Source organism: Cupressus sempervirens, chromosome 7, assembly GCF_028749045.1.
Source record: "Cupressus sempervirens isolate cs-2001-9-10 chromosome 7, ASM2874904v1, whole genome shotgun sequence".
In the NCBI taxonomy this organism is placed as follows: Eukaryota; Viridiplantae; Streptophyta; class Pinopsida; order Cupressales; family Cupressaceae; genus Cupressus; species Cupressus sempervirens.
In genome coordinates, this window is record NC_143124.1 from 132073907 (window position 1) to 132145995 (window position 72089).

At 31.9% G+C, this 72089-nt stretch overlaps 2 protein-coding genes across 2 annotated transcripts; one reads left to right on the forward strand and one right to left on the reverse strand.

Moving 5' to 3' along the window:
- Positions 1-18146: 18146 nt before the first annotated feature.
- LOC149545865 (GDSL esterase/lipase 6-like) lies at positions 18147-20342 on the reverse strand. Its single transcript, XM_089794498.1, has 5 exons — positions 20026-20342; positions 19782-19900; positions 19042-19275; positions 18678-18936; positions 18147-18567 (listed from the first exon to the last, which is right to left on the reverse strand). Exons 1-5 carry the CDS (start codon positions 20264-20266, stop codon positions 18293-18295), a joined length of 1128 nt encoding a protein of 375 aa, XP_089650624.1. The 5' UTR covers positions 20267-20342; the 3' UTR covers positions 18147-18292.
- An 11994-nt stretch (positions 20343-32336) lies between these two features.
- On the forward strand, positions 32337-35051 carry LOC149545866 (GDSL esterase/lipase 6-like). Its single transcript, XM_089794499.1, has 5 exons — positions 32337-32613; positions 32733-32851; positions 33879-34109; positions 34227-34485; positions 34596-35051. Exons 1-5 carry the CDS (start codon positions 32373-32375, stop codon positions 34868-34870), a joined length of 1125 nt encoding a protein of 374 aa, XP_089650625.1. The 5' UTR covers positions 32337-32372; the 3' UTR covers positions 34871-35051.
- The last annotated feature ends 37038 nt before the right edge of the window (positions 35052-72089 follow it).

Here is a 72089-nt window from a genome sequence, read left to right on the forward strand (position 1 = left end):
CTGTTTGACATAATTACTATGAGCAATTTGGTTTAGTTTTTTGGGACATCCAGGGGTGTCCATTACAATGAAAAGGAGAAAAAAAAATATAATGAAAGAGTAATGGGTAAAAGCACAAAACTATGTCACCATTTGGGATATCTAGGAGGGTTACAGTTGAAACCCTTTAGATTAAAAGGATTTTGGCCATAACCCCTTCGGTCGTACGAATGTAGTGCTTTCTCACACCTACGTGGCCATCGGGGTTTTGGCCGAAAGTGTTTCAACCATAACCCCCATGTATTATAAAAATGTAAAAACCACTCATGGAGGGTCATTTGAAATGTTATGAATTTCAGGAGTGGTTTAGAGTGTTTTGACCGTACCTGTAGGTGGTTTTAGTTTTTATTTTATTTTGTGAAGTTGTCTTTTAGTTATTAAATGTTAGCATTAATTAAATTAATTATATTTTAAGTGTTTTAGTAGTTAAGTTAATTATATTTTAAGTGTTATTAATTAAATTAATTATATTTTAAGTGTTATTAATTAAATTAATTATAGTTAAAAAAATTTAGTTAGATCAATATGTTAGATAAAGAACTATATAGTATTTTTCAATTAAATATCTATTTAATCATAAATGTAGATTTTACATCGAACATAGAAAATTCAAGTTGAGACCTAGATAACTAAAGTAATTGCATTTGAGAAAACATTAGCATAGTACAAACCTATATACATAAATAATGTGTGTCTTGAAACATTAGTTAGAACTAAACTATAATAAGTTCTAGTTGTTGAAACTTGAAAACTTAATATTTAACCAATATCAAACTTAGAAACTTGGAAATTATATAATAACATGCATGTACATTAAACTTTGAAAACTTGTTAAGACATCAAGATAGAGCAGGAGCTAGAAATTAGTTACATTTTAGAAAAAATTAACATAGTAAACCTATGTAGTGAATAACATGTGCATATTTTTTGTTCACATACATGAGGTAGATACATCAAGTTTTAATATGTATTTAACATGTGCATGTTCAATTAAAATTTGTGCATATATATACATACATTTTTAAAATTAAATTTAACATTCAGTTTTATACACATTACTTACTTATATCTTAACTCTGCATTTATAGACAAATATCTTCTTTGCATATATCATTATGGCAACTGGTACTCATGGTGCACCTACATCCTTAGGGGAGGCTAGTGTTCAGGGAGTGGGTTGTATGCTGAGCTAGGCACAATATGTAGATTGATATTATCCTCTAAGGAGAGCAACATTTATTTAGAGATACAGTTACTAGGTTATCTCATGCTATAGAGTATCTTGATTCTACACTTTTGGCTTCTACCACTCTCCCTAATAGGGAGAAGATTCTTTCTATGAGAGATGAGTTATGCCATATGATTAAGATGATAGAGACATAGAACCCATTTGATGATATCAGTATTTAGACTTTTTACTCTTCCCTTTCTCACAGTGTCAGTGGCACTATGAAGTATACATAGATTGATAGAGAGGTCTCCATCGCTATGATGAATACTAAGTTTCCCTTTTATACAGATTGGTCTAGGGTTAGAGGTAATTTAGCTATGAACTGTACAAATCAACTTGTTGCACCATTTATATATCCTTGTTGGTTAGTTGTACACCACAGGTGGCCATAGAAGGATGAGTTTCCTCTTTATTTCTGTGAACAATTTTTTGTGGAATTTCATTTACATCATGATGTAGATTATACATATTTTCCAAGCCATACTAGATAGGGCCTTGGTAGATTGTCAAAGAGATTTAGACTCGTGGACACCCTTATACCTATTAATAAATGGGCAATGGTCGGTCCAAACTTTTGGTTATGCTGAGAGCTCCATAGATCACTGCTACAAGTATGACTATTCCAAATGATACAGTCAGGACTCAGATCTATTCTAGCATTGCCACTATTGCTACACAGTTATAGAAGATGTTTTCAGATTGATGTGGCAGATATATGTTATAATTTTGTGGTACCATTTCAATAGCTACATCCTTTAGCATAGGAGTTGATGATGTGTATGAGATAGTAGATATACCACCTCCACTAGAGGTTTTTTCTATATCATATGTATATACATTGTGTCATATGGCATTGTATTTAGCATCTGATATTCTTGGTTTATATCATACATTATCGACAATCACGGGTATTCCTCCTCATGACATTGGTGAACACATCAGCCATATTCTCTCATGCACAGTAGGATCATAGCCCTCATAGAGATAGGAGCATATCCCTGCACCTTCTATAGCACCTGCTCCTACAGAGAACACTACAGTGTGTGCCCCCCCACCTCCTACAGTGCTTCCCATACTCAGTCCCCCACAATATGACAGGGTCTATTTACCACTATGATTTTAGATGAGATAGTCGACCTGGACCAGGTTATTCTACCACTATATGATTCATATATCAAACAGATCGGCAGAGCATTACATAATGCTACGGTAAATATAAATTTATATGTTTAAATTTATTTGTTACTATAATTTACACAAGTAAATGTTTACCGTACTTGAGCTTTTATACATGTACATAGAGACATACATATATTCAAGTGATTGAACTTAACTTGTGTATATACATGTTTCTACTATAGGGTCTTAGTAATAGTATGTTACGTTTTGGAGATCTTCAGACCCCAACAGATCCTACATGACATGAGTCATAGGTATGTTACATTTTTGTTATATATTTGATATATATATACATGTACAAATGATATAATACATGCACATATGTATAATTTTAGAATAACAAATATCTTTGATTTGACACATGGTTTAGACCCAGATCATAGAGCCTTTTGGGGTCATGGATCAAGAGGGGGATGTGGTTGATCTTATTTTACATGTCTATCTCATTGATGTTGGGACATTTTATATATATACATGTCATTTTAGATACTTTGATATGGAGACATGTTATTTCAGATACTTTTATATGGATACATGTTACTTTAGATACATGTGTTATTTTAGATGCTTTATATGCATACATGTTATTTCATGATACATGGTATTTTAGAGACATTTGATGTGGTATTTTGGAGGCATTTTATATGGTATTTTGGATATATTTTACGAGGGTACATTATTTCATAGATGTGTTTTTTTGTAGATGTACATATTATGTTCATGTCTTATGTTCATGTTGAATGTATGTATGTTTTCAATATTCATATTTTTATTTCACAGATCATGTGTTATTTTTTACATGTGTTACAACATTTAATCAATAAATTTAATACATATTTAAGAACATGTAAAGAGTACTAGTAAACAATACAAGTGTTACAACATTCAATCACTAAATTTAATACATATAGGAACACAAAGAATACATATGAACATAAAGAATGTAATACATGCATAAGAGGTTGTCCTAAGGGGTTGTCTTAAGGGGTTACCTTATGGGGAGGCCCTAGGGGGAAGTCTTAAGGGGAGGTCATAAGAGGAACTCCTAGAATGGGATGTCTTAAGGGGTTTTCTTAAGGGGAGGTCCTTAGGGAAAGTCCTATTGTGATGTATGTACATATATATACATCAAACCATACACAAAATAAAAATAAAAATTTACATGTTCAACACTAAATTTAATACAACTAATAACACAAAGAATACATATGAACATAAAGAATGTAATACGTGCACTATAGAATCTAATAAGAGTGTATTTAATTAGTAAAAGGGTTGTCCTAATAGGATGTCTTAAGGGGTTGTCTTAAGGGGAGTTCCTAGGGGGAAGCCTTAAGGGGAACTCTTAGAATGGGATGTCTTATGGGGTTGTCTTAATGGAAGGTCATAAGGGAAAGTCCTAATGGGATGTGTGTGTGTGTGTGTGTGTCTATATATATATATATATATATATATATATATATATATATATATATATATATATATATATATATATATATATATATATATATATATATATATCAAACCATACACAAAATATAAATACCAATACATGGTCATCATTAAATTTAATACATATAAGAACACAAAGACTAGATATGAACATAAAGAATGTATTACCATATATCCAAGATCCATGATCAAATGTATATATAAATTTATAAAATATATATCCAAAATGATGTGTATTTAGTAAATATGAAAGTATGGGAGTTGTATATAGAAAATAAGTACAAATAGATCTTAACTAGAGCTCCACAAACATTGTATTGTTAGGATTCTTTATATTTTTAATTATCTTTAGAATATTTTCATGTTCTTCAATAGGTAGTTTCCACTCTTGATTTCCACTATGTCCTCTTCTTGGTATTGGATCGAATTGCAACTTTGTCACTACAACATGGTTACTATATTGTCAAACCTTTTCTCTAGGCATGTATTCAATGAATTCAATACCACTATCTGTTATCTTGTTTTGTTGATAATATGTTCCTTCAACAACAACTGATCTAATTTTGTAAGACTGTCCATCAGCATATGTAGTTCCTTCTAAAAACTTGTGTTTTTCTTTTTTGCATCTTAGAAGATAATAGTCTACATTTTCTACATTATTTGTTAAGGCTTGGACAACAAAAATATCTCCTACAATGTACATAAAAATAGACATGTTTACATAGTGAAATATATATAGATAGATATATAGACAGATAGATATATAGATAGATAGATAGATAGATAGGTTTATTTTAGTGAAGATAGATGTGTGTCATAAATACATACATATGCCACAAACCTGCCATAACTAAATCAGAAACACACGCATAATCAGCTGAATATATAGGATCATGAATGTCAATTTCAATGTCAGCATATTCAAAAGGAGGCTTTCTGACTATGTCCTTCAAATCCCAATGTGAAACATATCCACTTACAATATTTTTACATACACTCATTGGATTTTCCTTCATGCAGTCATCACAAAAACATGATTTCTCTCATACTTTAATCATTGGGGGTTTGTGGTGCCCTACAGTCACCACTAGATGTAAGCTTCTAATACCAAAAATCATTTGACAATTGTAAGAATTAGATAGATCTATATCTATTTCAAAGACAGATAATTTAATTAAAAACTTGAATTATAAGAATATGTACACATGTGTATTATACCAAAAATAAGGCTTATTGTATTCAGTATCTCAAGTAGCAAAATGATCTTTGCACCATTCAATAATTTATTTTGCACTCTTTATCCTATTACCTTCAGTAACATGCATGCATATATAATTTTAAATACATTGTATAAATATATATATATAGATCTCTGGAGAGAATCTATACATGTATATATGTTATAAGTAGATCAAGAACACACACTAAATGTGTGTACATATATACCTACAAGTTCATGTTGTGAAAGTGCATGCTCTATACATGCTCCTGCTCCATCGTGCTCCCCTTTTCCATATCCACTTTCAAAGAAGTTCCACAAAAACCTAACATTGCTTCTAACATGTTGCATGGATAACCAATTAAATGCTTTTGCCAATTTTAAAAATAATTATATAAATCAAGTTGAAATATGTGTACAAATCAATATAAGTTTTAAATTTAAAGTTGAATAAAAATGTACACATACATACACTAACCTACATAACCATCGGACCAAATCCATTGCTATGAAATGTTTATTTCACAATTTCTAAGATCTTTAGAGAACATTGCAAAACAATGAGCGACATAGCTCCTATCATAAATTCTATCATCACTACCTGCTTAATGATAATGCATTTATTTTCCTCCAAACTTTCTATCTCATCCACCTCAAATTGTGCATGTCTATAAGTCAGTTCCACAAATATTGCAACTTGTTCAGAATGAAAATATTGCTCTTGTAGCTCTATTTGAGGTGAAAATGTATAATTCTTAGAAGAATTTACAACTGAAAGAATAAAACCAGGTGGAAAACAATTTTTCAAATCACAAAATTGTTTACCTTTCCATCATGCACCATGAAAATGTTGGATATGTGGATATATAAATGGACGAAACTCATCATACCGCAATTCACCCTCCAATATTTTTTTTATTTGGATCCAACTCCTGTGTTATTTTGGTATGTCTCATAAAGATATCTCATCCATGAAGCTGGTGTTGTTCCATCAATATTCTCATTTTACATTGGAAATTTAGATAAATATCCACAATCTAGACATTGATTTATGATGCATTGTACTTTGAACTCATCTAAATCTTCTAATTTATCAGATAATAAAGACTTCATGAATTGTGATGTATTTCTAGGGATGACCAAATTCGGATCAAGTAAATCCATAACTTTTCTATATGATTGCAACTGTAGACAAAATTAAACATGGCTTCAACAACAACAAGCTTCACGTATCTTATTTATGCGTACAAAGGAAGGATGCAAACTCTCAAACATTCTCTGACATATTTTCACATTGGGAAATTCTTTCTTGAATTTTTGAAATAATTTACGTTGTGTTATCTTTATAAAATGTTTTGGATGTTCAATTTTAGCCCCTATCTCTTGATCTTTAATTTATATAGTATCACATCTATTGGAAGAAACACAAGGTGATGTGGTACAAAATTCAATAACTTGTCTTTTTAAATATATGTAGTAAATAAAAAATTGCACGTACTTGTTTTCTATGTGTCAACTTTCTACTAGATATAGTAGTCATCAATGCTCTATGTGTAGTGCTTACATCACCTCCTCGAGTTGTGTTGTCAATTTTGTTATAAGAAGTTTCCAAATTTTTAACTATTTTTTTTATTAACATTATGCACATGTTTTTTCCTGTTATCAAAACCCACCAACTCAAAAACAGGCCTCATATCTTTTCTCCAAAATAACTTGGCAAATAATTGTGTCTTTACAAATATACTTTTATTTTTCAAATATTCATCCCATATGTTTTGGCAATGCTTTTTAATAGTGTTCTCTTTTACCATTTCTCTAGATGGAATTTGACTAAAAAGTAGGCCCTCATTCAAATCAATCAAATTTCCTACACCTAATCATATATTTCTATCATTAGAACTACCAATTTGTTCATCTTCAAGAATCTCGTCCTCTTCATGAATCTCATCTTCTTCATTAACTTTAGTAGGTTGGTTTTGATTACATTTTGTATGACCTTCCATTTTGTCATCTCTTATTCTATCATATTTCCTTCATCTAGCCTTTTTATTACCCATTCAATACTTTGACCTATAGGAAAATATTTTAATTTAGATTCCACTAGAAATATATTTCAATACTTCAATATACAGTACATAAAAATAACTAGGTGAAAAAAAATACCTTATTGATGATCCTTTGTAATTGTTGTTAAATTCCAAGAAATAATTGATAAACACGGCTTCAAAAAATATTTATTTTTGAAAATGTGCCTTTAAGTTTCATAATTCACTGTGCATTTATTATAATTTGAAATTAAAATTAAAATATTTTATATATGAAACCACAAATGTAACTGCTAGCAATTTTTTGGGTTGATAGGGGTTACGGCCGAACCCCTTATCACCAAAAGGGTTACGACCAAAAGGGTTTCAGCCATAACTACCTATGTGTCATCCTAAGTGGTAGCCACACAAGCAAAGGATGCAATTTCTGAATTTTTTTTACTTTGAATACTAATTTTTCCATACAAAATGAAGTTTTTCTAATAATTAAAATTATCCTTTTATATATCTTGGATTCAAGATTATGTTCATATAAATTTTGTAGTATTTTGATTATTTAAAATATATTATATTTATAAAATATTACAAGTAGGTCTTTCAAGATTCAACAAGATGTATGTTCAAAAAAAGAAATCTTATCAAACAATTAAAAAACTTTATGTTTACCTCTAGAGGATAGACTTCTCTTAAAGAATATGTAATTTGTTTTAAAATATATATAGATTTGATAGAAAAAGTTTGGCAGCAAAAAAAAACTGTCAATTTCTAATAAGTTTGACTTTGAACACTTGAAATATGTAAGTCCAAGAAATTTTTTTTTTGGTCCACTATGTATACATGTCAACTATAGCATAGTTCAAAATCAGACCAAAATATGATCAGTTGCATATAGTTGTTTGGTGGGAACAAAGCTCTATATTTTCAACATTTAAAAAAATTTTAAAAATAGACTTTAAAAATTAAAAAAATGATAAAATTTTGACTCAATTAAAAAATAAAAATTTATCGACATAAACTTTATCCAACTTAACACATTTTATTAGTTTACAGTATCTTCAGATTCTAAACACAAATGTCCCTTTTATGTCATTAAAGTTGAATAGTTTAAGTTCTGATATCCTTTTCCTTTATAAAAGGGTGACACAAGTTTGTGCTTTTACCCTAATAAGAATGATGGTCAGAAATATGGAGTTTGATGAAAAGAGTTCCATGAAGGGGTTGATATATCATCCTTGATCACAATTGTGACTAGAAGTATGGTTCTTTATGGTTGTTTCTTCTTGGAATTTACATTTGAATAGTTATCTTTAATAGCAACCACTTGGGTGTTCTCTTGGTAGATGTTGTGCTTAGTACTATGAGAATGTTTGGCTAGGTAAAATTTTGTACCTTTTCAAGACTAAAATCCACATTGTACTCTTGACACTAGTGTACATATGAGAGTATATAAGAGGGGGTAAGTAACCTTTAACAATTTGGGATAAGTCTACTAGTTGTAGAGATTAGTTCAAAGGCACATGTAATGTCTTTTTTAAGGAAATTTTTAGAGATATTAAAAGAGAGGCTTTGTAAAAAGTGGAGATAATAGGAAAATAACAATTAGGAGTAGTGCTAACATGATTTTTAACATGCTTTAAATCTCTCAATACATGTTTTTCTTAATAGCCATTGAGTTTAAAAACTTGAAATCGATGTAATAGTTCAAGATCAATATGGACTTTATCACATATACCATACGTTTGGGTAGTGAGTATGTTAAATGTTCCTAATTTTTTACAAGACTATGGTGGTGAGAGTTGTGTGTTGGTTGTCATTCCATTTAAGGATCGATGCATTAATTTCTAATACAACTAATAGTCTTATAGAGGATACAAGAGGTTCCCAAGCCATTTCATGAACCAAAATTATGCTATAAAACACAAGGAGACCAAAGGCATACACCTTGATACATTCTCCCACAATGCAAATGTGGAGCTCAAATTTATTTAATATTTCACTAAAATTACAAACTCTTAATAATTCATATGGTCATCAGACTTATGGCAGACACAAATGACAATTAATCCATGTCCTAAACCCCCATTGTGTTGAGAAAAACATAAAAATGAAGGACACAATCCTTGAAATATCATGGAAAAAAAGATTAGTTATAGTATATATTTTTAAAAACTCCATGAACCAAGCCACCACCATCTTCTTTAATTATGAGTACATCAAAGTTAAATAGAACTTTGGTGGATAAAAGAACTACTACAAAGATAACTAGAATCTTGTTCTCTCTAACTTCTTTAACTTGAATTAAATCAATGAAACTATTTGAATAATTAATTTAGGAAAGCATTTTTCCAACTAGAGTAGATATTGTCTTATTAAGGAGAGCGACCAAATTGTAGGTTATAGAGTTCAATGTTTTGACAATGGATCAAATAGGATTACTTGGCTTACACATTTTTGGCAGAACATAATGCAAGATTTGGTTTATTTTAGAAGGTGAAAATAGTTCTTGATAGATTCATTAAATGAGGACTATTAAATAGAAAGATTAAACTTTTTAATGATCTAGAAATAGCGTTACTCAAGATGACCATCTGGCATCACAAGAAGGTTGATAAATTATTTCATTGAAATCATTTTTCTTGTCAAAAATATAATCTTTGTCAACATTATTAATGATTATAATGTTAGAAAAATCATCATTGGGGGCATTGCACTTGAATTATTTAACACACCCTTAAAGAGTATAAAAAGAATGCCTAATTTCATCATCTTTAATATTAGGATATTATTATATCATCATCATCCATTTAAAAAATCAAATAATTAGGTTCCTATGAAGATATCCATAGGATATCAAGTAGACCTCATTGCTATATCTTGTGTGTGTGGGGGGGGGGGAGAGAGAGAGAGAGAGAGAGAGAGAGAGAGAGAGAGAGAGAGAGAGAGAGAGAGAGAGAGAGATTATTGACAAATTGAGAAAAGTATTCTAAGATGTGCTATACAAAGAAGATGATATGAACTATAATATTTAGAGACTAATGACATTGTTTTGATTATTTATATAGATAGGTAGTATTATACAATATTTGTAGCTGATATTGGGCATACATCAACCAAATTTGTAGCTTGCTAATTAATTTAAATAAGAAAAATATTGATCTATCTATAGCCAACACAAGAAGAAACAACACCAATCTTTTGTAATGAAAAAATAATGATTTTATTATCAATGAATTTCAAATAAAGAGAAAGTAAATTCATATTAAATACCATTTCATTTGACAATGAATTTAATAAAATATGAATTTTCTCTTAGAAATATTAAATGATATTTAAGGCAACAAAATAATTAAGCTTCTAAGTAGGAATAGAAATGTATGATGGATAGTCACAACTATTAGAGAATCCAAGAGAATGTCATTAAATCATCGAGAAAAGATGGGAAGATCTTGAAGATAATTTTGAAAGTGAAGGTTTTGAGGATGTTTGAGGACTTGATTATGAAAAATATTGAAGAATAAAAGGAATTAGTAAATTTAATAGCATTTTTTCTTTGTCAAAATTAAGAGGAAGTTATTGAATCAAGATTCTTCCACAAATATTAATTGAGAAATGAAAAAAATTAAATCGTATGTTATTTTAAAGACCTTTAATCTAGGAGGAAAATGTAATTAGTTGGACACAACACACTTAGGTGATGTATTTTATTAGAAATTGGTTAATGGTAGATGGTGTACCATAACACTTGAGTATGTATTTGCTCATTAATTTCTTAATTCTTTCATGTTCATATCTCCATCCACACCATCATAATCAAAAATAGAAAAATCTATCTTCAATTTTGCTACAAATTGGAAGCAGTTGAAGATGAACTACATGTTCTCTCTGTTGAGAACATGTGTCTCAACCTTGCAATCCCTTTTTGGAATATTCTAGAATTTTTTTTGGAAGCTTTCCACTTTTTTATATCTTGGAAAAGAGTGTACAAAATACCAAAAGGTGATTTATCCATAGTAGAATATAAGAGGGCCATTTTTAGAACATAGTTAGCTTGTTTTATGACTTGTATGGGGTCCTAAACTAAGAGAAACAATTATAGACAAGATCACTATTTTAACCTGGTTATTTTTTCCATCATGGAAATGTAAATGTCAAAAATGGGTAACATGTGACATGGTAGTTTTTTTCGTGGTTTTGTAAAACCACAAGTATTTTCCAAGTTGTAAAATCACTATAAAAAGAGGTCTTGGGGAGGTGTTTGGGTCATTGAGTTCAGTTCGCAAGATTGAGTGCTAGAAGAAGTCTCTTCGAGTTTGAGTTGTGGTGATGTGCTCCTATAAGAACATGCATCACAAGTGTATTATAATCATCTTGGTTTGATAATACATTGTGCGAGTTTTGGAAGGTGGGGTTTTTCTCCCGAAAGGGATTCCCCATGGTAACCATTGTGTTTTGTGTTCATTGTTATTGTGATTATGCCTTATTATGCATTTCTTGAGATCTCTGCAATAGTTAGTTGAACTTTGCATAATTGTTCTCTCAAGATTAGAGTAGGAAGCATTTCCACACACCTTTTCTTCCTTACAAGTTGTATTAGTGCCTGGCCAATTTTGATTCTATTTGTTGGGTACAAAGTTTTTTGGTTCTATTTAGTTGGGGCCAATTTTGGTTCTATTTAGTGCTTGTGCAGAGTATTTCATTTCTGTGTTGTAGGATTGCAAAGATGGCAAGCATGTCAGGGAGAATTGATGTTGAAAAGTTTTCTATCACAAATGTTGAGATGTAAAAGTTGAAGATGGAAAATCTACTAAATAACTAGGACCTATGGGATGCGATCGATGACAAGAAGCTGAGGCTCATAGATATGAATTTAGTCGCATAGTATGATGTAACACACAAAAAATCTAAAGGTCCCATTAGATTGTTCCTTGTAGACTCAATTCTGATTAATGTCCATGAAGAACCTACCGCGAAGAAGATTTGGAAGAAGCTAAGTGAGATCTATCAAGAGAAATCACTTGCAAACAAGATTTTCTTGAGGAAGAAGTTGTATTCCTTTAGAATGGAAGAAGGTGGACAAATTTCTGAGCATCTAAAAAGCTTTAATATGTTGTTGACTTAGTTGATCTCTATTAGGGTACCAATGGATGAAGACGAAAGGTATCAAACCTTGCTATCTTTTTTTTTGAACTCATGGGACAACCTATTTATGGACATAGGAAGCACTTCAGTTGTCTTGAAGATGGAGGACATTGTTGGTTCTCTACTCTCTTAGAAGATGAGAAGGAATGTCTCTCTAAATGCCAAAGAGGCTTTGAGTGTTTGAGGAAGACCAAAAGAAAAAGGCAAGAATGAAATGTAGCACGGTCATTCTAAGTCCAAGAATAAGGGGAGATCAAAATCTCCTAGTAAGTTCAAGGTAATCTGCTGGAATTGTGGCAAACCTAGACACTTTCGAAAGGATTGCAAAGGGGAGAAGAAAAAGAAGAAGGAGAAGAAAGATTTTGATTCTAAGTCCAAAAAGGAAGATGGAGATCCTTTCATTGCAGCCTTGGTGACTCATGCAAGTGAAAATTCATGGTTAATAGACTCAGGTCCATCTTTCCACATGAATCCTAATAGAAACTGGTTAAGTAAGTATGTAAATTTTGATGGTGATAAGGTGTATTTGGTTGATAACTCAATTCTTGATAATGTTGGTCGTAGAAGTATTCATGTAAAAAAAATTGATGGTAGAGTTAGAAGATTTGATGGTGTCTTGCATATCCTGGGACTAGCAAGGAATTTTCTATTTTTTAGTAAGCTAATAGATGCATGTGTGCATATAAAGTTTTCTAAAATAGGTATAAAATAGTGAGAGGTGTTATGATAGCAAGAGTAAGAAAATTGGGTAAAAGTACCATCTTAATGCATGCACAATTGAATGCAATAGTACTTCTAATATGATTGTAAAAAAAACTATTTAGTTAGAAAAGGAGAAGGTTTCTCTTTCAACACATGGTAATAATTTTTGGGTAACAAAGGGTGCTCTATCTACCAAATCAAAGTTTCTTGCAGAGAAGACCATGTTATGGCACTAGAGAGTTAGGCACATAGGTGAGAAGGGTATATGGACCTTGAAAAATAAGAACCTTGTAAATGGATTAAATGATTGCAATCTTAAATTTGATTTTTGTGAGCATTGTTTCTATGGTAAACAAAACTACCTTCAATTTTACTAAAGTTCTCATAAGTCCTCATGTATTTTGGATCTAATCCATTTAGATGTATTTGATCCAGTTGATGTTCCTTCTACTGGTAGATCAGTTTATTATGTTTCTTTCATTGATGATTTCAGTAGAAGAACATGAGTTTATTTCCTTAGGAGTAAACCTAAAATTTTTAGTTGTTTCAAAGAATTTAAAGCAATGGTTAAGTTGTAGACTAGAAAGAAAATAAAATATTTGAGAATTGATAATGGTGGTGAATTTTGCTCCAATGATTTTGACACATTTTGTAAAGATTATGGTATTAAAAGAGAGAAGACAACTCTGTATTCTCCATAGTAGAATGGAGTTCTAGAAGGATGAATAGGACCCTGATGTAGAAGGCTAGGAGTATGTTGAGTGGTGCTAGACTAGAACAAAAGTTTAGGGTCAAAGCTATAGCCACTACTTGCTGCCTAATGAATAGGTCTCCTACATCAACTCTTGTTCATAAGCTGCCAATGGAAGCATGGTTGGGCCACAAGCCTTCACCTAGACATCTGAGAGTGTTTGGTTGCAAAGCATATGCTCATGTGCCAAAGGAGAAGTGGAAAAAACTAAATAAAAAAGCTATTAAATATATTTTCATTAGATACAGCTATTGTGTGAAAGGATATAAGATTTGGAATCCTATTGAACAAAAAATATTTTATTCAAAAAGTATTATTTTTAGAGAAAGTAAGCCTTCTTCTATTATAGTGTAGCTAGAACAAATAAAAGAAAAGAAAAATGTGATTCAACTACCCACTAAACTAGAGAAAGTTTAATCAAGGCCTTTAGAAAGACAAGAAATCGAAGAGAGCTCTATGGGTTCTAAATCATTAGAGGAAGAAGAGGTACCTGAAGCTGAACCTGAACCAAATCTTTTTCAAAGATCTGCTAGACAAAGGAAACCACCTTAATGGTATGGGTATTCTTCTGATGATTGAAGATGCATATTTGCATTGAATGTTAACGGTGATGAACCAAGACCTATACAAGAGTCTCTTGGTATGTATGATTCAGAGTCTTGGAAAATAGCCATGGATGAAGAAATGGTATCTCTTAAGAGGAATCAAACATGGGACCTTGTACCATTTCCTAAAGGATGGAAACACATTGATTGTAAATGGGTGTTCAAAAGGAAGATGGGTTTAGATGGAAGTATTGAGAGGTATAAAACATGCTTGGTTGCAAAAGGTTACTCTCACATCGAAGGAGTAGATTATTGTGAGATTTTTTCTCTAGTAGCCAAATGACATCCATTAGATTTTTTCTTTCTATTGCAACAACTTATGATCTATACATCGAGCAAATGGATGTGAAAAATTCTTTCCTTCATAGAGATTTGGAGGAATAAATTTACATATCAAAACTAGAGCACTATGTGGTAAAAGGTAAAAGTCATTTGGTTTGTAAATTGAAGAAATCCTTGTATGATTTAAAACATAGTCCTAGGATGTGGTACTAGAAGTTTAAAACATATGTATTGAGTTTGGGATCTAAGTTTAATCACAATGTATATAAGAGATAAATAGAATAGAAAGTTGTGGCTAGGCCAAAGTAAGTATGTTGGTACTATTTTGAAAAGGTTCAATATGTAGGATTGAAGACCAGTTAGTGTACCTATTACAATGGGAACAAAGCTCTCTAGTTCATAGTGTTCCACATCCCCATTGGAGATGGAAGAGATGCATTGAGTACCTTATCAGAGTGCTGTTGGATGTTTGATGTATGCTATTGTTTGTACAAGACCAAACATTACCCAAGCAGTGAGAGTACATTCTCACTATATGTCTAATCTAGGAAGAGCACATTGGGATGCAGTAAAAAGAGCTTTTAGATACTTGTGGGGTACCTTAGAGTACTCAATATGTTTTCATGGAATAGGAAATGAGCATTCTTAGATATTCAAGGCTATGTGGATGTAGACTAGGTTGGTGATGTTGATAGAAGAAGATCCACCAGTGCATATGTGTTTACATTTTTCGATGGTGCAATCAGTTGGATGAGCAATAAACAAGCTGTGGTCACTTTTTCCACTACTGAGGCAGAGTACATGGTAGCTACTCATGCTTGCAAGGAAGCCATCTAGCTAAAAAGATTGTGTTCAGGTATAAAGTTCAAATAGGGTGTAGTGACAATTTATAGTGATAGTCAGAGTGCAATCTGCCTAGCGAAGAACCCAACTTTTCATGCCAGAACCAAGCACATTGACATACAATATCATTTTGTGAGAGATAAGGTTGAGGATGGTAAGGTGAAGCTAGAGAAGGTAGAGACTTTGGTGAATGTTGCTGATACATTAACTTAGCCCATGAGCATAGAGAAGTTTAGATAGTGTTTAGAGTCTATGGGCCTCTCGGCCCCTAGCAATTAAGTCCATGATACTTTGGATCCCCTGACTCTTGCAAGCTGTTCGAAAAGTGGGAGAATTATATTAAGCTTCTAGATTTGATTGTGTGATTTTTTTATCATCAACATTTCGGATCACACTACGTGATCCATCATAAGGATATTCGTGCAAATGAAGAGAGGAGAAAAATGGTAGATTGCAGACCAAGAATCCAATAAAAGGAGGGTGAGGAAAGGCAGCACAAAAAATGAGCACACCTACCCAAAAGGACAAAAAGACCTCAAGATGACTCAAAAAGAGGAAAGAGCTAAATCGAGGGATAAAAAGAAGTCCAAAAATTTAAAAGAGGAACATAAAAAAAAGAGAAATAAAATAAAAATTAAATTACACAAGACAACCTATATAATTATACGAAAAACATTAGGAAGCAAATGCTAATCTAACACCAGATATGTGTAAAAATATAATTATATATTTATATAAATATAAATATAAATATAAATATATAAATATAAATATATATTTATCTCTCTGTGTGTGTGTGTGTGTGTGTGTGTGTGTGTGTGTGTGTGTGTGTGTGTGTGTCTATATATATATATATATATATATATATATATCACATAGAACACAAAGAGATAAAGACCAAGAAAATAATAATAATAATAATTAAAAAGAAACCATGATAATAGTAATAAAAGAAATAAAAAGAACAATAGAACATAAGAACTAAACCAAACAAGAAAAATATTAAAAAATCAAATAAATGAAACAAACAAAAAATAGATCTATATAATATAAATATGAAAAAATAAAAATAATAGTAATAATGAAAATAATAATACTAAAAAATAATAATAGAACAAATAAATCAATGACAAAAACACTAAAAGGGACAACATATAAATCAATATACAATAAATAAGCACATACGGCAAATATATAAGTGAAAATAATGAATATATGCGTAGAAATTTGGGTACAAAAATCAGAAACAAAATAATAATGATAAAAGAAATAAAAAGTACCCAAAAAAGAAGAAGAATAAATATAAATGATAATCATAAGAAGGAAACACACAAAAAATAAATCTATATAATATAATAATGAAAAAAGGATAATAATAAAAATAATAATATTAAATGAAAATAATAAAAAAATAAAATAAAATAAAAATGAACAAGGAAAATAAACTAAATAAATAACAAATAATGACAATAGCAATAAGATACATAAATCTAATAACGATAAAAATAATAATAATAAAATAAAATAAAAACGACAAAAGCCACAATACACAAAGAAAAGGAGCCACAAAGTGAAGAATGTTGAGAACATGTGTCTCAACTTTCCAATCTTTTTCTAGAAAATTTTACAATTTGTTCGTGGAAGTTTTCACTTGTTTATATCTTAGAAAAGAGTGTATAAAATACTAAAAGATGCCCTATCCATAGTAGAATATAGGAGAGCCACTTTTAGAGCATAGTTAGCTTGTTTTATGACTTTTATGGGGATCTAAACTAAGGTACAAAATTATGAACGAGATTACTATTATAACCTAGTTGTTTTTTCCATCTTGAAAATGTAAATGTCAAAAATGGGTAACACTTGGCATGGTAGTTTTTTCCCATGGTTTTATAAAATTACAAGTGGTTTCTAGGTTGTAAAATCACAATAAAAGAAGGGCTTGGGGAGGTGTTTGGGTCATTGAGTTCAGTTTACAAGATTAGGTGCTAGAAGAAGTCTCTCTAAGTTTGAGTTGTGGTGATGTGCTCCTGTAAGAACTTGCATTGCAAGTGTCTTGTAATTATCTTGATTTGACAATACATTGTGCGGGTTATAGAGGGTGGGATTTTTCTCCCAGAAGGGTTTTCCCACCGTAATCATTGTGTTATGTGTTCATTGTTATTTTGATATTACCTTATTATGCATTTCTTGAGATCTCTACAATAGTTAGTTGAAATTTGCATAATTGTCCTCTCAAGATTAACATAAGAAGCGTTTCCACACACCTTTGCTTCCTTACACTCTTGGTTGCTGTTAAAACTGCTTCTTTTCTCCATACCTTCAGAGATGACTTCCACGTCTCTTTCACACCGCTACGTTTTTAATTGTTATGTTTTAAATCTTTTGTTAGATTTACACATCTTAATCTCACTTGAAAGTTGAAGGTATGAAATTATCTTATACATCGTAATGTAATTGTATCAATTTGTCAATCAATAGATAACTTTGTCGTGTGTGCTGCTTCATACGTTGTTTCTCTGTTGTATTCTTTGATCAATTGATAACTTTGTCATGTGTGCTGCTTCATACGTTGTTTCTCTGTTGTATTCTTTGATCTGTGTTAACAATATTAAGTTTAATTTAAACAAACGACTCCTGAAAAAATTATGACTAACAAACATGAGAGGGAGTTTCATTGGAACTCTTTTAACTTGAAGAATATTTATCAAATATGACACTACTACATTTTTCATAAATTCTTATGAACAAGAAAACACATCTTTCACGACAGACTTGAAGACTAGTTTATTTATTTAAACACAGCGGCTAAATCTCTGCCATGGCTTGTACACTCAAAGTAAAAAGACTCTTTTTTCCGATGACTAGGGTAGAAAGATTAAATGGATACATATTGGAAGAGTTTCCACTCCATATCTGCTCTGAAAACAGTTGATAAAGCTGTTGAGTACCATGAGATCCATCCCAAAACACATGTGTGCTTATATTGCTGCAAAACAAATTCGGTGGAATAGTCTTTCCACAGTCAACTTCTGCATTAAACAATCCAGATCCACAGCATGCCGACGTGGAATCGCTGAATCCTGATCAAGATTTTGCATAGATTCATTTCAGTTTTCAGTGACAAAATCACTAAAGCCAAAAGAAAACATAGTGGTAAACAATAGGAGCTTCGTTAAAGATGGCAACTTACCGTAGGCTTGAGGATTTTGAATTATGTTCATTAATCCATCGTAAGCATTAAGCTGGATGATGGTCACTCCCTCTAGTTTTTCATTGAGGAGAGTCACAAGAGACTTGGAAGCATTGTTGTATGCCATAGCCAGCTGGTTTGCACTATCCAAACATTCCCCATGTGATATATTGTAAGCAATATATTTAGTGTAAGGCACACAACCCACAGGTGGAATGTTGATCACAAGGAATTTTCTCGCCCCACCATTGTAAAGCCTCTATCACGTTAGAGAATAATTCAAATTTAGTGCTTCTGTAAGAGAAAAGATACTTTTTGGTACTACCAAAGAGAAGAATTTGGAAATGGGCGATTTCAGACTTACTACAACAGATTGATTAAATTTGGTGAGCAGAAGAGTGACAAACTCTGCTGGAGTTGTATTGTTTTGGAAAGTGCTGTTGGCTATGTAAGAGCCAATGTCATTGCCTCCAGCTGTAATACCAAATAATGACTTTTTCAGGACCGCTTGATCTGCACCTTCAGATGGGTCTGTCCTTGTTAGATTATCAGAATACTGTTCGAATAAAGATAGTTGTTGACTCATACTGATGACTATCTGCAAGATTGTAGAAGATTGGGTACAACGACAAACCATCAAACGTTCTGTTGAAATATTTTAAGAGTAATCCCTACCCAATTTTAAATTGTTGTTTATTTAGGAGTTAGAAATGCAGGAAAGAACATGATTAACCATTGCGAAGCCAACAATATATATTTATATATTATTTCTTAGTTGGGTAGGTAACCAATAGCTTTAGTTGCGTTGAAAGCAGAAGCCAAAGTTGTTCTAATAAGATTTAAAAGATTAAGAAGAAATTTGTGAAAAGTAATTATTTTAAAAGATTACATGATGAATAACAATTATCTAGACGATTCATTCATCTCAAAGCCATATGTTTAGGGTAAAAAACTCTTCTAATACACAACAAACTATCGATTATTTGTAGGGACTAACTCAAAATTTATCCAATATTTCACACAATTTTCACATTTATAGGGCGCTGAAATATAAATTTTGTCATAGCTTGAATATTCTTTGAAGAAAGAGAACTGAACAGAGACCTGTGTGGCACCTGTTGAGTCCAGCAGACCGCTACTTCCTGATGCAAAATTTATCCCTCTTGAAAAATCCGCGTCTGGTTGGAGATAAGGAGGGGGAAAAGGGAGCCCCAAGTAATTAGCTGCAACAACAATCAATGCATTATATTGTTTTGTTGTAAACACTTTGAAAAGCCGAATTATTGCATCTACAAGAAAATAAAACCGATTGAATAAGAGCATAAAAATCTGTAAGAAGAAAACATACCGACGAAGTCTAAAGCAGTGCGGCCATCTGTAAAACGACCAGTTGGGCATGGGAAAAATGAGACGCCATATGGTATGAAATTCGCACGCGCTGTACAGTTTGGAATATAATTATTATTCCCTGCATCTGCTAACGAGTCTCCAAACACATACATGGCCGGCACAATGGGTTTCTCTTCAACAGCTGTTAAACAAGTGATGAAACACAGCCCAGCTAAAACACTCAGCGCTGAACAGAACATTTTTATCCTAGCAACAGATTAAAACATTACAGCTGCTGAATATCTAAACTATCTGCCTATTTAAATAGCATGCCACTGCAGGTGGAGATAAAAACAGCAATTTTTGTGTATATGGATTAATACAGTCGAAAAATATCTCATTCCATTCGTCATACGACTGAACCCTAATTTCGATGGAATTTAGTTGCTACTGGACCCCTTGAACGATAATTGACTCAGTTTGAACATGAGGAGCGTTGGCCAGATTTATACCTAACCGATTTCGAGCTACTTATTGTCTTTTGTCGGGATTGAAATGATCAAAATACAGATTTTTTCGCGGCTTGTTCCAGAATCATTTTCTTTTCTTGCTTATATGGAGAATAGTCAAATGTTGACTTCATCAAATATAGATTAATTTTAATTTACGATAAATGAAGGTTGACATCTTAGATGATATCAAAATTAAACACATTATTTATGATGGAATACATGATTTGTTATGTTAAGATGATGTTGCCATAAGATGCATTCTTAAATGTCAATAAGATTATGCTCATGCATTTATTTCTTAATGATGATGTAATTAACATGTGATATATTGATTATGATGGATACTGACACATTTTTTGTTGCGAGTGTCTGAGTGGATGTAGGGATTGTCACGACAAGAGTGTGGTTGAAGTAGAGAGGGCTAGCCTCTCGTAAGGGGATATATGAATGTTGTGCTGCCACACAAACATATCACATAGAAGTTATGTTTTTTTTTTTCCATTACATATACTAAAAGTTAAATCTGAAAGCTGGAAATGAAAATTAAATATTTCATTTGATTTATAGATGATATATTTAAAGATGTGCATATAGAACATGAATATATTAAATGGCTAACGGATGAGTTTTGATGTTTTATCATGATATACAAACAAAAGTCTCATTTTTGAGTTCTCGATAGGAACATAGAGTTTGATTATAATACATAAAAGTGCCATGGAGAATTGTTTTACATGTCTTTTTATTTTAACTTCAAAAAAAAATTAATAATAAATAAATTGCAAAGGAAAACACCACACGGGGATTTACTTTTTTAGGTCAACTATAATTGGGGATTGTTAAAAAAAGGAGTGGGGGAAAGAGGAGATATCGGCGGCTGGGGTTTGAAGGAAGGAAGGGCATCATCGAGTAGAGGCATCATTGATCAAGAGAGCATCATCAAGCAGAGGCATCATTGAATAGTGTTGTCAATTGAGCCAGGTTCCTTCTATTTGATTGTTCTATTCAATGCACAGACTGTACAATTCTTGGTTGCTTTAGATAGTTTTGTAATAAAGCAGAGAAATCATTGTTGTATTGATGCATGCTAAATATGATCTTTTCTTTTTTTTAGTGTAGAAAATAAGGAAGAATGTATGTGCTCTCAAAATCTTAACCTAAACACATCAATCTAAAACCCATCTTATCTTGGAGAGTTTGTATGTACTTTTCCTTTTATTTTCATGTTTAAAGCCATGTGTTGGAGATCTTAGTTTCTTGTTTCCTCATCACCACCTATGGTTCACTTATCAGTTGTAGCATACATGTCTTGTAAATGCATTTAAAGATAATGGCACATAGGAAAGTAGATGATCCATGATCTCTCTATTAGCTCCTAATAAACTAGTATTAACTTTTTCTGCTCCTCCTAAGACATTTGTATTGTGGTAGTGAATCTCCTTCAGAGGGTATGTCTAGCATGGAAGGTTTTTCATTCCATCTGCTATATTTTTCTTTTTATTTATTTTTTCCACAAGCCCTTGCAACCTATGATTTAAAAAAATGAAGAAACAACTACAAACATTAGAGGATATATAAGATCAACACTATAACCATACATATGAATTGATTGTTCATTATTTTACACCTCACCTAAGGCCATTGTGTTGCACTGGTAGTTGTTTTGTAATGTGGGCATTACAAAGTTCCACACTTCACAATTTAGGATAGTTGAAGACCTTATGCATGCCTAGTAGAATGTTTGGAAACAAAGTTAAGGGTATAATGATTAAATTGTACAATTTTCTTATTTGAATAATCATGTGAACTTGTAGTATCCTAGGTATTGTCCGACTGTAACTTAGGGAAGGAATAATCCTATATGCATTTTGATCAGTTATAGAGCATTATTTTAGCATTTAAGTGTTCATTGAACCATACAAACAGAATAAATATACTTTTTATGTTTTATTTTTAGTTGCAAGAACATTCTTTCAGCATTTAAGTGTTGGCTGAACCATAAGAACATAATGGTATATATTTTATGTGTTTCAGTTGCAAGAGTATTCTTTCTATAATACTGTGATTGACTATATCATAAGGAAAAAATGAACATATGCGATGTGTTTTTATTTTTAGTCTTGAAACAACCTTAGTTCAAACCTCTTGTTGTAAATCAACATATAAATGTGTAATTTCCTTCATGGTTGGGTGCAATGTAGCAATTTTGGGAAAGATAGAATGGATACTTCATGCTTAGTTTCTTCTATCTTCTTGTTATATAGAATGGATACATGTTGTTCTTGTTTCTTCTGCTGTTAAATTTGGCTTTATAAGTGCTTGGCCAAGCCACTTGATTTCCCAAATATTGAATATGTGTGTGTGGCTATGCTTATTTGGTTTACTACATATGTGTAGATGTGTAGTTTTAATTTTTTATTCCTTGCTACATTCTATGATTAGGCTACTAGGCACATGGTTACATCTAGTGTGTTTCACAGCCGCGACAGACCATCTGATCCATCTTGTTCTAGGATGCTAGGCTTCTCATTGCAGGTTGGGGTATTCTTCTTGTTAGGAAGAATCCCCAAGGAGTAATTGCACCGTAGTTGGTGAGGTAAAAGCTCTTGGGCCACACTTTCATCTCGGATAGCAAATGGACAATATCCTATGGCTTGAAGATAGGTTATGCTAAAGGACACAATAGGAAAGCTTAACTTTATTCTACTGTAACTTTCATCCATGAGATGAATTAAACTATTTAAATTGTATACGAGAAAAATGTAAATTATGGAAATTGTTTAAAATGTATAATCACTGTAATTGTTGTATGTTAGATCAGCAACTTGGTTTATATGGTATTAGGTACTCAACAAAACATGAGATGTGTTAAGTGATTAGTTATCAACATTATTGATGTAACACTAAAAATTTCTGAATATCTTTACAATGAGGAATTGTAGATCATCATCTTAATGTTTTCATTATGTGAATAAACTAATTGTTGATGGATAAATAATTTAACTTTTCCACATTGTTTTGATTGGTTCTCTTCCACATTTTTTGCAATTTGATGATGTGGAAAATTTTAAATAGGACATGGTTCTTACATGTGGTATTAGAGCATGGTTTAAACCTAGGCCCTTGGGAAACTGTGCTAACCTATGTCCAATGTTGTCAGGTGTTTGAGTTATTACCATGACCACAAGAGCTAAATGGAAAAGTGGGTCCAGTAGTGGTCCATGGGCTAAGGAACCTTATGAGAGGTTAGATTAGATAATGGCACTGTAAACCCAACACGAGGCTATGCTATAGCAACAAGGCCAAATGATGGATAACCTAGAGTAGGAGGTTCAAGGTAGACACATTGAAGAAGAGGCAAGTAAGCATGATGAAGATCAATGTTCCAAAGCCCTATGAAAATAGGAAGAGGAATTGAGGAAGAAATGTGAGGATGAGTAGTTGGCTAAGGCCTTTAGGAGATCTGAGGTAGAGCAGAAGGCAAACACTAATTGTCAAGTTGCTCTCCTTAATTTTGATAGGATACAAATAGCACCTAACTTGATAAAGGATCTTAGGAAGGTGACTCTACCCATGTTTCATGGTAGAGCTTCTGGGGAAGATGTTCAGGCATGGATTACCAACATGGAGAAGTACTTCTTAGTTTGAAGCTATATGGGAAAATCTAGAATAGTTTGTGGCACCTATTAGCTAATGAGTGAGGTAATTAGATGATAGGAAAATGTCACGGTTTAAAAGAAGCTTGAGCATGGGGAGGTAACTTGGGAAGAATTCTTATAGCTTTTCTGCAAATGATGCTTACCTTAGCTATTCTATGATAAGAAAACAATAGATTTCTACAAACGAGTTTAGGAGAACATGAACATTATGCAATATCATGAACGATTTTTCCATTTGGTGATGTATGCTACTTAGTATCAACATGATGAGCTATTTAGAGCTTGAAAATTTGTAATGGGTTTGCGACCAAAGATCTATAGTGAGGTCAAGATGCAGGAGCCTAAGACCATGGACTTTGCATTGTGTAAGGCCCTTAAGGAGGAATAGAGGTTGAAGGATGTTTCTTCATATAAATCCTCCAACCAAAATTATAAAAGGAAGTTCCAAGATAATAGGTTATAGCAGGATAACAAGGGTTACTAGGATGATAGGCCAAGGGGAAATGGAAAGAAGCAACAATTCAAAAACATGAAGGATAAGGGACAAGAGAATTTTGACAAGAGCAAGGAAAACTAGAACAACAAAAAAAATCAAAATCCTAGAAATGGAAGTGCAAGGAATGGAAAAAACTGAGGTGATTAGAACAGGAATGAGGATAGAAGATGCCCTAGGACATGATGTTTTACATGTCACGATGACCATTTTTCTTCTTAGTTCCCACAATGAGCCGATAAGAGGGACTTTCTTCGACAACACCACATTCATGTTGCAGTTGATCATAGACAAACAAAATATCAGGCCACTCTTATATAGATAACTAGTACACTTTTTGGTTACCCTATTTCTCTCCTTATAGATATTGTGCTACTAAATGTTTTGTAGATCCTAGGATTGTAGCCAAGATACTTGTTAGGGTTGGTTTTATGGCTGAAACTTGGATTGTAGAGTATGGTAACAGGGTTGAACACAAGGTAGAGCAATGCTTATTTTATAGTGAGTTGGAGCTCCCTAGCTTTCGAACAGAGGTCAACTTGTATGTAGTGGCTTTGGGCTCATACAATGGCATCATAGCCATCAATTGGTTAAGTGAGCATAAAGCGTTATTAAATTGTAAGGATAAGGTGATTGAATGTCTCAGTGACACAGGGTATGTAATGATACTAAAAGGTGTCAAATGAACCTTGGAGTTGAGGAAAATTTCAACAATGTAGTTGAAGAAAGCCAAGATGAAAGGATGTCAATTATACATCACCCATGTTAAGAGTCTAAAAGAGACTCCACCTTGATTGGAGGATCATCCTATTTTGCAGGAATTTAGAGATGTGTTTCCAGATGATTTTTCCCAACTACTCACTAAGAGGGAGTTTTATTTCTCCATAGATCTTGTACCAGGAGCAGGACCTCAATCAAAGGTTCCCTACTGTATGACTCATTTACCCATGGTTGTGACTCTCAACCAATGATAGCACCTCCAAAATTCACAACACAATTAGAAATAAAAGTTTAGAACTATTTGGAATATCATCATTGAGCCTACGATTACACATTTTTCTTAGTGTGTCCTCTTCTAGGGTTTTCCCTTGGGCTCTTGGCTCAAGCACTTGGGTATTCCTGACCCTTTTTGTCCCTTTCATAGGAAATCAGATTAGTTTTTGCACATTTTTTGGTTCTATCAAAGAGTTGAATACTACTAGCTCTAGATTCATGACTTTTTAAAGCCTATTAGGTTAGATCCTTTTTTCTTGGCATAGGGTTCTTCTGGGTGATTTTCCTAAAATCCCTTTCAAGTTTTCTTAGATTTTCCATGTTGTCAGAACGAAGAATCTTTTCACTCTTTGGAAGAATAGAAATTCAATCCTATTCAATCACATCTTTCTTGATATAAATGTTTATATACACACTAAAGCTCTCATATGTAATAATGTAATGATTTAGATTCAAGTACAATCAAGCAAGGTGGCCCTAGAGGTGGTCCACCTAGAGGAGCTTCTCAATCACTATGGAAATGCACCTTGTATGGTTATCTAGGTTCTACCTAATTCTGTCTCTATCAATAAAATGCTACCTTGTGGTTGTTGATGGGGCCATAGCTCTTTGGCTTGATTCTCATAAATGCTTTGCTCCCACTCCCTGTGCCACTCTCCTAGCAGTAGTTGGGATGTTCGACACCATCAATCTACCTCTTGTAGCGACATTATAGTTGGTCCCTAGTTTCTCCTCTTGCTACTTATGGTGCCTTTGGTTGGCATGTTGCTAGATCTAACCCTAAGTGGTCATTCCCTTGCCTAGATTTGCTGAGATTTCCATCTAGGCCGGAGGGAGAGGAAATCTGAAAAGACACTAGTGCTTCTATTGATAGGTGGGCTCCTCCTGAGCCATCCTCCAACTCCATTGATGCTTGGGGTTTTCATGATCATCAAGATCCTCCTCCCTCAGATGGCACTGCTTTAGCCACCTAAGGTAAATTTATAGTTTTTTAATGCATAGTTAAATTCTTTCTAACTTTTCCAATGAACTCTCTTGGGCTGATCTCATATCCTCAGACACTTTTTTTTGTGAATATTACACTTTAATATTTACTTAATTGAAAAAGGGACTATTCATCAAAACATATATATGAGAAACCACCAAAGATAAGAAGAAACAATATGGTGGTATTTTATTATATAAAAGGAAGTCAAAATTTGGGTGACTACTTAATGTATAAAGACATGGTGATAGGGTCATTATCAAAAAAATCATAGCTCACAGATCCATAGTCAACAAACTATACACCTATAGTTAATACAAAAAACATAGCAATGAACCACCAACATACTATAGAAACAAGCTTCACAGATAGAAAAAATGAAAACCATCCATTCTAAACTAACAACTAGACTAAACATAGTATCCAAGATGTTTGTCATGACATCTATTAAAGCCATATTGAGATTGTTCCAAATCTATTCATGATGTACTTGAGAGTATTGTGGTTTTGTTACTAGGATTTAGTTGTGTAGTTCTTGAATCAAACTCGTTGACTTATGTTTCATGAGTAGTGGTTCACATGAATCCATCTCTCATCATAATAAATGGAACATTTAGCACTCATTGCATCTAGGTGATGCTCACAAAGGTGAATCACCCAAACTTTCTAGTAGGTCACCCATCCATTACTACTCCATCTTGAGTGCAATTAAGTATGATTTTTTTTCCATGGTTAACCTGATATTCTTCCAACTCTGTTTTCTTAAAAAATGCAATAACTTTTGAAAGTATTCTCTCTCCATATTATAGAAAATTTACTATGTTGAAGTACGTGTTACCTATATTTATATTAGATAAGAATTAGTCACCTCTTTAAGGATAATAAAATTTTGAATTGAATTTGATTCTTAGATTATTAACTCTCTTAAAGGCACCCCAAGACCATAGCTGGACCTATTATACCAGCTTTTGAAATTGGTTAAGGTTTAATTATTTTCTTTGAATATTCACAGATTGATCAAATCACCATTCCATGTAATAGAGTGATTAAGTCTCGCATTTTCAAGGGAACACAATGTTAGTGTAATTTATTATATTATTAATAAATGTATTACACTATTTAGGATACTAAGTTAGATAGTGCTTTTTACATGACATTTGCTAACCTATTTTCCATTTACCCAATTGATGTACTGACTCTATTACCCTTTTTAAGAATAAACCCCTAGACTACAGTTCGGTAAACATACATTTTTGTTTCCCTCTAAATTTAAATTAAGGCACAACTTCCTTATCAGGTATTCCATGAATGGAAGAGTAAAAATAGAAAATTGTGTACCTATGAATCTATGAGGTCCAAAGGTATGAGACTCCCAAAAGTTCTATAATGAAATTACTACTATGATAGGGAAGATGCCTACACAATCTCTTATGTGGGAAGCAAAAGAATAATAATGGATAGCTATCTACCTACAAATCTTTGGATAGTCATGTAATTTTAAACTTCATAAATTTGTATGTAGGGGTAAAAGCATAAACTCGTGTCACCTTTTTGTAATGGAAAAGGCTAACAAAAGTATAACTGTTACCTTTAGTGACATAAAATTGGTATTATTATTTTGAATTAGAAAATAAAGTAAACTAAAGAAATGTGTAGAAATGTATGAATTTTAGGATTATAATATTTAATAATTATTTGGAATAATGGTTGTCATATTTTCCTAATTTTTATAGATAATTTTTTAGCTATTGAAAAAGGCTAAAAATTAGGGGTCTTGTTCCCACCACAAAACTATGTGGAAATAAAATTATTTCCCTTTCATCTCAGACTATGTTATAGATAACATATATATCTAGAACAATCAAAAATAAAAATTGACTTTAGACCTATATTTTCTCTTTTGTAATGATTGAAATTTCAACTCACTTGAAATTAATAGTTTTCAACTTCCAACACATTTCTTAGAACAAATATATTCTAACAAGGAGAAAACTTATAGATTCTAGTAGAGGATTCTCTCCTCTAGAATGTCATATACTCTTTAGAGTTTTTTAATATGATTTCATATTTTTTCTTTCTTAAAACTAACATATTTTTGAGTGTTAAAATACATTCTTGTAGATTTTTTTAATTACAATATACTTTATCTTATTAAAACACCATAAAATCTATATGAGAATGTTCTTGACTCTGATCTCTATAATATGGTATTTATATGTTATTAAAAAAATATCATTAAAAATAGTAGGAGTTATTGAAACACCACTTTTCTAAAAAAAATTAAAAATTCCTTTATTAATTGGATACAAAGTAGTATAAAACATGCATTTAATAGACATTTCCAATTGGAAAACTATGAGATAATATATAACTTAGCTAGAATGAATTTATCTAGATCATAGGTTTAAAAAATTATATTTTTAGATAGAAATACTTAGATTTAGTCATTCTGATAAGTCAACTTGAAAGGTGACATAGTGTTGTACCTTTACTTGTAGTCAATTATCCATTTGTACTCTACCACTTTCCCGATTTGATATTGTGTGTTCATCTTTCCTATCAAAGCATAAGTTTCATCAAAGAACTTTTTGTTTTCTAGAATGACCTTGTAATATTCCTTATATACTCCATCCACCTATTTGTCAAAATCTTTCACCGAGGCCTTGCCCCTTTGGATCTGGCTTAGTAACTTCTGACTAGCAAGAGAAGTGGGGTCTAATGTCTATGGATATTGGATAAAAGTTTGGGGACCTAGGATGCTAAAAGCATAAATGTAATCTACCATAGCTTTTATGATCTATTCTATTTCATTTTTATCCCTACTATACTTCCATGACCTAGTTAACATCCTCTTTTCTCAGACGTCAAAGTAGTGCTCATCAATTTTCCTATTAACCAAACGTATGTCTACCTTAAACACACTATAGTACTCTTTTGTGGGGCTTTTAAGTTGCTTTTTAGTGGTTGCTATAGCATGTTTGATAGTCCATTTACTAGTTTTGGAGTGAATATGTAGCCTAGTTGTAGTCTTCAACTTCTTAAGCTTTAGGGTCTTACCCCATGTGATATTACCTATGTTAGGAAAATAAATTTTGACATAAAAGAATATGAAAGCTAGCAGTGAGCCAAACTTACACATTGTGTTCTTTTCTTTTCTAATTCTTGGAAAATTCTCATCTAATTGACTCAGATGTCGATCGTGACATCCATAGCCATGTACGAGATGCTATCTAGTTGGATTGACTAATAGAATTTGTGACTAATAACCCTCATTGCAAAGCCTATCTCTGCATCCTTGATGGCAGAAATAGTCAATCCATGGTTGTTCTACACTACCAATGTGTTTAGGCTGATCACATCCTTTCTTTGATAGCAAATAGTCTTCACTTTATCTATTACAGGATATTTAGTCACTCAATGAATAATTTGTTCGATGATCTCAACTATTCTATCTTCTAGCTACAATTTCATGTTATGTACTCAAGTGAAATTGATCTTTATCAATTCTATTTTGAAAACCCAAAAAAATTCTAGGGCATGCGTGAGTCCAACCTTGTCAATATCCATATGCTCTTCCTTCAATTTCCCATTAATGCACAACTTCTCATAAGTACTTCTCAAATTGAAATCACTAACTTCACTAATCTTACATGTATAACAAGATATCATGTCATGGATAATAACTACCCTTGGTGGAATAGAAGATAGGGCACTAGACACATCTCCTTTCATTGCAATCTCTAGATATGCCTTAAGGTTTAGTGGATTAACAATTTCATTTTGAATTAAGTGCATGTTATGAACATTTGTTTATTCACCTTTTTGTCCAATAGTTGAGCTAGATGTCATTTTCACATCTAGGGTTTGATATTGCGACTCCGCTTCACTTGGTATTAACACAATTGCTCTGAGTCACTCTCAATACTGATGGCATGCACTTAGATCTTCACAAATTCACTCAACTAGGCTTAGAAATCACTCAAAGTCTATTAACTCTTGAAAGCACAAATGAAGGGTAATCAAAATGAATAGTGAAATTTTCTATATAGTTTGAAAATTTAATTTTAGAGCCTCATAGATGTTACATAGATATAGCGGGAGCATAGCAATTATTGCACCCACTACTGCGATGCTTGATAGTAACACTTCAAGCTTTTTCAATTTGGCTAGTACCACAACTTGCTCTATATTAACAATTTCACTTGGCAACTTAACACTTTCATCCTCCAATACTAATACTAAGTCACCACTAACCTTTTAACTCGGCATCCATAAACATTGCTTGGTACAAATTTCAAATCTATCCTTGTGCATCTAATCATATGCTAATTTGGACTCTTATGCATTCAATCTTAGGATCTGATGTATGATTCAAGAATTCAAACTACAGTTCCATACATACCTCTTTTCTTAGTTTGCAGTGGTGAATCACCTAATCCATTGGATTGGGTGATTACAACTTCATCATTTGCATTGTTGCTTAAACATTACATACTATGTAACTTGGCATATATGGCCCCTGATATTCAACTCTTCTTGATCCTTCATGTTGTCCCTTGGTTCATGATCTTTGCTCAACTTATACTAGTTATCCTTGCTTTTCTTGACTACTGTAGAACTTGGCATTCACTATTCTTTCCTTCTAGATAACTCATCTTGTGTGCTTCCCTTTGAACTTGTCAGCAACAATTGGATTGCTTGGAAATGCTTATGTGCACTTGACAACTATATTTTCCTCGACACATACTAAACTTGTTTAGATCTTCACTTTGTAGCTTGGCCTATGTGGTGGCTTAGTAGTAGTGATGACCAACCAACATTTCTTAGTAAATGACTAAGTGTTTTGCACTAATAAACAATAGCCTTTAGGATCAATAGGAACAACATAATAAGAACAATATAAGAAAAGACTCATATATTAGTTTCATAAGAATACAAGAATATACCATAACTTAAATATTTGCGACTAAAAAATTTGAATCCTTCCTATCAAACTTTAATATTTCAAATAGAAAAATTGGAATTTTACTATTTCCAAAATGTGCAGGATACTAACTAAATCTTCCAAATATATCGCTTAAAATGAATATTGTAGATAATCTCGATTTTACTTTTCTTTAGCCAACATTAAAATGACAGCAAGCCTAAGATTTTTTCATATTTCTTATCGTCGTCGAGGAAGTGTTACTGGTTGTTAATGAGCATGTGAGGATAATGCTTCATACTGTACGTTCAGAGTAGACAATTTTGACAGCTATGTTGTCTTTCATTCCATGAACGACTGTACCGTGAGTCCTGAAATGTCCCTTTCACTTTCCTTTGTCCATTTAGTATTTAGTTCCTTCAATACCATTAGTATTTAGGTTACACAAGTAATAAATGAGCGTATAAGCAATAAATTAGTGCCTTAAACATCAAATATGTATTTAATTGATTTCAGTCTTGACAAAATAAGTGGTTCAGAATCAGCTAGGAGTAAAGCTGGCCAATATTACTGGCATTCTAGTTGCAGCAAACATCATAGGGGCTCCACTAGCAAGTAAATTCCAATGAAATTGGGGTCAGGTCACATAATAAATTGAATGGCATTGTGGTCCACTGTATTAATGAAAATACCGTGATGGTATTGCCATTTTTATCTCTACGTGTAACAGAATATTATTTAAGTAGTAAATGGGTTCGGTATTCAGCGGTGTAGTGTGTTAATCTTTTGCTTAAGTGAGAATGGCGGGCTCAGTTATAAGTATTTTAGTTGCGGTGTTCCTGATCATTTGTTTTGCAGCAGCTGAAGAGGAGCCTTATGTGCCAGCAATGTATTTGTTTGGAGACTCGTTGGCAGATGCAGGTAATAACAATTATATTCGAAACTGTACAGCGCGTGCAAACTATATTCCATATGGCATTTCTTTTTTCCCTCACCCAACTGGTCGTTTTACTGATGGCCGAACCGCCTTCGACTTCGTTGGTATGATTTCTTTCTACAGAATTTTATAGCCTTATTTGATCTGTTTTGTGCAGATTTGGATAGTTTAATACTGTTTTTGGAGCATGAACATGAATATAATGAATTGTTTGTGGTTGCAGCTGAACGTTTGGGATTAAGTTATCCTCCACCTTACCTCGAACCAGATGCAGATTTTTCAAGAGGGATAAATTTCGCATCAGGAAGTAGCGGCCTTCTCGACTCAACTGGGACCACGAAGGTCTCTTCACTGTTTTTTCCCCGTCTGAGTAATTTTAACCAGAATGAATTTTCAGCTCCATCAAATAATAATTTTTTTGTATGAGAATGAAATATTTTCATTTGGAGCTTGTATAATTTTGGATGGTTTAAACATTACACATTGAAGCTTGATTTAAACATTATACATTGAAGCTTGATTTCTAAACTAAAAATATTAAATAGTCAAAGTTGATTTATTTTTAAAAATTTAATTTCTACTTAATCTGTAATATTTAAGAACAGCCATTTATTCTATGTTCATTTATGACTTATCTGTTTTCTTCGTAAATGTATGTGATTGGAGCTACTTATTTAATCGTTTAATGATTTTAAGACCCGTTTGCAAATTTTCCTGTTGTTACGTAGACTGTTTAAGTATGCATGATGCACTGTGCTTTTCTTCCAAAGTTGTTCGTAGTGTTTGAATCTTTCCTTCGAATGCTAATTTAACTGCGAGATCAGGAGAGCTTGGTTTAGCCTGAACTGATTATATGTACTTATGTTTTCCTTTATTACTCCCTAAGACGTTCAGGTGTTTAATCCTTAGTATAGAGGCTTCTCTTGATAGATGGTACTATATCATTATAGGTCTGTTTTGTTAATTTATTTAGGACTGCACTTATTCTAGGGGTTTTAACTCGTGAACTTATATTGATACGTTTTAAGCACATTCAATCTATTCCATCACAATCATTTACTTCCAACTAACCTTATTCCTACCTTAAGGGTTTTGAAGTATCTGTTGCAGTTCGAAAGTATTTGGCCCTCTGTCCAAACTGCCTTACTTTGACTTTACTTTTCTGCTAAGTTGAGGCTGCCCAACATTCACTTTTGCATTCTACATTTTCTACTCTTAGTTTCGGTATTGTCAAATTATTATGATTTCAAATGTATACAAAAGACTCTTAAGTGCACCAGTTCTGAAATATGGTAGTAATTACCTTTAGAATTTTTCACTAAATAGTTTGATGGTTTGCCATTGTACCTAATCTTCTCATATCTTGCAGAATGTTATCAGTATGAGCCAACAAATAGATCTGTTCGAACAATATTGTCATAATCTAACGAGCCAAGATCCATCTGGAGCTGCCCAAGCGAACCTGGGAAAGTCTATATTTGGAATTACAGTTGGAAGCAACGACATTGGCTCTTACATAACCAACACTACTTTCCAAACCACTACAACTTCAACAGAGTTTATCACTCTTCTTGTCACAAAATTTAATCAATCTATTCTAGTATGTGCAAAATCCATCAATTTCGAAATATCTTCACTCTACTAATAAACCAAAATAGATGCCTTTCCCTTTACAAAAGAAGAACTAAATCATTATTATTACTGTTTAACTTGACAGAGGCTATACAATGTTGGAGCGAGAAAATTTCTTATATTCAACATTCCACCTGTGGGCTGTACTCCTTACACTAAATATATTAGTTACAATACATCACAAGGAGAATGTTTGGATGTCGCAAACCAGCTGGCCATGGGATATAACAGTGCTTCCAAGTCACTTATAGCTCTCCTCAATGAAAAACTTGACGTAGTGAAGATCATCCAACTTAATGCTTATGATGAATTATTCACCATAATTAAAAATCCTGAAGCCTATGGTAAGCTGCCCTCTTTATAGAATCTTTTATAATATAGTTTTTCTATTCTGTTGAGTTTAGTGATTGTGTCACTGAAAACTGAAATGAATCTATGCAAAATCTGTGTTCAGGATTCAGCGAATCTATGGCGGCATGCTGTGGCTCGGGAATGTTTAATGCAGAAGTGAACTGTGGAACGACAATTCCACAGAATATGTTTTGCAGCAATATAAGCACGTATGTGTTCTGGGATATATCTCATGGAACTCAAAAGCTTTATCAACTATTTTCAGAGCAGATCTGGAGTGGGAACTCTTCTGTTATGTATCCATTTAATCTATCTACACTAGTCTTCGAAAAAACGAGTCTACATACAAATAGTGAACTCACTATTTCCGAGATATAGTTATTACTACTAGAATAAATACTTGATTATAAATGTCTGTCGGCACAGACTAGCTGCCTCCAGCCATGTACACCACCCATCCATTATAAAGTTTTACTTGTTATGTAGAATTTATAATGTGTATCTCTTTAAATTGAATAGAAAAACCAATTGTCTGTGTGCGTTAAGATTTTTTTTATCTATCCGTGCATTCATTTTCCAGAGCTTTCTAAAAGTTTGATTGTGACCTTTGTAGGCTATGATTTAGCTGTTGTTTTTGTGGTTTGGCAACAGCCTCCACTGTGTAGATTGAACGCTTTGTGATCTATGAGCTGTGAGATTGTGTGAAGTTTGTGAGTTATTATTTTGTTTACTCTACGCTCCTAGCAGTGATATTACAGGGAAAATCTATAGACATTCTTTATCAATTCGAGCTAGTGCTGGTGATGATATGTAATTAAGTTTCAGTTTTCTATCTGGCCTATCGGAATTCCCATTCACGTCAAGCCAGATCTGCGAACTCTACCGCTGTCTTGATTACATGATAATGTTTCAAATTACTATTTTATCTGGTATTGATTTATCTTCATTTATCTGAGACAGACGAGATATGATGAAGTTGACGCTAGATTCCATTTCTGAGGATCATATTGGACCCCAAATTCCTTATCCTGCAATCCTAGGCATAACGTTTGTATATAATGAGATTTTAGTTTGAGGACCACATTCAGCCAAGTATTTAGCCGCTACTTTGTTTATTCTAAGATGAGATGATTTGATTTGGTACAAAAGAATTCTTATTCAGATTTTCCTTACAGAAATCTTTCTAGTTATCTCTACTATCCTTTCAACATTCTTTCTCCTTACAATTAATCTTTTTATTTATTTTTTCAATAAATTTAGTGTGTTTAGAAGTTACCTACCTTCTTCCCCTCATTGTTGATTATAACCTTTATAACTATGTATATTAAAAAAAATACATATTACAATAAAAATTTATATAATACAAAAATTGATATATATAAGATAAATAAAATTTTTATATGTGTGTGTGTGAAATTATGCACAAGGGAATATTGGAGGTCCCTAAGATGTCAAGGTGAAGAACTAGGCCCCCTTTGGTAGCTGGAATTAGAATGGAATTGGCATTCAAAATTCTAAAAAAATTCTAATCCATTGTTTGGGTCCACACAATCTGAATTGAAATTGGGAAAAAGTATAATCCGGTATTCTCATTTGACCTTGAAAACAAGAATTCCAAATTCTTCAAAATACTTGTTATTTGGAATTCCCATTTTTTGAAAATGAGGATTTCAAAAAAAGATTTGTCTAGAATGGAAAATGATCTGGAATTCATAGCGAAGTTTGAAAATGGTGAAGGTGAGGTTGAAATATTTCCTCAAAGCTATTCAAATAGTTTTATCAAAATTAGCGTTGGAGTGGGGTGGGGGGGGGAAGGATTGTTAGGCTTGTAAATTTTATATGATCGAAAATAATCAAAACTTTATTGTGTTCTATTCAGCAAGATTCATTACATAAATAAAATAGTCATATAGTAGTTAAACTACTATTTAATAACTACCAAAACTGAAATTTATAACCCAATTCTATAACCCTAATGATTAATACGTTAACATCCTCCCCTTAATTGAAAAAGGTTACATGAAATTAGGAGTATTTTGAACTCCTCAGCCTATTGCTTTGATAGGTATCACTTTGAGATTGATTTTGTCCCATTTGAATTAGCACACTTTGGGTGCATATTTACTTAAAATAACACACATTGGGTGCCATGAACTTGTATTCTTAATGTTACAATTTGATAAAAGAACTTTCGGTGCATAATTACTGAAAATAGCACACATTGGGTGCAATGAACTTGTACTATTCATGTTAGAATTTGATAAAAGCACACATTGGGTGTTACAAACTTTTTTGTTTGTATTACAATTTGATAAGAGCACATATTGGGTGCTATGAAATAACACACATTGGGTGCTATGAATTGTTTTGTACATAGGACATTTCTATAATAGCAGACATTACATGCGCAATAAATTTGTTTTGTCCATTTGTGTCCATTTGTTTGAAAATGATTACATTGAGTTTGAATATGAAATTAATTGGACTTGAATCTGAAATTGCTACTTGTGAAATGAATATTCTCCCCTTGAAAAATGAGAGGAAATGAATTCATGTGATAAGCTATTGGATAAGATACCACATATTTATTGTCATTGCTTCAAATAGGTGGAGTGCATCAATATGGACCACAAGTTTTATTTCCAACATCATTTTCATCCATAAAATTATATCACCTTGATTAGTGTGATCAACATTCACCTTATTTGAAAATTTTGTTTGTTTGTTTTTCTTTTTCTTTTTAATATTTAAATTGATGCATCTCAATCCCTGTTGCTGCTACCTTTTCTACCTTGTAATATTGTAAACTAAGCATTGGATACCTTCATTACTTAAAAAAATTTCTACAATAGTACGTTTGCAAAATATACTATCTATATAACCAATTTCAAGCTTCTGAGTACACAGAAATAGCTATGTAAAATTAAACTTTGATAAGAAATTTGATATAGAGAATGAGAGAGAATTTCTAAAACCTTTGTATCAAATGTCATTTACTAGGATAGAGACAAATTATATCATTCCTCCACATATAATATTCTCCTCAAAACAAGCTAATCAAATTGAAACAACATCACAATCTCTGTTAAATTCTAGTATAATGAAACAAATTGGAGTCTCTCAAATGAAATTCCAGAATTGATATAGCATCAATGAAAATAATGTCATTCCTTTATGTACAACAAAATCATAGTGATAAAAGAGTTTGATACCATTATAGAAAATTAAATAAATTTCATTACACAATTCTACTAAACTTTGTGCTTCCAAGAAGACCAATTCACATTCTTATGAAATCAAACTATTTTTCTATAGCCATTGACTCAAACTGATGCCAACCATAAATACCCATTGAAATCCATTTAAAATTTTCACTTTCCAAACCTTGCAAGCTTAATCCCAATTGGGTCTTTAGAGGCCAAATTCTATTTATTCAGAAACCTTAGACAAATCAGATTATTGTAGGTTCAAATATGCATTTAAGGTTACCAACTCAATGATTTAAAAAATCATATTTTTGCCCATGTAAAATCTGCTCCAAGATAGGCCTGATTATCTCATACAATACCCACATTTTTTACTACAAATTCTTCAAACTGGTTTTTTTCTTATGGTCAATACCATGAAAAAAATTCATTTTGATTAAATTTTTGATGCATGCATATTGTATGTACTCTAAATCGAGATTGAATATTTCCACATAGAAAAAAATTGGACTAATATAATATATAATTGATTCTTGCATGCAATCAAAAAGTGATATTCTATTTCAATAAATTTGATTGGATTCAAATAAATGATCAATTCATACCATTAAAAATCAATGAAATTACTCTTCAATCTACAAGATGACAATGGGTATTTACTTCCTCAACTACATTTTTTTACTCTTGGCTATGGCCTACTTTAATACTACTGTTAGGCCCATAAATCTGATATGATTGAAAATAATCAAGACTTTATTGTGTTCTATTCAGCAAGATTCATTACATAAATAAAGTAGTCATATAGCAGTTAAAGTGTTATTTAATAACTACCAAAACTGAAATTTATAACCCAATTCTATAACCCTAATGATTAATACGTTAAGAATGAGTGGGGTTCAATTCCAAGTCATTCTGTGAGGGTAAGTGACTTTGAAGTAGAAGTGGAGGCGAACATTTTTACTGCAGAAGTTGCCTATAAGAGCTTCTATTCACTTTACATTATTTCCAACATTAATTCAACTATTGTGTGGTTTGTGTTCCCAATTCAAGAAGGAAAATTTGAAATGAGGAAAGTATTTGACGGACAAGGAAATCTTATTGCATTATTTTTAAATGCATTTAGATTTTGAAGATGTGCTTTTGTATTCAAGTTGTGGGAGAAGATGGTGAAAGTGTGGATGCTTTCAAATCTTAAATGTATGGAGTCCATTCATGCATTTTTCTCATTTTTTGTGCAAGGAATGAATTTTCTTCATTGCCTTTGCCAATGACATCATTCGTGTGGAGTGGTTGTCATTAAAGGGGACATGACAGACAGTGACATGAAAATATTATAGGTCATTTTATAGATTCAACCTTGGATATGGAATGTTAGATTTTTTTTGGTTTTAACCAAACAACCTAGGAATACCAAATTTGGGATTTCAATTTTTTTAAAATTTGGACCAAACAGTCCAAAACTAAATTCCCAAAACCATAACCTAGATTTCAAGTTCCAAAATCCTAAATATTGGATTCCAAATGGTAATTCTCAAATCATAATCAAAACTTAAACATAACACAAGGCAATTGACACTAATTTGTTTAGTCTAAGATGAGATGATTTGATTTGGTTCAAAAGAATCCTTATTCAAATTTTCTTTAAAGAGATCTTTATGTTAAATGTTGGTCTGAGTCCACCAAACTTGCTTAATTTTCTTTTCTTGTTATCTCTACTATCATTTTCACTTTCTTTCTTCTTATAATTAACCTTTTTATATTTATTTATTTATTTTTTCAATAAATTTATTGTGCTTAGAAGTTTCCTACCCTCTTCCCCTCACTATTGATTATAACCTTTATAACTAAATATATATTCTTAAATTCTTTTATGTTTAATTTTTCTTCTTTACCCATTCTTTTTCTTTCCTTTTTACATTTGATATTATTCTTTATAATCTTATTTTTTCAATTTCAATAGAACAAAAAATTATTTTTCTTACATCATCTTGACTGCACTATCATAAAAAGCTATATGTAACATATGATAAATATATTTATCAAAATCATTAATAATTAAAATAGACACCATGATTATTCTTACCAAAAGATTGTTAAATAACACATAGTCAATAATTTAATTATGAATATTGAATATAACCAATTAAACTCTATATGTTGATGGCTAGCTTCAACTAAACTGCAATTGTGTTGAACATTCCTTAACTTATACAAAACAGTGAGCCACATCTTCTTGTGGACCGAGCCTCCTCTCCTCATGCAATCGTCCATGTGGAGAATTAGACAGGATAGAAATTAATTTAATTCTACTATTTTATATTTTAGAAGTTGTAAATGGCCTCTGTAAATAGAGGCAATGTAATTACACAATTCAATCAAAGAAAATCATTCCTTTTCCAAAATGTTGTAATAATTGTTCTTTGTTTATGCTGCTTTGATTAATTCTCCTTAGTTCTATTTTTTAACATGGTTTCATAACATTTTCTTTTTCTTGGGTTGTATATATTTTTTCTTGAATACATGGTATCCAAGTGTATATGATTCAAAGGTTGTGGTAGAATTTCTTGGTATAAAATTTTCATTTTTCTTTCTACATTGATGAACAACATCAAAGAAATCTTTCGGTGTTTGGAAAGCTAAGATAGGTGGTGGAATAGATTGTTGTGTTTTTGAGGTTGTTTCCTAAAGGAAAATAAATATTTTTTGGTAAAAGATAGTTGAAGATAAGGGAAGGTTGGTTGTACGCATGTGTATTTATCACTACATTAAGAGGAGAATAAAATTGTCGAAGGTAAAAAAAATGTTGATATAGATAAAATATCATAGAACTAAACTGTGATCATGTCAAATAAGTCTATATTTTAATTTTATTTTAAATAATTAGAAGTTTAGAGAAGAGGATATATTTGTGAATGTGAAGAATGGTAAATATATTGGGTTAACTATTGGGAACTCAAAGAAAGTGTTGTTTGTGGATTAATGACAATGCTGAAGAAATGTAAAAGAGTGTTAAATGAGAATGCAAGTTTAATTTATGAAATAAATAATTTAAAAGAAGAATTAAAGAATGTGAATAAAAATAATATAAGTTCAATTTATGAAAAGAATTATTTGAAAGAAGAAGTAATAAATTTGAGCAATATTATGAGAGTAGAAAGGTTCAATTTTTTTAATGAGATTAGTGTCTAAATAGATGAAAATTTGAAAAGATAGAACAAAAGCTAAAGTTGTTTGATGATATTAAGAAGAGTAGTGAAGATTATAGAGAAAAATGAATAAATTAAAAGAAGTGAATGGTGTGTTAAAAGATGGATTAAATCAATCAATTATTTTGAGAAATTTATGCATGAAGAAAAAATCATTATGTGATATTTCATGTAGTATAGATGATTTGGATCATCACTTCATACATGTGATTTTGTGATTTAGCTGATCAATAATGTAAAATATAAAATGATAATCTCTTTACAAATAATACTAGCTAAGATAATAAGGTTGGTTAAAACTTCATGAAGAAAATGGGTTACAAAGGCAAAGGATTGGAAAAATATGAACAAGGAATTAAAGAGCCTATTGAACTAATCATGAGACTAAAGTATGAAGGACTAAGATACCCAACTTATAGAAGAAATGAAGAAATTGGTTCAACCAAAATGGAAAAAAAAATGTAATATTTCAATTATAATAAGAAAGGACACACAACAAACAAGTGATGGGATCTGCATCCTTGTAATATTTGTGGTTTAAAGACTCATTATGAAAAGACATGTTCGAATAGAGAGTGTGAAAATAATTCTATGGAGAAGTACTTTAAAATGAACTTTGGCTGGAGTAGTGGATCAAGTTGGTAGAAGATCATAGGTATGATTAGATATTTATTTAAGTACAAATGTTCAAGTATGACAAATAATAAAAATATATCAAAATGTGAATTCTTGCAAAGTATTAAAATTAGTTTGAGAAAAGTGGAAACATTTTCTAGCAAGACATCCATCAAAAGTAAGATTTCATAAAGGATAAAATCTCAAAGATAGTTTCTCCATCATTGGTATGATATTCTGCCAAGTCTTTGAAGAGTTTGTGGTAAGAACCACTTTATTTGGTGAAAAAACTAATGAAAAGAAAATTGTATCAATTGGGACATATCCCAAATTGTTATAAACCTAAAGCATAATGACAAAAGGAACAAATTTTCCAAATCGGTAGTGATAAGGGAAATATAACTTTTATGTTGTAAATGGGTACTAAAAAAGGCTTAATTTCAAGACCCATGCGATATGATTAGACTTGGATGACTTTTTCATTTCAAGGAAGTTTCTATTTGTATCTCATGTTGTAATTTCTCCCACATTAAGAACCTTTAATGGTGGAAATTAAGGGCAAGTGTTGGATAAAATTGATTCAATTCTTCCCATTGACAAGTAGCTTCAATCGAACTGCACTTTTGGTGAACATTCCTTAACTTATACAAAACAATGAGCCACATCTTCTTGTTATCTCATCTCTCCTCATGCAACCATCCATGTAGAGAATTAGTTAGGATATAAATTAATTATATTTTACCATTTCAAATTCTAGAAGTTTTAAATTTTCCCTCTTTAAATTGAGGCAATGCAAATCCTTTCATTTCAAATATGTTGTGGTAATTGTTCTTTGTATAGGTTACTATGATTGATATCTCCTTAGTTCTATTTTTGAATAGTGATCCTATTGTAATTAGAACTAGGAACACACCTATTAATTATGTAATTTACCTATTATTCAGGCAATGCATTATCTTCAAAGAAGAATTGAGATTATGCAAGAAAAGAAATCTGCCACACTATTGATATTTAGAGCTCAAAATAATAAGAAACACAATGACCACATCAAAAATGATTTTATTTCAATAGATCATGAAATGTATGAAATCAAATCACTTTATTTATAACAAATTTACAATCCAAAAATTACATAATTAGCCTCTCCATTAGCCTCTAAATCACTATTTTTTATGGTCATATGCCCATATATGTCTCCTCCTCTCACACATTAATTTTATGTAATTTATTATTTCCACCAATTCATATCTATTTCTATAATGTCATTTTAGATTATTTATACTGTACCATCCTTTTAATTCAATGCAAGTACAAGAGGTTCATATTTTGTCTTTAGTGTATGTTAGACAATTTTGAATTCTAGTAGATGCAATTACATGATAGGTTCTAAAACCTTTTGAATACTTGGGGTTTTCTCATAATTTCTCAATGCTTGGTCAAAGACTCCCATCTGATGTTAGGTAGTTTTGCTTCATTTTTTTTTCACTCATATATTAATTTATTACATTGATGCCCATCACTCAAAACTTGATGTAGTAAAGATCACAAGTATAAAAGTTGTCAAAATTCCCCACTTCAATATATTCTAAACTTATGCTTCAAGATTTTTTTTTTAGTGATCATCTACGAAAGACATTGGTGGTGGTTTTAGAATTTAGCTTAACATCTAACAATCAATATTTTTGGAAGAATGATTTTGTCAAATAGTTCACCAAGAAACTTGTTTCTATGACTTTGGGAGGGTGTAAGAAGTCTATTTAAGACTTCACATCTCAAGTATTCCATATTTTAATTAATTCCTTAATGTAAAACCTAAAACAAAAAATGTGAAATTAACTATTTTGTAAGTGTCATTGATTATCAATTCGTAGCCTACTCTTGTGTTAGTTATTGTACCTTGGAAATTTGTTTATCTATTAATTGGCCACTCTTAAGAGAAACTAGAAACCAATTTTTTTATTGGTCACTAGGTTATTTTAATCTTAGCCATAGATTGGAAATAAATCTTGATCGTTTATTTTGTTAGAAACTACAATTCAAGAAATTGTTATATTTCCATTGATGTCAAACCTATTGGTAAGACAAAGTGTCAAACTTAGTAAAGAGACCTTTACTAATAGTGTAGTTCTATATCATTTGATTGATGAGGATGATTTGAAAATAAGAGATCATGGGATGACCTAGTGGAAGTTTGGGTTGAGATGTGTTATGTATCATGGAAATACAATGAGAACTTGATAAGTTAGTACTTGACAAGATAATGTGTTATTCATTCAATACATGTAGTGTCGATGATAGTTAGGTGAGGCTATGAATTGAAACAAGTCAAAAGAATAAGCATGACCAAGTATCACTATTGCACAATCAATGAAGAATTTGAAGAAGAATATTATGGAGCTTAGAAGAATCCAAGTGAACATAGTGATTGCCAAGTGAGATATTATAGTAATTACTTAGCTGCAAAGTGATGGCCAAGCTGAAGAACACAATGATTTTCATGTGACAAAAAATGTATAGTTTGAGAAAGATTTGATTTTGAGGCTGACACAATTGGAATTTTGAATAAGTAAAAGTGTATAGAAGATAAGAATTAATGAGTTGACATATTTAATGCATGATCAAATGAGTGAATGGAGATCTAAATTTGTAAAGTGAGTTATACTTTACAGATCAAACATACTATTATATTCCAACCATTGTATTAGTCCAAAATCCTTTAATCAAGGTGACACTTCAATGGAATGTTCTAAAGTCCTTTTGATAGAAGAAGGAAAATCCTAATAGGGTGATTAAATCCTTGAAGATGGTCACATTTTATAGTTTTTTTTATCACCTTAAATCATGTTGGCTCTTAAATGAACTCACTTTAGAAGAGTGAAAATTGGCAGCATGTTACTTGGTGTTTTCTCCTAAATTAGATTTCTATTTTAAATCTTGGTGTCAAAAGTATTATTTTCACATGTGAATTTTATTGTTTTTGCATGCTATATTTTACATTAGTTTATTTACTAGTATTCAACACATATAGAGATAGAGAGTTCACATATTGCATGAAATGTTAAATTGTTGGTAATATTCTATAAAGACTGAATGGGTATCTAAGTTTATTTAAGTTGTAAGAAGTTCTTAAAATTTGAATTGGTACATGTAGACCTAAGGATGAATAATTCACCCCCTCTCAATCATTCTAAATTATTATAATAATTAGTATTAGAGCTACTATTGCTTGTTAGGAAAGTATGAAGGGAATCAAGTCAATGATCAAGATGTATAAGAGGGAGATATCTATGCTGAATAACGAGAGCTTCAGAGCTTGGAAAAGGGTAATGATATTGCTCTTATCTAGAATTGAAGATTCCACATCTTGCTACATGAAAAATGACTACATTGAGGTTCCTAGACTTATGGCAGTTGAACAAATGATAGAGATGTTGGTATGTTTGTTATTGTGCCAAAATTTTGAGTTGTCAACAAATGTCACAAACAAAGACTTACCTAGATCCATGAGAGGTGGTTAAGCCATGTCACAAACCTTGAAGGAGTTGATGACCACCAAGTCAACAAGAGAAACAAGAGCACAACCAAATGATAATTGAACTTTCACAAGACTCAATTATATAGAATTTGATGATATGAAGAAATACACTATTTCTATGAAAATTTGTAGCAATATGGAAGAAATCCATGGTGGAGATAGGAATGTGTTAAGAGCTAGGGAAAAAATCTTGAGAGAAAAATTTGATGATATGAGAATGCAGGAAGGTGAAAATATTGCACAATATGTAGTTGAATCAAAGAAATGATGAATGTTATCAGAGGAGATGCAGGACATATAATTGATGGAACTATTGTAAGTGAGGTATTGAGAACTTTACTTCCTATCTATGCAATTACAATATCCCCTATTCAAGAATTGAGTTGTAGACCTTGTAATGATTTGACCTGCAATAGTTTGATTGGTAGACATACTACTTTTGAATTATCAAATTTTGATAATTACTCCCCTAGTAGTGTCAAATATTCATTTAAAGCCCAACTAACCCTTGATGGTTATAATAAAAAGAATAAAATAAAACATGTAGCAAATAATAGTGCATCTAATGATGACCTTGATGAACTTGAAGCACTGTTGGCAAGAAGACTTCTTAGAGGTAAAGGTGAACACAAAGGTAAAATTCATATTATATAGTTTACAAGTAAAAATGTTGGTCATACTATAACTAGATGCCCTTACATGGATGAAAAAGAGGATAGGAATGATTTCAAGTACAAAGGAAGAAGAAATGATAGACACAATAGAGATTAAAGAGATTACAAAGAAAAATGTATAAAATATTGCTATATTGCTAAAGAGGATGGTTCTGATAGTAATTCTAATAATCATGATGAAGAAGTTGTTTATGTTGTAATAAAATACAATTCTGATGAAGATGAGAAAATTATATTGATCTCATATGTTAGTAAGAATGATAGATGCATAATTGATACTTGTTTTTAACATCATATGACTGGTGATACAAGTAAGTTTGATAAGCTGGAACTTTATAATGGAACTAGTGTTATGTTTGGTAATGATGCACCATATTATGTGAAACGTAAAATATTAAAATTAAACCAAATGAAAAGATCAAGTGTGACAATGTATATTAGGTTGATAGTTTAAAATATAACATGTTGAATGTAGCGTAGTCTATAATTTTAGGCTACAAAGTTAATTTCTAGAACAAGAAAGAAAAGATCTATGATGCTAATGGTGCACGAGTTGGAAGTGGATAGGAAATAAGAGATAACTTGTTCTATCTAGACCTATATGAAGATACCTATATATTTGAACAATGTGAATATGTTTGGTTATGGCATAAGAAGCTATGGGTAAGAGAATAGATATGTGTCACCTTTTGGGATCTCCAAACTTGTTTTGATCAAATATCATTTCTCTATCAAAACTTAACTTTTTTCAAAAACTAAAAATACTTTATTATAGATCTCAACATTAATATCATCATTATATATATTTAATTTTTTTTCGATTAGTTATAATATGTTATAATTTAATAATATTATAATTAGGTATTTTAACATTTGAGAAGATGCTCACTCAAAAAATAAAAATAAAATAGTAAATCATAAAAAAAATATAAGGAGGGCAGGGGGGGGGGAGAGAGAGAGAGAGAGAGAGAGAGTCATCTTCAAGAATGTGTAATTTATTTTTTAAGAAAGGTATAGATTTGATAGGGAAGTTTTGATGGGAGGTAATAAATGTTGGTTTTTGATAATGTCAAATTTGATTACTTATACAAAAGATAATATACATGAAAAACCAATATTTTTTCCCTATCTATACATGTTATCTTTGACATATTTTTGAATCAGAGCAAAAAATGATTATTTGCACATACTTAATTGACTAGAATTAAAAATAATAAAATAAACAAATAATTTTTTACACAAAAATTTAAAAGGGCATGGGCATAGAATTCACACATTTCATTAGTTTACATCAGGTAAAAGCACAAACCTATGTCACCTTTTATAAAGAAACGTGATATCAGAATGTGATAGTTCAACATTAATGACAAAAAAAAAGGTATTTGTGTTTAAAATATGAAGATGATGTAAACTAATGAAATGTGTAGAATTGGATGAATTTTATGCCTATAATTTTTTTGAGTTCGAATTTATTTATTTTATTTTATTTTATTTTGAAGTCCCTTTTTTAACTCTAAAAAATATAGGATGTAGTTCCCATCAAACAAGTATATGCACATTATCTTTTTTTTGTTCTAATTTAAAAATATCTTATAGATGACATGTATAGCTAGTGAACAAAAAAAGAAATAATCATTTTTTATGTATATTTTCTTTGTTATAAGTACTCAACTTTGACCTTATTAGAATCCAACAATTTTTTCCTCCCGTCAAAACTTCCCTATCAAATCTATACCTTCTTAAAAAAAATTACATATTCATGAAGAGGATTCTCTCCTCTAGAGATAATTATAATTTTTAAATTTTTTTGATATGATTTACTATTTTTTTCCTTTTTAAGGGAGCATCTTCTGAAATGTTGAAATATCGACTTATAATATTTTGAGATTATAATATATTATAACTAATCAAAACACTCAAAAATTTATATAATGATGATATTGAACCTAAGATCTATAAAAGGGTATTTTTAGTTTTTGAAAAAAAATTGAGTTTTGATAGAGAAATGAGATTTGACCAAAATAGGTTTTGGTATCATAAATGGTGACATAGATCCGTGATTTTACCCCATCATCTCCAAATTCTAAGCACAAATACCATTTTTTTCCTTTTAAGTTAAAGAGTTTGTGTTCTGGGATCCTTTTTCTTTATAGAAGGTGACAAGCATTTGTACTTTTACCCCTATGTTTGTGAATTTTGATAACTTGGCAAGAATTAGTAAAATGAAGAGAGTTAAAGGGTTACTTGTTTAAGAAATCCTCGTAAAGGGATGTGCAAGCAATGTGAAATGGGTAGAATGGAAAATTGTAGTTTCAAGAGAAAGACATATTCTTCTAATGAGATTTTAGAGTTAGTTTATACTAACTTATGTGGTCATCTTGGAATACAGTTCTATTATGGTGATAAATACCTTATTCTATTTGTTGATGAGATTTCAAGAATGATGACTATGATGTTTCTTAAAGAAAAAATTAATGCATTTCAAATGTTTAAGTGGTATCTTTCTAGAGTTGAGAATGAAATAGGTAAGACTTTTAAATGTTTGAGATTAGATAGAGGTGGTGAATTTATTTCATATGAGTTCAACATATATTACAATGACAAAGGAATCAAGAGGAAAATGAGTGCACCAAGGACACCACCATAGAATGGTATAACCGAGAGAAGGAATAGATCAATTATGAATTGCACAAGAATATTGATGATTGAAAATGATGTTTTATAGAAGTACTAGAGAGTGGTAGTGAGCACTACAATTTATGCTTTGGAGTAAGTTCAAGTGAAAACAAGAATAATTAAAACAACTTTTGAACTTTTTTATGGATATGCAAAAAATGTGAATTATTTTAATGTCTTTGGAAGAAAATATTTTATATTGAAAGATGCAAGAAAAGGTAAATTTGATGTAAAAAAAATGAAGGCATATTCCTAGGTTAATCAACTAAGAGAAAGAGCATAAGTGTTTGAACTCTAACGCCAAAAAAATTGTAAAAAGTGTAAATCTTAGAGTTGATGAATTTGCAAAAATAAATGAAAAGGAATGCCAGAAATAACCTAGAGATTATAGAAAGTTTTTCTATGTCTATGAAGGTAAACCTAACATCTTACCTAGACCAAAAAAGGTGGCTATCGAACATCACTAGATGACACTCCCAAGGTTTTGCAAAAGATTTTTGCTAAGCATTAGTACTGTGCCAAGCATTAGGCTATAGGAGCTAAGTCATAGTGTGTGATTGCCGACCAACAGAAAGAGGAATCCAAGTTGCAGCTAGAGATAATAGAAGAAGTCAAACATGCAAAATCCAATGAAAAACAACAAGAGGAACCCACATTTGAACCAATATTGGTAAAATATGTTAGTTTACATAATACACCAAATCGAATGATTAGAGATAAAGATTGGTAAGTTACATGACAAGAAGAAGACTGAAGAATGACACATGTTTATTATGTGAGCTTGAGTCTAGCTATATCAAACATACTTTGGAAAATTAAAATTGGATCAAAGCAATGAATGAAAAAATTGAGAAAATTGAGAGCAAAAAAATGAAGATAATGGTACCTAAACTAAAAAATAAACATGTCATTAGAACTAAGTGGGTTTTCAAAAACATGCTACATGAAAAAGGTAAAGTCACAAGGAATAAAGAAAGACTAGTTTGTAATGGATATGCACAAGAGGAAGGGGTTGTCTAAGATGAAACTTTTATGCTAGTTGCAAGGTTAGAAAGAATCAAGACTTTGCTTACATATGTTTCTTACAAAGAATTTAAAGTGTATGAAATGGATGTAAAATCTAAATTTTTTACTAGGATTCTAGAGATTGAAGTCTATATTTAACAATTTGAGGGATTTTTTGATCTAAAGAAAAGGAATATGGTATGTAAGTTACACAAATATTTATATGGTTTAAAGAAAGCCCCCAATGAATGGTATGAAGGGTTACATGATTTATTGGTGAAGATTGGTTTTGCAAGAAAAAATGACAATATAAATTTGTATCTAAAAAGTGAAGGTTAAAACAAGATATTACTAGCTGAAATATTTCTTGATGGCATCATATTTGGAGGAAAAAACTCATTGAGCAAGACATTTGCTGATCAAATGGAAAAGGAGTTTGAAATGGCAATGTTTGGAGAGATTAAATTATTTTTTGGTTTGGAATTTTATTAGATGAAAAAAGGTATTTGAAGATTTTTGGTATGGAAGACTTAAGACCAGTTGGAATACCAATGGTGACTAGACACCAATTATCAATGAATGATGATTCTATTGAGGTGAATCAAACATTGTACATGTCTATTATTGGGAAACTACAATATGTCTTACATAGAAGACTTGGCATTGCATTACCTATTGGAATTGTTCCTAGATTCTTAGTTAATCCCAAAGAAAATTATATGATGGAAAAAAGAGAATACTAAGACATCTAAATGAAACAAAAGACAATGGCATATGGTACAGGAGAAGTAAACAATTTGTTCAATTGAGATTTTGTACAGATGTTGATTGAGAAGTAAATATTAATGATAGAAAGAGCACAAGTGAAGGAGCTTTCATTTTGGTTAGAATATTGATCTTATGAATAAGAAAGAAGTACAATTATATTTCACAATCCATAGCAGAGGCTGAATATGTTCATGGAGTAGTGAATTGTTAAAACATTTTATGGATCAACCAATTGTTGAAAGGCATAAATAAAGAGCTCACTTAATCTACTGTGATTTATTCTAATAACACAAGTTCTGTAGGCATATCAAAGAACATGGTAATGCATATAAAGGCTAAGTATATCAATATAAAGTATCATTATTTGAGAGAATGGGTACAATAGAAATAAGTGAGATTGGAATATGTAAACATAGAGGAATACTTAGCTGACATATTTACTAAGACACTACCTAAGGATGCTTTTGTGTATCTAAGAGGAAAATTAGGAGTCATCCCCCTACCTAAATAAAATCAAACAGAGATGTTTCATTGCATTAATTTTTATGAACACAATATCTTACATATTAATATAGGAGGCCACACTATAGGAGTTGGCTAAGGGCATGAAAGAGAAGACACTAAATTATGAGTAGAATATATTGCATGAAGTTAATCTTCTGATAAGATTATTACATTTGTCAGATTATTGACATGAAATGTCTAGTATATATTTGGCATTTTTGTCAAAAAGGGATATGAGTATTATGAAGTTATGATACAAGTAGACATAAAGTAGGAGAGATTGGAAAGATGAATGATTATTGTCGAGAGGGGGAGATATGTTTCTATAGAGAAAAGTATGTATAGGATTAATAGATGTAGCATCCTAAGCTTGATTGGATGAGAATCAAAATAAAACTAAGAAAGAGAGAAAAAATAGCTTGGGAGAAGACCATATATAGTGTTGAATCTTTTTGGATTACATAGTAACTAGAACAGTAAGAAAAGTATATGGGGTGTAGGTTTTTCCATCAATGCTAAAGAGTGAGATTGTTGGAAACTATGATTGCAACAATTGTTATGTTTTCATTGATGTCAAACCTATTGGTAACAAAGAGTGTTGAACCTACTAAAGAGACATTTTATAATAGAGTAGAGTGCCATGTCATTTAATTGACAAAGAGGATTTGAGAAGAATAGATCTTGAGATGACTTAGTGAAAGGTTGAGTTGATATGTGTTAAGTATCTTAGGAATATAATACAAACTTGATAAGTTAGTCCTTATAAATATAATGTGTTATTCAATTAGTACATGGAGTGCAGAAGATAGTTAGACGAAGCTAAGAGTTGAAACAAGTCAAAAGGATAAGTTTGATTAAGTATCAGTGTTGCATGGTCAGTGACGAAGTTGAAGAAGAAGATAAAGGAAATTAGTAGAAGCTGAGGAAGAATAGTGATTGTTAAGTGACAACAAAAGTTATAGTTCGAGAAATATTTGATTTTGAGTCTTACATAATTAAGAAATTAAATTAGTAAAAGTATGTGGAAGATAAGAATTGACGAGTTCACATATTTAATGCACAAGGAGAGTTTTTTACATGATAAAAGGAAATGATTTTATTATAAGTTTCTAGAAGAGGAAGGAGAAAAAAAAGATGGATGGACTCGATGAGTCTGACGTAACTCTAAGATCAATGGTGATGTTTAAAAGGAAAAAGATTGAAGTTACCCATTTAAGCAAGCATAAGTAATGAATTTTAAGGTGAATTTGTGGTTGATTGGTGATCTTAAGGAGAAGTTATGAAGAGGAGAATAATATCTAGGTAAAGTGTGATTACTTGAAGAGATGCCAAGAAGATTAGTTATAGAGATGTGAATGAAGGCTAGTTAATGAACCAACAAATGAGTGAATGATGATCTAAATTCTCAAAGTTAGCTGTACACATCAAACCTACTCTGAGATTCTAACCATTTTACGAATCAAAAATTCATTAATCAAGGTTGACCTAATAGTTACTTTGTAAATCCTTTAATCAAGGTGACATTCGAATGGAATGTTCTAAAGTCATCTAACCAAGCCACTCCTAAAATGGTGATTAATTCATTTAACATGGTCACATTTAATAGTGTGTTGTATAACCTTTAAGAGGGTTGGATTTTAACTAAGCTCACTTCAAAAGAGTGAATTCTTTTTAGCATGCTACTTGGTGGTTTTTTCCAAATTGAGTTTTCACATTGAATCCTGGTGTCAAAAGTGTTATTTTCATGTGTGGATGTTATTATTTTACATGCTATATTTTATACTAGTTTATTTACTAACAATTGATAGATATAAAGACATTTAGAGGAAAGATATTAGAGGAAATTTGAAATTTATGATGGTATTATATAGAGACTGATTGGGTATCTAAGTTTCATTAAGTTGTTTGAAGTGTTTAGATGATCAAGTGGTAGATGCAGACTCGAGAATAATTGGTTTAGCCCCCCACAATTATTTTAAATCACTACAATAGGTTTTCCAATAGGAGTAGTATAAAATGGGGCTAGAGGGCCATTGACGAAAGAAAGTTGTAGAATCATTTGAAGTGTTAACAAATGTATTTGTAGTGATAGAAAATAGTCTTGCAATGTTAGCAAGGGCATAGTGATAGCATTGGGGATAGTTGTGGGGGAATACCAACTAGAGAAATGATCATATTATTGACATTCTTCTAGTAAGAGGCAAGGACTTTTTATCTCTTGATTTTCCAAAGTTTAATATAATTCCTCATCCATTGAACTAGTTTTCCCTTAGGGGATTTTCTAGGGACAATTTGTCCAAAAATATTGTTCCACTATGTTGTAAATTTATTTATTTTATTTTTATTGGTGAAGTTGTAGTTGTCCTATATTTGAATATTAGCTTTGAATTTATTTTTGGTGTTTAAATTTTTTATTAAGATAGGATATTACTAATTAGAGATTGTAATTGTATTTTTCACATGGTATCACAATAGTGCTATAGGTAGAAAGGGTTTTCCCTATGAATGAAATTAATGGTTTATAAGACCTAGCTTGATCTCTTTGGAATTATTATTTCTTTGATTTTTTAAGATGGATCTAGTTATTATGAGAGGTCATGATAGATTAAAGATGGTTCCTCAAATTTTTGTGTCTGGAAGGCCAAATTTATTTCCTGTTAGAAGAGAATGTTATCAAGGATTATGTTACCAGTGTTGTAGCTATACCAATAGATGTAACACAATTTACAACATACCAAAAGTACAATTTCGAGGAAAGGAGGACAATCCATGATGGTATCAAGGAACATATTTTTCCACATATCTCTAAGGTAGATACAAGAAAAATAATATGGTATGTCATTCTGCATGTATTCCAGAATGCTACTACATACATGGGTTAGTGCAAGAAGTTGGGTCTCACTTTTGGCCAAAAAGTGGAAGTGTTTTTCCTATTTTTGAAATATTTTGTTAATTGATGCAAAAATTTGAGCCATTTAGAGATTAAATATAAAAAAACTTCAGAAATAAAAATTATAGTGCATGGAATCTTCTTTTTGAATATGTAATTTATTTGTATTCCCATATGATAGATTTCTTTTTGGTATGGATCTTTTAAAACCACTTTTTCAAAATGCTTGTTTTAGGACCATACCACACTCGTGTACGAACACCATAATTTGACACAAATGAATGAATTTTTGTGAATCCTTTTAAATGGAGTTACCTGACACACCAAAGATTGATGAGAATATTTTTCTTGAATTTTTTAATGAATGTATATATATTTTTTAAATTTTTAATTGGCTATAAAGAAAATTTTTAAAACCTCTCATGTATAGACACCATAATTTGATCAAAATTTCACTTTTTTCAATTTTTTTTTTTAACTTCAAAAGAATTGAATGTAGATTGATGACATATAAATTAATTTAAGAAAAACAAAAAAAAACAAAAAAATTATTAAAGTTTTAGTGAACATTGCTATTTTACATTTAAGTACCACCTTTGATTAAAAAATAATTAAAAAATAGTAAATAAAATCATAACTCTATAAAATTTATATTTCTAAAATCAGGACAGTGAGAGCTCTAATGAGTTTTTGTTTCGTAAAAAAATTTGATCGGGAAGACCCTCTAAAACTTATGGCAAAACATGAATTTGTCAGTTCAATGGCTTAGCGAAATCTTGAGAGGCAAGGCTTAGGGTTGGTCTCACCAAGCTTGTCCCAAACCAAAATCTAAGGCAGGAAAAAAAAATCCCGCCTCATGTTGTAAGAAACGGGCACCCGTTATTTGAATTTCAAAAAATAGTTACCCATTTTGAAAAGCTAAAAGCAGCATGTTAAATCTGTCGAAAACTTAAAAAATTGAATTTTTAAGAAATGGGTACCCATTTTTTACTTTTTAAAAATGGGTACCATTTTAAATTTTTTTTAAACGGGTGCCCATTTCTTAAAAATTCAAATTTTTAATTTTTTGAGAAATGGGTACCTGTTTTTTGAAAATAAAAAATGGGTACCTGATTTTTAAAAATAACGGGTGCCCATTTTTTAAATTTAGGGTCAGGCACCCAAGCCAAAAATGGGTGCCCATTTTTTAAAATCAGTTACCCGTTTCTAAGAGGTCTCATTTCACAGATTTGACTTCCATGAAATTGTGACCCAACTTTGTGCCACCCACATGTAGCTTATTCTTAGAGAAATTTTGAAGAATAGCCTAATAAAAAAAGGAAGAAGATATGAGAAGAAAAAGGACATTTCTAAGATCAAATTCTTTTCCTTTCATGAGTATGGCCAATATGTTAGTGATTTCCTACAAAGGAAGAAGGAAAATACGTAGGTGGTAACTTTAGCGAGAGTAAAAAAACTCTCTAGTAGAATGGGAAATGAGTTTGTCCTCACAACTTGTATGATTAGCTCAATATCATGGGGTATTTGGTATATGGATAGTTTTATATGATGTGAGTTACAAATTACTTCTTCTATTATAAGGAGGAGAACACCAATATACAGATTTATATGGGAAACTTGTCCAAACTCAACTTAGTTGGAAACGAGATTATTTATTTTCAAGGGAGAATGGAAAGACAATTCCACTTTATGATGTGTTAAATGTATTAGGCTTAGGTATGCATATAATTTTTATATTTTTTCTTTAGGATAAGGTGTATAATGTACTCTTTAGAGGGGCACACGTGCTGATCAAGCATAAGGGTTAGAAATCACCCACCACTATTGAAGTTAGGAGTGTTCACCTTTGTAGGTTGCATTTGGATACTCCTAAGCCACTCATGAGAAAGACTAATCCTAGAGATCTTGGAAAGGTATAATATAGGTAGATGGGTCATTTTCATCATGGAGCACTTAAATTGCTTCATAAGATAGCAATAGGTGTTCGAGAGGTGAGCACTAATCAAGATAATGCATATAAGGGATGTGTATTGGGGAAGTTTGTGAAAGTATCTTTTCTAAGGACTGATACTAGATCTAAAGGTGTTCTTAATCTAATACATTCATATGTATGTGGGAAAATTTCTATGAAGTCTTTGAGAGGATATGTCTACTATGTTACTTTTAGTGATGATTTATGTATGAAGACCTACATATACTTCTAGAAGACCAAGGATGATGTTTTTAGTCACTTCCAAGAGTTCAAGGCTCTTGATGAGAACTTGATACTAAAGAAGATAATCATTCTTTGGTCATAAAGTAGAGGTGAGTACAAAGGGAATGACTTCCAATACTTCTTTTACAAGGAACAAATCAAGAGGGAGTAGAGCATTGCATACAATCTACACTAGAATGGAGTTGTTGAGAGGAAGAATCATTCTATATCAGAGGCTACAAGGGCTATTCTACATGAGTAGGGCATGCCCTGCTACTTATGGAAAGAGGCATGTAGTAAAACACACACACACACACACACATATACATATATGTATGTATGTGGATATGTATATATATATACATACACATATATATGTATGTATATATATATACATACACATATATATGTATGTATATATATATATACATATATATATATATATACATATATATATATATACATATATATATATATATATATATATACATATATATATATATATATATATATATATATATATATATGTATATATATATATATATATATATATATATGTATATATATATATATATATATTTATATATGTGTATATATATATACATATACATACATCTTCTCAATGCCATTAATTGTTGCAAACAAAATTTTTAGTGGAGCATGAAAGTTGTTTTGATAAGTACAAAAAACCTCTAGTTATTCATAAAATTAAAATTTTAATTTTGATAATATAGAAAAAATTCCCCCATGAAGGAATTTCATGAGAAAAGTATATTATCAATTGAGAACTGCTCACGATGATTTTATAGAATAGCTACAACAATCCACTGATGAGGCTGCTAGGGAAAAATATTTGGTTTAAAAAAACCCTAGATTACTGGTTAGTGAGGTTTTTCTAACAAGGAAAGCTGGTTAAGAGATGCTAAAACATCTACTGGGGGTTTAGAGCTATTTGAAAAATGGTTTTCTAAGAGAAAACATGATACCCTTTTCAATAATGTTTGGTATATTTTCATTGGCAAGCTAATTATTCCTAGTCTTTTATTTGATGATGAGCTCCTAATAATGATAGCTAAGAGATATTACCCAATGTCAAGGATGGTCAAAAATCATGTTGGATTTAATCATTTTAGGCTTACACCAGAGGTGATTAGGGAAGTTTTTTGGTTAAACCCTAATCATGCAGTACATGAGAGGATTGATTTGGAGTTAGAAAATGATGGAGAAAAGCTACCTATTTAGTTATGGAGTTTTTAGTAATGGAGTTCAAATATGACTTGGGAAGTCACTAATGCCATCTTTGTGAGTTTTGATAGATACTTTTCTTTCAAGTTGAGGATTATATTTACTGAAGATAGTCACACAATAACTAAATTCATAGCTAGAATTGATTAGACCTAAAGATCATGCAAAGGGATTGAATGTAATCCATAACTGGGGGGATATCATACCATACTTAGTCTCAACTATATTTAGGGTTTATGGTTTCCAAGGGAAACTCCATGTATTTCCATATCAAGTGCCATTGAAAGTTAGGATTGCATAATTGTTGGTGCAAGTGGGAGGATTAGAAGAAAAAGAACTAATGAGAAGATCTAAAGAGACATTATTTTATTAGTTTACTGCACTCCATAATTTTTTTTTTTTTTACTAAGATAGGTTGGAGGAAATTAGAATTTTTTTTGTACAAATACTAGATTGCCCAATCCTATCTCCATTTCATTGATCCTGAGGGTTCCTATGACTTTTTTAAGGATGGAAAAAAAGCTAAATCATATGAACATGTTGTTTAATTTTCTAAATATATAATTAGGAATCAATTTTTATTGCAAGAGTAGGGGGTTAGGAAAGAGAAATGGAAAGTATATAGTACGATGCTTGAATTTGTTAATGATTTTCAGCCACAATATGATCCCTTACTTGATGAAAAATATTGGGATATTAAATAGACATGCTTATGAATTTTTTTTTGGGTTTATTCAAACCCTAAATGAGAAGAAAGTATTTTTTTCTCAAACCTATCCACACTAGGATATTGAGGAGAATAAAGGTTGGCTAGTAGAGAAATAATAAACCCATGCTAGTGCACACTATAGACAAGGTCTAGGTATATTATGGCAAGAAGTATAAAACTTGTTCATCTCTTCAAGAGATAAAATTTATAAAGTTTGCCTCCTAAACCTACTGCAAAGAAATAGAGATTCTAGAAAAAATCTCCTCATTTAAAATTGAGGAGTATTCTCCTACACAAACCCCTATCCATCTAGATGATGAAGACTCCTTGAGGGAGAAACTAAGATAGATAGGAAGTGAAAAGAATGTTGTGATCACCACAAAAAATATAGGGGAAAAAGTGTCTGGAGAGCCTCCCATACCATCATTTAAAATCACTATAGTAGATTTTAAAGGAAGAGAAATTGACCCTGTGGTACAATAGGAATCCAAGAAATTTTTGGATGATGAAAGATTTGTCATGTCAAGATCTTTCATTCAATTTCCATGGAGAAATCATATGGACAATTTGAGGCAAGGTGTAAAAATATTAAAGAAGAGAAACCTAATAAACAAGACTCCAATATTGAAGAGGAGATCAAGGGAAGCCTCTTGGAAAAGTTTGGATAGATAACTCCTAAGGGGGAAGACAATTATTAAGGGAATTCAGAATCATGATATTAATTGAATGGGACATTGCTAATGTAATTATTTTTTATGCAATTAGGAAGGAAAAGGAGACCAAATTAGGAAATGAGGATGAGGTTTTGTAGGTCACAAAGGGGTCAAATATAGTGTTGACCACGAAGAATTGGTCATACGGTCCATTCAAAAAATAAACAAGGCCAAAATTCAAAAAGTCTCAAATTCTGAGCATACAAGCAATCTCATGGTCTATAGAGTTTAAGAAGTACATAGTGAAAAGTGTTGAAAATCTTTAGAATAACTGGGAGGGGGTGAATAATTATCCAAGGTCTATATGTAAAAATAAAACTTTTCAAAGCCTAGTCAGCCTATAAAACTCATGCATGCATCCATTATGATTATGCAATCCCTAAAACTTGTAGGCTACTATCAAAGCAACTTGTAGAAATGTAAAGCATGAAATATAACAAATTAGTCAAATCACTTAACACAATGATTTAACATGGAAACCCAATTTGGGAAAAACCACTATTAACATGTTGCTCCTTTTCACTCTTCTAAAGTGATGCATAGTATAAGGCCAACTCTATTAAAGGTTACAATACACACTGTTAAATGTGACATGGTTAAGTGATTTCAATCGCCCTATTACAAGTGAACCTTGTTAGAGGACTTTAGGCCATTCACTTGGAATGTCACCTAGCTAAAGGATTTTCAAATGACTGATAGGTCAACCTTAATCCAAAGGATTTACCCTAGACTAATACAATTGTTAGAGTAATACCAGAGCTTTGATCTGATACAACTTACAACTTCTATTGTATATTTCAGTTCTTTATTTAATACTCAATTTTTCTTGGCCTTTGAACTTTGTAATTTTGATAGCTTGTTCACCCTTCAAGCATTCATCTCCTTAAGCCTTTTTTCTTAGCATGCCAATGTAGTCTTCTTTTTAGGTTACTTGATGAAGAAAAACCTTTTCTCCCTTCTCTTTTTCTCACACATTTCTTCATGACCAATCATTCCTATAAATAGGAAATTAAGATACTTTTCCATTTTCTATTGTCCATTTTAGGGTATGGATGGATTAGGTAGGATACAATGTATGTACCCCATATCCTGTATCTGTTCTAGAAACTTCTCCTAGAATCATTTTGAATTCACGTTAAAAAAAAATTACATATATTTTTGTGCCACTAGCTTATTAATCTTATCTTTCTCCTAGTTCACAAGTTTCAATAAAAAAACTTGTCATCTTAGATTCAACAAATTTTTGATTTTTAACATAATGCAACAGCTTAGCATTATCAAACTTTTGATGCTCAGAACATAGTACATTGCTGAGCATCAACTATAAAATCCCTCAGCATAAACTAAAGTTTATTGATGCTTGAAATCAACTAAACTTTACTCAGAATCAAATATCTTACTCAGCATCTACTAGAAATTTCTTTCACTCAGCTTCAACTGAACTTCTACTCGACATGTACTGGCTTTGCTCGACACTTATTATCTACTTAGTCAACCTTAGCAGACAACCTTTGTGCAACTTTTTCTTCTAAACATTCCAAGAGTAGCCAAAATTTTGTAACCTTAAGTAGATTACCAATACATAATGTCATCACTATCTTAACTAATCCTTGCACTTCATTACATAATCATAACTCAACCTTTCCTCTAGGTGCTATTATTACCTCTTATTGATCCAATCATCTTGATCAATCAACTAAGTGATAGTACTTGAATCTTATAAGCAGTTGTCTTACTAGCAAATATTAGGTTTGACATCAGTGATAAAACAATGATTGAAATAGATAGTCTTCTTCAACAATCTCCATCTTTTAATAATCTTTCTTAACAATTATCTTTTCAATCAGAATTCAACAAAAATATGGCCTTAATTAACAAAGAAATGGTTGGCTTTGGTGTAGTTTTGGAAAACCAAAGATAAAAACACATTTTTGGAACTAAATGAAAAAATTGAAAAGGTTTTTGAAGCCTATGAAGAAAGAGGGAGGAAGATATATTGTTGAGGAACTTGAAGAAGCAAAAAAAAAGATATGGTAATTATATGTGGAACTAGGAATCCAACATGAAGACAAAATCATGAATACCATTATGTATTTGGTGGATAGGGTAGAATGGCCTTTCTTTTATCAAGAATTATAAAAGTTAATGGAGATTTGGAATGAATTGAGCAGTAATGAAGTTGGCTTGAGATTAATTTTGAACAAGTGGATCAGTAGAAATAGTGACACTACAACCTTATGTTGTTCAATCATTAGTCATTCTAGTAATCTAATACAAAAAAAATTTGATCACACTAATGACCTCTTTCATTTTGACCACAAGAGGAACATGTTGCTGATGAAAATAAACAACCATTTTTTGAAGTATTTATTTCCTTATGCACTCAAGGGCATAGGAAAATTGAAAGATAAAGAAGATTGGGCCAAAGAATTGAATTAGTTGATGAGTATCAAGCTAAATAAAGTAGTAAATAAGGAAGGCTACATCTGGTTTGCTAAAAAATTTGAGGAAATTGTGCAAGTACAAATATTTTTTGATTCTTTCAAGAAGGATTTTGTTGAGATAGATAAAATATGAAGAGATAGATTGAAAAGAGAAAGTGAAATATTAAGCTTCAACTGGTTAGATGGCCCACTTTTTAACAAGTGGAGGGTAGAATACTCCTCAACAAATTAATTGTTACCAGACGTGGTTAGAGAAAAGGATGTGGATAAAATAGTTTCCATAGAGGAGGTGTAGATAATTGACCCACTAGTTCAAACATATGGAAGACAAAAAGAGCCATTGACTACATTAGTGGACATGGCTACTCAAACTGATGATGTAGTAGATCAAAAACCCATTGTGATAAATATCTAAATATCAAAAGCCTAATTCAACACTTGTGAACCAAGTATTCACACATCCCAGAGAACAACAAAATAGAATAGGATCAATCATTAGGTGCAATGGATTTACAAGGAATTGCTACTATACAATTGGTCAGACCATAAGATAATGAATAGGAAAGATTTTTCTATTTTAAGATAAGAAAATATCTTTTTTGTTTTCTCAGATGTATTTTGATGGAGAAATTTTGTATCTTTTTGTAAATCTTTTACTCCAAGGATGGCTATATTTTTTCCTCTATGTTTGTAGTGTATTGCAACTTATGCTACCTAAGTGAGTTTCCAAGGTTAGGGAAGTGTCTGAAGTCTATATAATTTTTAATGTTTATGCTATTTTGTAGTCAATCCAATTTTCTTTATCCCAATGATATGATATATTCAAATTTAAAAGTCTAAGAGTACAAATGGGTCTTGAATGACAATCTTTTTCATGTTTTGAGATATAATTTGAGTAGTACATTAGTGATGTATAATTTTCAAGGAATATTAGTACAAAGAGGGAATTTTGACTATATATTTCTATAAATTTGGTCTCCAATCTCATTTACTTGTTATTTTTGAGATTGAATGAGAAAGGTTTATACAATTTAATGTAGCTTGAATAGGTTGTATGGCAATTTATTGTTTCTCTTAATTCAAAGAATTAAGTAAATGCTTCCATAAATTCATGGGGTTGTTAGTCTTATGAGAGGGATATAATAAGAATGGAGTGTGGGATTGACATCTAATGAATTTAATTGAAAAAAAATAATAGATCAATTATTTACTAGTGTGACTCTATATAAAAATGTACATGACACTAATCATCAATTCAGATGTAAATTTACAAGTTCATGTGGTTGCACAAAGCACATTTAAATCAAATCAATATTTACTTTTTGTAATGAATAATTAAACTTTTGGTCACTACTTTTGGTTTCTTCTGATTTATAGTTAGCTACTATAATCAAGAAGTTACTTTCAAATCAAAGAAGATTTTTGACCATTTTATACTATAAGGCATAGATATGAAAAGAGGAGTGTGAGTGAAGGATTTTTGAAGAATAATATCAAATAGTTAGTCATTTCCATCCCTTAGGTGCACCAACCATGGTCTTGAAGAGCCTAAAGAGTAGAGAGTTCTTGTACTCTATTAATGTTGGTCCACATCTTAGATGAATTAAGTTGAATGTAATAATTATCTAATCTTTAAACTAAGTTTTCTCTTCTACATCATAGTATTGGGTTTTTTGGCAACCTGGTAGTTTTAAAGCACCAACAAAATGGTGACTCTACTAGGGAGCCAATGAAAGAAATGACTCTAAAGTGTTGGAATCTCTATTGCAATCTTTGCACCTATAATCATATGTTTGCCATTTTTTTTCTTCCCAAGCTATGGTATTGGTTGCTTTTCAGTGACAAACATTAAGAATCTACAAATTTCCTAATACCACAGGAGTACCATGACATAGAGTATCATTGCATAGTGCCTCATTGGAAAGAAAGAGTTTGCAACACCAAATTATACAATATTTAAATCATCTAGGCTGGATCTTTGTATCATATATATTTTTACAAAGACTATTCCTGTGAATTTTTTTTTCTTTTAGCCATTATAATATGTTTTCCTACCTAGTGGGTAGGGACTCAATCTTGGGTTAACTAGTGCTCATATTAAAATAAAAGAATGGATAATGGAAGAAAGAATACACATGCATATGTAAGAAAAAACCCATATATGCCTTTGTATACATAGTTATCAAAAGGTCATAAGAAGAATTGGCCTAAGATGAGGGGAGAAAGAAGTCATGCATGTAAACCCAAAGATATTTTTTAATTCCAACCTATAGTTGAGGAAGAAGTTCTATCTCATAGTTTGGAATCTAAAAATACCTGACTTCTAGGAAATCTTTTGTTACACCTTTTCATAAAGAACATCCCTATCAAAACATAATGGTTTCACCCATGGGGGATATTGCTTTTAGATCTAGTTATTTAGGAGGAATAAATCAACATCCTAGAACTAGAAGTGTTCATCAAGTAGATGTTAACCTCCTCACATTCCTTTCATTGAAAGAAACCTTATTGATCTTAGTGAATCCTTAGAATCATATGAAATAACCATGGATCATGATGATTTTCTTATTGTAGTGGAGGTCCTTAAAAGAAGGGTTGCTAATGAATAAGACAAATACATATGTTTGGAAATGGTGAAGGAACATATTGCCATGAATACTCATATTTAGAGAGACAAATTTCTTAGGAGGATGGCTTCCTTGAAAGAATAGAGTAAGAAGTTGGAGGAAAAGTCTTCTTAACTGCATTCAGATATATTTGAGGATGTTGAAGATCTGAGATCAAAAGTCTAGGAATAGGAACATCTCTTAAAAGACAAGGAAGAACCTGTTATCTCCCAAGTTGAACCTTATCATCCTATTAAACCTAAAGTTAGAGATTTGACTATGAAGAACCTTGATAAGGGAAAGAAAAAGGTTATAGGTGTACAAATAAATGAATCTTAAGTTCTTCCTAGAAAATATGAAAGTCCTACCATGTCTAAATTGGATTTAGATTTAGAGAAAGTCAAAAAGGAAAGGGAGGATTTATCCAAAGAGCTTGAAAATTTTGAGAATGAAGCCCAAGCTACTAAGACTAGAAGGAAAATATAAATTTTCAAGTCCAATTCCACCTTAGCATCTTGGCCACATCTATTTTCACAAGCCACACTCTTTGTTCCTACTTGTGGAAAAATAGTGACTAGTCAAAACATATCTTAGTTAGCAAGTTACCCAACAAGTTCAATAGCCTCAAATCCCTATCAAAACCAATAAATTGGACCAAACACACCAAATTTTAGCATTGGTTTTTAGAGAAGGTCCATATATATGGAGAAATACAAGAAAATTTCATTTGTCGATATTCTTGGCTTTCTAGATCCTATTTCTAATGACTTGAGAGATAAGGTCATAATAATTTCTAGAAACAATGTTGTGACTGGTGAAGAGAACCTTAGAAAATTTATAGACATGTTCAATGCTTATGAAGTAGTGCATGAGGATGTAGTAATGAAATTTTTTATTCATTCCCTCATAGAGGATGCTAGGGACTAGTTTAGGTGATTTCCTAATGATAGTGCTACCTCATGTAATGAATTGGAGAAGACTTTCAAAGAATATTATGGTGACAACATCCTTAGTTGTGTATGATTTTTCAATTATCTCATGCACCAGAGTATTGTGTTGTTGCATTGTCCTTTTTTGTTGATCAAGAAAAGAATGAAGAACAACCTGGCAATGATGGTGGTGTTGAATATGATGGATGTAATATGGCTGAGTCTTATTATGATAATGATTTTGAGTTTTATGATTATAATAGTGATGTTCATGACTAAAGACATCTTAATAGTATAATACATCAGCAAATCTTCTTAGCTAAAAATGAAGACTAGAATGACACAACTTGTAACATGATGTCATCAAATAATTAAGTGACCTTGAGAATGCTTATGAGAGAAGAGATTGATTAGATCACTACAAACATGGTTGCTTATGTTCAGAATAGAGGTATGATAGAAAACACTAAAGTGAACAAGGTGTCTAGTATTTTATCAAGAAGAATGATCCAAAGAAACTAGAGATCAATGAGGAAAAGGATAAGAGTAACATCAAGGTTAAAATTATTATGAAGAAATGAGAAACAAATAAAGGAGATGTTGCAAAAGATCCTGAAGTACATACCAATAATAGTAAAAAAAAGGGGATCATTAGTGATCAGCACTATGAGTGATAAATAGAAGAATCAAAATACTCCAAGTTCATCTAATAAGAAAAAAGAGATATAACGTATGTTTATTGATAACACTATTGTTGCTCCTATTCATATGTTGTCATTGTTGTCACAAATAATATTAAAATTTCCTCTATCAGATTTATTAAGAATCCCTGAGCATAAAAACAAAGTCATAGCATGGGCCAAGGGTATAGGAAATAAGGTTAGTCATGATTGTAATAGTAATCAAATCCCTAATGAACTCCAAAAGTAAATAGAAACTGAGGTTTTTGTATACTGAATTCCACCTATGTATTTAGATGACTTTGTAAATCAATGTTTAGGAAGTGTAGACCCTTTATTCTTAAGAATTATTGTCTATAGAAAGACTTTAAAAAATTGTATGATTGATTCTGGAGCATCCTATATAGTAATTTCATATAAATTAATTAAGGAATTAGGATTGAAAGTGGATAATCCTTAGGGTAGGTGTTGTACTATGGACAAAAGGGAATTCACTGTCATATGGACAATAAATGCAATGCCCTATAAGTTACTTGATTACCTTGGAAATGAGTAGACCACGAGTGTGCTAGTTGTATACATCCCACCCCAATATGGCATGCTACTATCTAGAAAATGGAGTGAAACAGTGGGAGGAAGTCTACAGTGTGATTTTTCATATGTCACTTTTCAAATTGATGACAAGTTGGTGAAAATAAATAGAGAGCCAAAAAGTGTCTACATGATTGAACAAGAAGTGGAAAGTGACATTACATGCTTTGTAGATACTAATGTAAATTCTTTTAGTGCCAAAGTTTTGGTATTGAATAAGATCAAATCAAGGAACCAATTGCAAAGGAAGTTGAATTAAAATTAGGGAAGGGTGACATATGGATTTGATGGAGCTTGTTGCGAGGAAGGATCAAGAGTTGGTATTCTTTTGATTTCTCCTAATGGCCATACTTATAAGTTCACATTTACTTTGAACATTCCATGCACAAATAACATAGTAGAAAATGAAGCTTTTCTTTTATGATTGAGAGTAGCTCATAAGCATGGTATAAGATGTTTTCATGTTATAGAAGATTCAAAATTGATTGTTTCCCAAGTAAGGAAGTTTATGTTTCAATAAAAAAGAGTCTGAAGCAACATATGAATGTTATATGGGAGATGATAGTGATTTTTGATACTTTCATAATCACATGGAAGGACAAAAATAATAATAAGATGGAAGATATATTGACAAATATTGTTATTAAGCCTGATGATGTAACATTTTTTGGTCTATCAAAAGTGAAAGTATAGACTAGATCCTCAATTTTAGACAAGATCCAAAATTGGCAAGTCTTTAAAGAAGAAAAAGATATAATATGATTTCTAAATTGTGAAGACCAATTTTGGTGGAAATAAATTGATTGGGTAGCTTATGTAGAGAATATTGCTAGTAAGAAAACTATTTTTGGAAAGGAGGTTGTGCAATTAAAAACCAACAAGATCACAAAAGGGTTGGTTGTTTTGGAGACTATCTTTGACAATCATGATAGATCTAAGGTGGAAAATGTTGTGGTTTCACAATGCATACCCCACTTCTCCTAGAAATGAGGACCCCCTACTTGATTTGTTTGGCTTTTCAAAACCTTAATCTAGGGCGCAAGTCTTTTTTTAGGGTTTAATCTATTATGTTTTTGGTTAGATCTAGGTCCCAATTCAGAAAACAAGATCTCAAAAATCAAAATTTGAGAGGAAAAACCTTTTTACATAGAAAAAAGGCACACCAACACACCTCTTCAAGTGTGCTAGTGCACCAAAACACATGAAGAAAGAATCATCACTTAGTGATGTGCAGCTACACATCACTAAATGGTGCATTGTGTCCCAGGTCTATATAACCTAGGGACCCCCATCCCTCTCCACACCTTTTTTTTTACTTTTCTTCATTCTTTGCATCTTCAAGCTTTATTATGCATAGGGTCACAACTCCCTAGGTGTGCATCCTCACCTCCCATCTGCACTTTAAAAACAAAAGCAAAACTCAAAATCAAGGTGTGCAGTAGCACACCTAATTAGGTGAGCTACTACACACCCTTAAAGATAAAACACCCTTTTATGCCTAAGTTCATATATGGTGCACATTAGCATCCTCCATATACTAAGGTTTAATAGAGGATAATGCACAACAAGTGCACCTCAGAGGTGCATCGGGTATGCATATTTGTTTTTGCATTCTAGATTCATAAATTTAGGTTTTTTGGGTTTTTTTTGTTTAGTAAGGTTTTTGGGTCATGTTCAGGGTACTTTTACAGTTTGAATTATTTGTTTTTTTTTTTTTTTACTTTAGACTAATGGACATCATTTTTATGCAGATTCAATGGCTTCTTCATCATCCTTGCTGTGAAGATGGTCCCAAAGCCTATAGCGTACAAGTTTCAAGGTGTTTCGACTAAGTCATTCTTTCAAGATGACTATTAAGAGATCTGAGACACCAAACTAAGTCACATAGATTTGGGTGCATTCTAGGCATTGTGTAATAAACCCATAGAAAGGTATTCAATGATATCCACTTTGATTTGGTTAGGACTTTTCAGTGCAATGTCACACCCAATATTAGTGCAATCCTCAGAGCTTATTATAAAACTCCCAAAAAACTATGTTCTTAAAAAAAGGTAGTGAAGAGCATAACTGGAGAGATCATCCTGGATCTTTGACCCAAGAATATAGAGAAGGTGTTCTATCTCTTGAGGGAAGATCAATTCATCAAACTACCCTATCTCCAAGTGGAGAGATGGTAGAGGGAACATGTAGATGAAGCTTCTAAGATCATCTAGTCTTCACACCTCATTGAGAAAACTCCTCTAGGATGAAAAACAAGAAAAGTGGATATAACAAGTGTATACACTAATCTAATATGCTAAAAACACTAATTTAATGAAAACAAAAGCATTTACACATTAAACTACTATAACATATAAGAGAGACTAAGACAAGCCCTCGATTGAGAATATGAACCATTAAGAGGTTCTCTCAATGAGGCATTTCTTGTTTTGGGGATGAGTCTATTTGATAGATTTAGGATGTATGCTCAAGGTACTCAAGCTAGCTTCAATGGATTCTTAGAATTTAGGTGTGTATGTATGCAAAAGCTATGGAGTTTGTTCTCAAAATGGCATAGGAACTTTAGCTTAAGGATTGTGTTAAAATGGCTTGGGAGGGGATTCAATTTATAGGCGAAGGGCTTGAGGGTTTGAGGGCTACGATACAAGGATGGGGAAAAGCTCATGGAGGGCTCAAATTGCATGAAAGGAGAGCACATGGATTGTGCTTCCTTACACTCAATCAGGGAGTGACACATGTCACAGGGTGAGAGGATGGAGGAAAGGGCAAGGATGAGTCAACAAAGGAGGCTTAAGGGATAATATCTTCATAAAGACCCTTCATAATGGCTTGTAAGAGCAATAAATGGGTTTGTAAGAGTCTTTTATGGCTTTGTAAGAGCATTTATGGCTGGGTGGTTAGGATATTTTGAGGGAAGACTTTGGCTTGGCTTAGGAAAGTCTTAATCTTGTTTAGGATTGTGCAAATGATTAAGGGTAGGATTAGAGATGATTTAGGATTAGGGATGTTAGAGATGGGCAAGTGGATGGCATTTAATGAGGGTGGGTGAGTTAGTGGCTAAGATTGGTTAGTATGGGTGGATGGGGTGGATTAGGCTAAATGGAGGATTAGAGAGAGGCTTGGGATGAGGATGAAGACCTTCTAGAAGAGTCTAGAACTTCCTAGGATGAGGATAAATAAAGTTTATTTATCTTAAAGGTTTGGGTTGAGGAGATATTCATTAAAACATTTTTAATAAATATGAGGATTAATATTTAATCTTAATTAAATATTTTGAGTTGGGATTAGGGGTAGGAAATGATGGGATTAGCCTTTAATCGAAATTAAAAAAGGATTAGAAGATTTTGGAAGAGGTTAGTGGTCTTAAGAAAATTGGCCAAGTTTTGGGCAAGAAATAAATAAATTATTATTTTTTTGAGATTTTTGGTCTATTTATTAATTAAATAATTAATAAATAAGGAAATAATGTTTAAATAAGATTTAAACATTTTTGGGAGGGATTCCTTAATTAAATATTTTTAATTAAGATAAAGGGATTCAATGGCATAAAAATAAATTAATTAATTAAATAAATAATCAATTAATAAATGAAGATGTCATCAGAGACTTTTCAGAAAATAAAAATACTTTATTTTCTAAGGGATTCTAGGTGTCTACATTTTGCCCCTCTTTGACATAGTGTTGAAACAACACTATTTCAAAGAAGTTCAGATATAAATGACACGAGGAAGATATTTTTAGCAACAAATTTGCCCCAGTCTCAAATAAGAAGAGGAGAGACTAGACTTAGATGATGCCCTCTCAAGAAGGCGGTAGGGAGAGAAAACGAGGCTTGATGACTTCTTGAAAAATATAAGAATTTGGGATGAGCAAGGAGACTCAGATTGGCAAAGAGAAGGGGCTGAATTAGCTCAAACTCTCACTACGAGAGAATGAGAAAGGGAGAATCAGAGGCACAAGAGTAAATAAGCTTAAGAATTTTAGGATTGGGGGGAGGATGAAGGAGTAGAGTGCTATAAAAAGGAATCAAGGATAGGGAGAAGGATGAGGGGATTACAAAAGCTAATGCAACAGGATTTCAAAGAGTCAGATTGGTGGAATATGGGTTTTGGAGATCCCTAAGACTAGGATTGTGGATCTTGAAAGATGAGGCTTGGTGGATTGATTGGATTGGTGGATCCCTAAGACTAGGATTGTGGAGCCCTAAAGATAAAAGTGAAGAGTGATTCAAAGAGATATTGATGCATATGTTGGGGTAGGAGAGACAGATGTTGGATATGGCTGGGGGATAATGGAGATGAAGGGAATCCATTGAAGCTTTTTGAGCAGGGGGATACTTCAAATAGAAGTACCACCATGTAGTTGAGCACTAGATTTGCTATAGGACTATTGGTTAATTACCAAGGTTACCAAGAACATCAAGGCCATGTCACCAACCGTCCAGAGGACTGATGAACTGACTCAAAACAAACATGCAAGGATTGCCCCAATACCACACATGAATCTCAGAAGAATTAGAGTGGAACTGACACTTGGTAACCCACAAGCAGAAAAGAAAAACAAACAAAAGACTTGATCAAGACCTTACGCTCAGATTGCCCCATTCGTAGTATACCATGATATGGGAGATCATGGCAACCTTGAGGAGGGAACAAAGAGATTGCTTGGAAAGGATACTTCAAGACCCAAAAGGGAAGATTCCAAATCAAAAGAAAGAAAAAATCTAAAAGAGAATCGTTTGCCAATGAGATGGGTAGGATGAGGTACTAACGGACGAAGATTAGACATGAGGAAAGCTATATCCTACAAGGATCTATTAGAGAGGACCTAAGCTAATGGATCTCGATGAGTGATGTGTCTGGCAAGATGAACTAAGAAGGAGAACACTTTGGTGATAGGAGATCTAGCTAAAGGATGCATTGGAATAGCTAACCAAGGGTGATGCGATGTGTGCAAGATGCTGATCAAGGAGGAACTTACATGAAAGCTAGATAGATACAATGGTACTAAGGTAAAGAGGATGTACACGGTTGTTCATGTTTTGGTTTTGCGAGAGGGAAATTTTTTTGAAGGGTGGGATGTTTGTAATAGTTGATAGGCAGATAGGTAGATGGTTTGTGAAAAGCTTAAGTGAAAATGGGGTTCTTTGTGTGCAATGTGATAGGATACAAACTAGGATACAAGATTTGGTATATAATACAAGCTGGAATATGGTACAAGCTTTGGACAAGATTTGGATATACAAGCTATGATACAAGGGATGATACACGATTTACAAGCTAGGGTACAAGATTTACAAGCTGAGGTAAAAGATTTACAGGCTGAGGTACAAGATTTACAAGCTATACAAGAGGTATTTACAAGCTCCATTAGATTTTGGATATTTGGTCGGAACACCAAGGGAACAACTAGGTGTTTTATGGGATGGTGGGTGAATGGATGAGGGATAGGATAGTGATAGATAATGGATTAGTCTTAGTACACAAGGTGCCTGAATTACTAGGTTTTCACCAAGGTACCTATCAAAGGCGCTTGAATTGCCAAGTTTTCACCATTGGACACTTATTTCTCTTTCCTATTTTTTTGTTTTTTTTTCAAAAGCTAGGTATACCAAGGATCTTCAAGCATAGAACTTCTTGAGATGAATGACGTTAGTAGGGTCATTCAAGAGTTTTCCTTCTAGTGTAGATGGCTGATAGGCTCTGGAGCCAAAGGATGTAGTGACAAGATAAGGACCAAGCCATGTAGGTTCAAACTTGCCTTTCTTTTCTTGATCAGCTTGGACTTTCATGTTTTCTTTGCAGACCATGTCGCCCAGCTAAAAGTTTTTGGAAGCACCTTCTTGTTGAAATTCCTTTTGAAAAAAGTTTGATAGACTGTGAGATGATCATAGGCTTGTTGTCACTTCTCATCTAAGAGATCTAGTTGGGTGAGCTGAGCTACTCTATATTCTTCATCTGATATTTGCCCTTGCAAAGATATGCGTAAAGAGGGAAGTTCAACCTTGATGGTAGTACCGCTTCAACACCATAAACTAGGGAGTAGGGAGTTGTGCCTATGGATGTATGGAAGGAGATACGATAGGCCCATAGGGCTCAATTTATTTGTAGGTGCCAATTGCAGCTAGAATCATTGACAACTTTCTTTAGGATTTTGAGGAGGGTTTTGTTAGTTTCCTCTACCTGGCCATTACCTTGTGGGAAATATGGGCTAGAAAAGTGGTGATGGATGCAAAGGGAAGTGCATAATTCTTCCATGTTGAGATTTTCAAAGTTACCTCCGTGGTCGGTGAAGATGGTGGATGGGATGCCGAAGCGATAAATAATGTGGTACAATATGAACTTGGAGACCTAAACTCCTCTAGCTAAGACTAGGGGGACTACTTCCACCCACTTAGTAAAATAGTT

Bases quoted from the DNA above. Each gene is read 5' to 3' on its own strand.
- LOC149545865 (XM_089794498.1), bottom strand. From the start codon at position 20,266: ATGTTCTGTTCAGCGCTGAGTGTTTTAGCTGGGCTGTGTTTCATCACT. The intron at 19,901-20,025 runs GTATGTTTTCTT...TTGTTGTTGCAG, and splicing joins CACTGCTTTAGACTTCGTCG to CTAATTACTTGGGGCTCCCT. The intron at 18,568-18,677 runs GTAAGTTGCCAT...AATCTTGATCAG, and splicing joins TCAAAATCCTCAAGCCTACG to GATTCAGCGATTCCACGTCG.
- LOC149545866 (XM_089794499.1), top strand. From the start codon at position 32,373: ATGGCGGGCTCAGTTATAAGTATTTTAGTTGCGGTGTTCCTGATCATT. The intron at 32,614-32,732 runs GTATGATTTCTT...TTGTGGTTGCAG, and splicing joins AACCGCCTTCGACTTCGTTG to CTGAACGTTTGGGATTAAGT. The intron at 32,852-33,878 runs GTCTCTTCACTG...CATATCTTGCAG, and splicing joins ACTCAACTGGGACCACGAAG to AATGTTATCAGTATGAGCCA.